The sequence below is a fragment of the Benincasa hispida genome, chromosome 3, assembly GCF_009727055.1.
Source record: "Benincasa hispida cultivar B227 chromosome 3, ASM972705v1, whole genome shotgun sequence".
NCBI classification, from domain to species: Eukaryota; Viridiplantae; Streptophyta; class Magnoliopsida; order Cucurbitales; family Cucurbitaceae; genus Benincasa; species Benincasa hispida.
Window position 1 is genome coordinate 9,668,548 of NC_052351.1, and position 64,426 is coordinate 9,732,973.

The window sequence follows — 64,426 nt, forward strand, 5'->3', positions numbered from 1 at the left end:
TTTAAAAAATATATTTTTAATTCAAAGGAGTATTTTTAGTATTTAAAAAGCCATTTTTTAAATGACTTTCTAGCTAATATAAAATTCTGTCTCGGGTTATGCCTGTATTTTATTAATTCTAATGGAAAGAATTGTAAATTAGAAAACAAAAGAAAAGAAAGGTTATTGGTAGATTAATGTATGAGATGTTTGGCTTGTAAGTTAGATCTATATAATCTTTTATAATAAAAAACGTTTATCATATTTTTTTTTTTTTCAAATGGAAGTATAACATCATAAATATCAAATAGAATAGAAATTAGAGCCTAGAAGTATCTTAACCATAAAGTTATACCTATGTCTGGATTGAACGGAGATAAAAAAGTCTAGATATATAATTTAGTTTATCCTATCTTAGAACAGACCTAGGATTATAAATCATTTGAACTCTTACAAATAATGCAATAATAATATTAACTAAACCTAAAATTTTAAATCTATACAAACTAACTAAATACACAATCAAATGAATCATATTCTTAAGTGTGTGAATACATATCATATTCTTAAGGGTGGCATGAGGTAAGGCCCAAGTTCAAAGGGGCCTTGCATCTTTGCAGAAAGTCAAACCTTTTGGACTCGAGTCAAATTGAGCACGTCCTATTCCATCCCAAGAAAAAAGATAGAGTCAAGTCAACATTGACATTTTGCAACTTCGAGCGTCACAACTACACCACGATACTGCACCTTTATCAAACGAAAGTAAGGGGATGGGTCTTGTAAATAGTTGGATACCATCAACCTTGAGAGGTAAGTAATTGTTTATGTGCTTAATCATCAAAATGCATTGGGTTGGATACCATATCAATGTAAGTGAGATAGCCACGCCAACGCATACTATTAACCAATGGGAGGAAAGTAGTGAAATGAAAGGGTCCCAAAACCATGTGAAGAACATCCTATAAAAAAGCAGCTATGTTTCGAAGGCTTACCGGCAGGTCATCCCACGGCCTCACTGTCGTCAACTCAACACAGAGTCGATGGACTAGATCTCTTGTCTGCCATCAAACAATATTAAAAGTATTCAGTCTCCAACAGTAAAATTTTTGGTCATATTATTATTTAGAATTATTAGAGCCTTAAAAAAGGATGTCCATAATTACCATTTAAATTATATACATAACTCCTTGTTATTGAAGGTAATCATCACAGTCAATCATATATAATCATTTATTCCATCGTTTTCTTAAAAGTAAAGTTTTGGTACTTTTGTGAAGCATCATTTTCATTACCCAAAAAACAGGACCAAACATGGACACATAGGATTATGAAAGGGCAAAATAAAACATTGCATTTTCTTTTTTATTAAAGGAATTATCTTTATAAGTTTTCTGATTGAAAAGTGTGTTTGACCCATAACTTTTTTTTGCACCATAAAGCTTCCACCCATCCCATGAGGTGAGGCCATAACCAAACATGGAAAAGGAGAACAAATGAATTGAATTTGAATTTGAATTAAAAAGCAACGGTTTAGATTGAACTAAAAACAATTAATACCATCACACCCCAATTTGGCTAGAAAATATTGAGTATCTTTTATTTTTATGGATATATACATTAAGTATAGTATCTTTTGAAATCCCTTTTACACACAACAGCCAAAATAGGTATAAAAGTGGTTCACAAACCAGATCATAGAAATGAGAGAGAGAGAAACCCAAAAGGGTAGTGGTAGCTGTGGATGAAAGCAAACAAATTAAAGGTCCTTTTTTGCAACAAACATGAAAGATAAAAAGAAAGAAAGAAGAAGAAATAATTCTGTGGAAAGATTGATGTATTGATAATGTTCATGAAAAAGGAAAAAAAAATAAAGGTAAAATAAAGGACACTTTTATCACTCATGGGTTTTGTCCATTTTCTAGTCAATTCTTCACCTAAATTACAGGGCTACCACCCAAATCCTTATGGGACCTGAGATCTCTTCTATTCAAAACTGATATTTAAAAAAATAAATAAATAAATAAATCAATTATTGGCACTTTCTTTAAGCTTCTTTATATAGATCATTAAGCTTGCTCAAGTACAAAAATAACATCTTTAATTCATTGTCATCAATTGCCTTATTATTGACTTCTATAGTTTTGTTAATGTCTTAATAATGGGAAGTTGAGAATGGTCAAAAATGAATATGTAGTTAGAATAGTTTCTTGTGGACTAAATGTGTGTATGGTTTTTTTTTTTTAATAATTGTTATTGAGTAAATATGAGGTGAGAATTTGAACAGCTTTGATATTTTTTTAATGGCTTGTTTATGTGGATCAAAATGAAGTTGTTTGGTTTAGGAAATATAAATGTGACTTTTTATGAGTTGATTGATATTTTTTCGATGTAAGTTAATCTAAATATAGTTCATTTCATTCGAATGTTTGCTCAAAAATTGAATATTGAATCTTCACTTCTATTATGTATCTATTTCATCCCTTAAAACTTATAAAATTCAAATTTATCTTTATCATTTAAATATATATATATACATATATATATATATTATATATATACTAGTTCATACATTTTCACTGACGCTAGAAATTTGTTTAACAGGGTAATAATCGCAAAAGGCTGAGCATAATTTAATCAAAAGTCAGAAGAAAAAAATTAGAATTTTTAATCTTCATTCTGAACTAATATATACCTGAAAATATAATTAAAATGTGTTGTTATTTTTCTATCCTTCAATTTTAATGAAATTTAAAAATAATGTACATTTAAGAAAATGACGGGAGCATAACTAACAAATAATATTGTTTAGTGATTAAAAGGTTTGTATTTAAATCTTTCCTTCTATTAAAAATAAATAATGCATATATATATATAGTTTGTATGGACATGAAATTAAATGTATTATTTTCTTTTTGTTCAAAATTAAAGTTAATGAGAGTTTAGCATGGGAAAAAAGGTAAATGGCAATATTAGAATTAAATAAAATAATATTTCAATCGTAAGTTGTAACAATTTAGTTGAATTGTCAAATAATTTAGTTGGACTGCTTTCAAATATTATTTTTATTTTCATTTTCATTTTTAAAATCTTCCAAATATTATAGTGCACCGACCTTTTCATTATTATTATTATTTGTAACAAATTATTTCGATCCGATACATTCGACTACTTCTCGTTACAAACTTCTCATTATCATACCTACGAGCAATTTACGATAAATTTGTTAAAGAATCTAAGTTAGAATCCTTTTTCTTTCCTTTCATTTAACCAAAAATAAACTTTTTTAGTATAATTTTTTAAAAATATTATGTATGATGATTTATATATTAACGACTTTTATAGGAGATTTCAAAAGTCATTTTGAGTTTAAAATTTTGGTCGTTCACTATTTGGATGCATTGGTCATTAATATTTTACTCACCTTCATCTTGCTCAACCCATGGTACATGCAATTTCATCCTTAAATAGATTCAACCTTAAATAGATTTCAACCTCAAAAGTTAACAAAATATTAACAATATGGATCAAAATAAACATTTTTTAAAAGTTTAGGGACTAAAATAGACGTTTTTTAAAGTTTAGGGATCAAAATATTATTTAAACTAAATAAAATATCAAATTTTAAAGACTAAAAATATATAATATTAGGTTGAATATGATCTTAACATTAAAATCACTATATAGTCTAGTCTGTTTAATTTTTTTTTAAATACTTTTTTGGTCCCTAAGTTTTGGATCTAGTTTTTATTTATCCTAGATTTCAAAATGTTATCCTATATTTCAAAATGTTACACATTTAGTCCGTCTTGAGTTTGATTTCAATTTAGTCCATAGATTTCAAAATGTTACAATTTTACCCTTTAACATTTGAGTTCTGCTTTAATTTGGTCCATATGTTTCAAGATTTACACTTTTAACCTTGATTATTCACTAAATACTCATTTTTCATCTTTAATATCAATTTGTGTTAACAAATTAAAAATCATTAAAAGAATTATAATTAATTAAGTTTCACTATTTTTTATCACTTTTAAAATTAGATTTAAAATTCACTCATAATTATTTTTAATAAATAAATAGAAATTGACATCAATGTTTGAAGGTGAATATTTAATGAAAATTGAGGTTAAAAAAGTAAAATTTTGAAACTTAGAGACCATATTGAAATAAAACTCAAATCTCAAAAGTAAAATTATAACATTTTGAAACTTAGGGACTAAATTGAAACAAAACTCAATACGTAAAGACTAAATAGGTAACATTTAAAAAGCTGGTGATTAAATAGAAATTAGATCCACAACGTAGGACAAAAAAGTATTTTTCCTTGACACATTGGATTAGAAGTAGATTATAGCATGTAAAGTTTTACTGTATTTTTGTATATCTCATGCTCATAATGAAAAAGTACAAAGGTAAATATACATGTATGGACCTCAAAAGAGTCACTAAATCCTAACCAAATACACCAAAAATGAATATAAATGTACACAAATAATATAATATTAACATCCCCTCATACTCAAGGTGGTGATAGAGTAAGAACCAACTTGAGTTTGCCATGTAACTGGCTAAAGCGCATAGTAGAGAGTGCCTTGGTAAAAATGTTGGCTAGCGCAGCCAATCGCCCCGATTCCATCTTCCACCCCGATATATAGCAAACATACATAGAGATGGTTTGAAGGCGCGGAGTGGAACTTTGAATATGGTGGCGGATAAAATGACAATCATTCACAATGTGCTTTGTCTGTTCATGAAAAGCATCATTAGAAGTAATATGAATAGTATTACGGCTGTCACAATTGAGAATAGTGGCAGAGTCTAGGGGTGCCCCCATGTCTGCGAGGAGCCAGCGAAGCCATAACACCTCTGAAGTAGCATCAGCAAGCGCACAATATTCAGATTCTGTGCTGGAACGAGAAACAACAGTTTATTTTTTACTACGCTAGAAGATAAAGGAATCAACCAAATAAAAACAGTAATCTGTGGTGGAGCGTTTATTGGTAGGATCGTCAGTCCAATTAGCATCAGTATATCCTGAGAGAATGAATGAGGACTTAGAGGAGAACTGAAGACCATGCCCTAGTGTGTCTTTTACATAATACGGAATACGAAGCACAGTAGTGAAATGAATAGTGCGAGAAGCTGACATAAATTGACTGACAACATGGACCGCATAGGCAATGTCTCGACGCGTCACTGTTAGGTAGATAAGGTTGTCAACCAATTGCAAATAGAGGGTTGCATCCTCGAGGGGAAAACCATCAAAAGGTGTCAGATGGACATTTGAATCTAACGGTGTCAGTGAAGTGACAGAATCAGTGATACCCAAGCGAGCCAAAAGATCATATGCATATTTAGCTTGGGATAAGTAGTAACCATTACGACAAGATGAGACCTGAAGACCAATAAAATAACTGAGTGGTCTCAGGTCTTTCATCCAGGTAGCGTTGTTGATCTGATATGGCTTGTGGCTCATCACTAGTAATAATAATTTCATCCACATACAAAAGAAGAAGAACGATGCCACGAGGAGTCTTGTAAGTAAAGAGAGCTAAGTCATGAGTGCTAGAGGTAAACCCAAGTTAAGTGACAGTAGAACTGAAGATTGCAAACCAAGCACGAAGAGCTTGTTTTAGCCCATATAGTGCATGGCGAAGAAGGCAGACTATCTGAAGTGGAGGAGAGGTACCATGTGGTGGCTTCATATATACTTCCTCAGACAGTGTGTCGTTGAGAAAAAGATTCTTAACATCCATCTGAAGAAGAGTCCATTTTTTAGCAGCTTCTACCGCCAAAAGACTTCGAACAGATGTCTAGAGAAAAAGTTTACTCATAATCGATACCACTCCCGAGAATACCCTTTGGCCACCAAACAAGCCTTATAACGCTCAAATGACCCATCTGATCGGGTTTTGATTTTATAGATCCACTCGCACCCGATAGGTTTCTTTCCAGGAAGTAACTCAACATAATCCTAAGTATAAGTCTTTTCCAAAGTCTGAAGTTCCTCATCCATTGATTGTTGCCAGAGAGGGTCAATACATGCCTTATGATAAGATGAAGGTTCAACTAAAGATATGACAGTGAAAAAACAGTAATAGTCTCGAAAATGGGAGAAGTTTCTCTTACCCGAGAGGATTGGCGAACGAGTGCAGGGTTCAGTTCTGCATCAAGAGCAGATGGTATATCTGGGAATGCAACGGTAAGTGAAGACTGAACGAGCTCTGAGATGGGTAGCGTGGAAGATGCAGAATCTGGCAAAGAACCACAGGCAGGTCCTCAAATATCAAAACGGATCAAACCAAACGATGTATCACACAATGACTCTGAAGTAGAAAAAGATAAAGCATGCTACTTTAAAAGTTTGCAATGTAAACAGTAAAAAAAACTAAATTGAGAAACATTATTCAAAGTACCAATAGAAATTAAATTACAAAGTTTTTTGGAAGATGCATGACCAAGACGAATATGCCACTAATATATATTGGTATTAGTGATTGCAGCAGTGATAGATTGAATAATAGATGGCTGAAAAAACATGAGCTAAAATAATCTTCCAACCTTGCGACCCGTACCAACTATCTGACCTCCGTGGATCCTAAAGCCGGCAACCCTGTGAAGAGAAGGAAACTCTCAGTCCAAAGTCACAGAGTTGACCAACAGAGGCAAGGTTAAAGGTTAGGTTGGGGACATGATAAGTATAAAAAAGGTTTATGGTCGGTGTATTAACAGTGCCAATATGAGAAATAATTAAGAGGTTACCATCCGTAGAATGAACTGGGGGAAGGATTTGACAAGGGTGGAAGAAGACAACAATGACATATTCGAGGTCATATGATTGCAACATGTTGAATCAAAGAGCCAAGATATACCTAATGTGACAGTCAAAGGAGGATAAGTGGAATAGATCACCTATTTGAGTAAATCTTGAAGGTCTTTCATCTCGAGACTCGGAGGAATGGATGACATTGTATCGAATGAGGTGGCAGCAGCAACAACAGATAAATAACTAGTTTTAGAAGAACTTTTGGATTGAGTAGTGTATCTTGGGGGACAAAGGGGTTGAGTAGGACAGTTGTCCAAAATAGGTCCATGCTTGTGTCAATACCTACACTCAATGGTAGGGCAATTAGCAAACTTATAACCATGCAGTTTACAATTTTTACAGAAAAATGACTCAGTTGGAAAGAGTCAATGAGTAGTAGCGAGAGCAACATCAGGCAACAGAGAAGAGAATAGTTCAAGTCTTTTTTCTTCAAAGAAAATTTACTGGATTGCAACATTAAGATATGGCAAAGAATTGCGATGTAATAAAGCAGCATGAACATATTCATATTCTGGACGAAGTCCCATGAGAACCTTCATGAGACACAAATGATCCGGACTGATCTTAGCCTGTTCTAATTGAGTCCAAATGGGCCGGAGAATAGTAAGATACTCATTCACAGATTGTCCAGCATCCTGATTGTTGCTAACCAGGGTAGTGTGTAACTGATAGTAGTGTGCGAGCCCAATAGTTTGAAACTGTATAGATAGAAAGTCCCAATCTTCTTTAGCAGTATTGAATGCATCAAACTGAGTATGTATAGCAGGGATGGAAGTGTTGCCCAACCAGATGATTATCTGGTGATTTTTACTATCCCAATCCTCTAGTCTTTCAACAAATTTACTATCTTCTTCAGTAACTTCTTTGACAGGTTGGGCAATGTCTCCTGTGACAATGCGTCATAGTTTACGACCAATCAAAAAACTCTTCATTTGATATGCCCAGGTAATGTAATTAGAGACATCGAGCATGGTGCTGATAGGACAAAATACATTAGTTTTTTCCATTGATGGATACTCTGAACAGAAGGCAGTGTGGTCACAGGCTGACTAACAGATGGAGGCAAATAAATGATTAACTCAAGTTAAAACCACGAATCAGAGCCTAAAATCTGAAGAAAAACACAGATTGAACCATAAGAAGATGAACATGGAACGACCATCAACGAAGAACTGAGCATCGATGCATCGATGCATTGACCCAAAGATGACCATCGACACACGAATGCTAATAGAGCAATTGAATCTATCGAATCTGAAGACGGTAGCCACGGATGAAAGATCAGACGACCAAATCTAAAGATGGCCATTGACGAATGAGCGGCACAAGGAGACGTGCACGGGCGACCAGATCTGAAGACGCATGAACAGAAGATGCACGAACAGAGACCCGTGACTTTGTTGGCTGATGGAATGGAGACACACACGAGCAGACGGATCTGCAGAATTGGTGAATGGAGATGCACATGCTGATTGACGGAACGGAGACGTGCACGAACGAATTTGTTGATTGACAAAACGAACGTGTGACTTGACGAGAAGCTGCTGATAGAACGGATGTGCTGCTGATGGGAACATACCTGATGGCGTCCTTGGTGAGCAGACCTATCGCCACTGATGGGAAGTCTCGGACGGCATACAAATCACGATGTCAAACCCTAATTTTGGTTTTGATACCATGTAAAGTTTTATTGTATTTTTTTATATCTCGTGCTCATAATGGAAAAGTACAAAGGTAAATATACATGTATGGGTAGAGATATCTAAAAAACCCATAGGGTCGGGGTTGCGGGCCTCGAATGAAGCGAAAAATCCCTGAATACATAGGAATAGGGGAGGAGAGGGGATTTTTTTTTCCGTTTGCAATTCGGGGCCAGAGAAAGGAAATATATTCCTTGAACACGACCCCGCCCCTGTCCTTGCCCCACCCCGACTTTTGTATATAAATTATATATATATATATATTGTAGAATTTGTTAAGATAATTATGAAGGTTTTAATTATTTAAGTTTAAAACTTTATTACTTTATTTCCTTAGATGTTGTAATATTTAAGATAAAATGTTCTAATTGTTGAATTTTAATTTATAAAAATTATAAAAATTTAGTATTTTAATTATATATTTTTAAATTGAATGTGTATTATTGTTTTTATTACCAAAATTGATAATATTTTATTTAATAAAAGTTGTATTGGATATGCTTAATGAATTGTTAAAAATATATATTTAATTGAAATGAAAAAAATGTTTAAGAAAAAAAATGATGACAGGAAAATTTTTCCGGGATGGGATGGGGACGGAGAGGACTTCCCGTCCCAACGCCACCCGTGAATATCTCTATGTATGGGACCTAAAAATAGTCATTAAATCTTAACAAAATACACCAAAAAGGAATATAATTTGACACAAATAATATAATATTAACACAATATGTGTCTAGATACAAATTTAAAAGAAAATAATTGGGGAGCGTTAAGAGAAGAAGTTTAGAAGGGAAAAATGGCGGACCACATTCCCATTCACATTCCCTGCATTGCTTTTCCTTTCTTAAAATCAAACCTTTATTCTCTCCAATTTTCCTCTAAACCAATTAGATCATGTCTTCTTCTACCACCTCCCATCCTCTGTTTTCTACTCTTCTCTCTTTCTCCGCTCTCATTCTCCTCTACTTCCCCGCCTTTCTCTGGACTTCCCTCCTCTCCCCCCCCGTCCTCCTCGCCGGACTCCTCTTCCTCTCCCTCCTCCGCCTCGGCGCCACTCAATGCCAAATCTCTCAACTTCAATCCAATTTATCTCCTCAACAAGAATCACAAGCCTCTAGTCCTGCTCCCATTTCCTCCTCCGCCTCCGCTTCCTTCGAGAAATCTTTCGTACAGTGGAACGTGAGGGCGCCCTTGGAGGTTATTTACGAAGACTATGAAGAAGAAGAAGAAGAAGAAGAAGCCCAAGATAATAAGGACGATCCAGAGCCTCGACGCACCCGATCAATCCAGTGGTACCCATCGCTGTCGCTCTACTATCCGGAAACGGACTCCGATAGCTCGTCGGTGGATGAGATGGAGAACGTATGTTTTATGTGGGATGAGGAGGATGAAGACCGAGATGAACTCATTGAAATTGATTTGGATAACAAGAAGAAGAAGCCGCCATCGGAATTTTTTCAGTTGGAGCCGGAGGAGGATAATTTGATCGAGATTGATATTTCTCCAACCGCTTTTCCAATGTTTATTAATATATAATATAATAAAGATTTTCCATTTCATTGCTCAGTTTTAGGTTCAATTTGTGTTTCCATTTTGGATACAAAAGGAATTATATCTAATATATAAATTTGTTCACACTCGGACAACCATAATTTAGTTTTTTCTTCAATTTTCAATAATAATAAACAAATTTAAGCAGATTTGTGATGTGGTTTTTTTAGTAATATTAATTATATGGTTTGATGTTAGGAGATGAACATTATTATACATAGTGAATTTAAGGTATTGCAATAATTAAAATGATTTGTTTTCAAAATGTTTATGGACTAAGATACATATATTCCATTTAAAACAATAACTAAAATATAACAAACTTGTGACTCTACTAAAATAACTATTTTGAAGGTTATATGTATTAAAATTAAATAAACTTCAAAATTCAAAGATTAAAATGAGATTAAACTTTAAAAGATTGATTAATATAAATATTAATGTTATAAAATAGAGAGATTTAAGGTGTGTTTAGTTTAATTTTCGAATGTTTAATTTTGAAAATAAGTCATTTTAGAAATAATTGAAGTGTTTGACGATTACCTAAAATAATTTTTAAAACATTTTGAAAGTGTATTTTAAACCATTTTTATTAAAAGAGTTTAAATAAAATGATTTTTTTTTTTTTTTTATCTAATCAATCAAAACGGGCATTAGCTCAGTTGAAGAAAGACTTCCAACCAAATCACGGGAGGAAAGCATATAAAAGTGTCTAAACATAGTCAAAATCACACAAGTGATCATTTTCTAAGAACCCACCTTTTTTTTATGGAAGAAGCTAACATATTATTTATAGAAAAGTATATTTTATAAAATATATATATATATATTAAATGATAAAACTATTAAGATATTTACAAATAATAATAAAATATTAAATTTTATCTATAATAGACGTCAATCATGATATAGGTAGATATTAATAATTTATCACAGTCTATCGAGTTTATCGTAGATAGACAATGAAATTTTGTTATATTTATAAATATTTTGATTCATTTTCCTATATTTGAAAATAGCTCTTTTATAAATGATTTTTTTCTAAATTTATAAAACGTACATTAAATGGATGATTGAAATTATTAGTAATTAAAAGCTAGGATAAAATAGTGAAAGATTCTCTTCCCCTCCCTCCAAAATTAGACGTGAATCGATAACCCAGCTGAACCAACGACAAGGCCCATGACAGCAGGACATTTTCGGGCTGCGTATGGATTGGGCCCACGATTATGGGCTTTAGTTTAGAATCATCAGAATAATGAACGATGTACCTTATAATATATCATATTATAACACAACGTGCCTCCTTTTGTTGTAATTTTCATATACCTTTTTTTAATGTTTTCCATTTTCAAAATAACCATATTAATTTTCTTTTTCTTTACAACATGTAAGATGGGAGATCGGACTTCTAATTTCGAGACTGATGATAAAGACTATGTTAGTTGAGTTTATATTCATTTTGAAAACTATATTAATGTTTCGTAACTTCATTCACATTTTAGAGATTTTATTTTTCTAAAAATTTGAAATCATTATTAATGAGTATAGCGTAGTGTGGTATGCAGTACTTAGAAAAAAAGATCCCAAAGGAAGTCCATGGAATTATGAGAGCACTTTGATTATCGTTACCATTTCGGGGAAAGAACTATGAATTTTGACATATTTATTGATAATAATTTATCTCTTAGAGATAGATGTAATCACAATGATAATAGTAAATTAGACAAAATTCTTAATTTTAGCTAAATACGAAAAAAATAAACTAATTATATATTATATCAAATTTTATTACAAATTGATAAACATGACTGTATTATTTCACGTTTATGGTTATAAATTCGTACCGAACATGTTAGATATTTCAAGCTAGAAGAATCAAATTAGATAAACAGCAAAAGTTTAGATAATTTTAGATTGTAGAGATAAAATTAAATTGGAATTAAAAGAGAGAGAAAAAAGTCAACGAAGTGGTACATGTACATGAAAGAGCAAACACACCACATTTGACGGTAACCGTAACAGAAAGAGCAACAGTAAGAGAGTATTATGAGAAATAAATGAAAAAGAAAAAGGTGGTACAGTGACGGTAACAGAGAAACGTGGAGAAAGCAACGAGAAAAATGGGCCATATTAGGAACAAAGGAACAGGCGCCACGTGTAAGATCCCCCAAGCAGGCACCCATCATATATCATATATCACATATTTAATTTTAGTGTAAACAGGATTAGATAATGATGTGGACAATGTAGAGAGTGATTTAGTACAAATATAAATATTACATAACATGCCCTTCTATTCTACTTCTTTATCACACCAATGCCTAACAATATACTAAAATTTACTCCAAATTTTTATTTTTAGAGTTTCTGTTAAAAATTATTGTTAAAAAAGTGTCAATATATCACTACTTTTTATTCCTAACTTTCGTGAATCTAACTAATTAGATTGTCTTTAAGATTTGTAATATTAACAAAACTGTCTCTGGTTTTTTTAATTTATGAACTTTTTTTAATGTAATATTTTGTCTCCAAAGGATTTAGTATTTGTACTTTCAATCTATAGCAATTTAGTATCTGAATTTAAATATGCAATAATTTCTAACTATCGTATCTTCGTACTTTAAAAGTTGTAATGATTTGGACCTTACCATAGCTAGGAAAATTATTGTTCAAATTTATTGGAATTTCTTATATATGTCAAATGATAACGGATTAGCGACCAAACAATAAACTACAAAGATAATAAGTCGTTACATTAAAAGAATGACACTTAATCTTGATGAAAATATTCATGGTATAGACTAAATTGCTACAAATTTAAAATATGAATAATTGTTACAAACTAAAGTAATATACTAAATTGTTACTTACGCAGAACAACCAAAAGTATTATTTAACCAATTATGCTTATTCAGCATAGTTGACCAAATTAATATTTCTCATGTCTAAGACATACATACGAGTTATTAAATCATTATTATTAGGACGTTCAAATAATCCGACAATCCGAACAACTCGGATTATGGATTGGATTTGATTAGTTTTGTCCTTAAATTGGGTTGGGTTAAATTTTTTTTTTTTCTTTTAATTTTTGTTGGATTGGGTTGGGTTATGGGTTGGCTAAATAAAAATTTGGGTTGATCCGTCCTAATTCGTATCTTTGTTTAAAGTTTTATTATTTTGTATTGATTAGCTTGTGAACTTTTAGTATTTTTCTTTTAAAACTGTTATTTTTTTTAATTTGTAATAAATATCATTTGATATTTGACATTTGAATTTTATGAAATTGTAGTTATTAGGCATGTATTGTAGATAAATTTACATATTTTTAATTAAAAAGAAAATGATAAGTTATAACCCGACAATTCAACCCCAACCCCAACCAAATTTAAAGGGTTGGGTTGGAGACTATATTTGGGTCTTTTGGGTTGTCAATCCAACCAACCTAAAATTTTGGATTGGTCTAAAAAAACACCCTCAATCAACCAAATCCAACTCATGTACATCTCTAATCTGTATAATCTAAAATGATTGAAGGTTAATTTAACAATACTATGAAGAACACAAACCAATAGTTAAAAGGCATTAACATGTTATTTCATGTGTTAAGATTTTCCAACTTGACATGTACTATAGTATTATATTCTTTATCACTCTCCTTTTCAATATCTAAACATTACAAATTCTGAATTTTTGGCTCAAAGATATTATATGATCTAAAAAAGATTTGGATGTGAAGAGGAAGGAAGAAATGAGGGTAAAAAGGGTAAAAAGGAAAGAAGAAGTTTGAAAAGGACTATTGTTTTTGGTTAAAAGAAACAATGTGGTAAGTGGAAATGGAAATGGAAATGGCTGTTGAATTTGAAAGGTTGGAGGCACGTGCTTTTTCTTCAAACCCCCAAACAGTTGAGTTATTACATTACACTGCCCAACTAAACCCACCGGGGCCCCACCATCTTCCTCCTTTAATAATCATAAGTGGCTCGACATTTTATGAAATTCCCCCATTATTTATTCATTTTTACAGTGGGCTACCCTTTTTCAAAAAGGATCATTCCCCAATCTCTTCTTTCCCTTTTGTCTTTCTTTTTAATTATCAAAACTCACTTTTACTACATTTTCAGTTCAATATTACGTCAATTTCTTTTTTTTTTTTTTTTTTTTTGTGTTTTTTTTTTTTTTTTTTTTTTTAAGGATTTGAGGCTAATTATCCCGGTTCATCAACTTTATTTAAATGTATATGGGATGTTTGTTGCTTATATGCCATAGTGTATGACATATTATTTTTTTAAGTGGAAAGGTATAATGATTTAGATGTGACTCCTGCAATACATGCAATTTAATAATCGTTGATGATAATTATTATTTAATTTGACCATTTTTCAGCTTTAAAAAGGGTATAGTAGTAAAATTCCCACTTCAATTTGTTCAGATTGGTAAATCTATTATGTAGTCGGCTGCTTGTCTCCTCTTCAATTATGAAATTTACATGCCAGCCGTTCTAAAATTTGATGCCCAAAGTGAAAAGCGAAACCTACCAAATGTTCATCTCTAAATTTAATACGACCAAAGTTTCTTAGCTTATAAAATGTAGTTAAATTAGAGTATTCATTGTTCTAAGTTTAAGACAAGATTATTTCCTACTCTTCTCAATTGTACTATACATGGTTTAGAACTTCAAATAAATAAATGAATGAATAAAATATACATAGTTTAATTTACATGTCTCAAATTAAACATTGAATTGATTTTGACTCATTAAAGGGTGTGTTTTGGAGTGATTTTTAATGTACAGAAAAAAAAATTATTTTAACAAATTTTAAATCACTCCCAAACATGTATTAAAATTCATATTGAATTGCTTATTTATGATATTTTTTTATCTACTTAAAACGTGAACTTATTAGATTACATATACACTATAAACAAAACATCCATATGAGAGATGAATCGAAATATTCATTATACCGTAGAAAAATTCATAGAATAAAAGTAAATACTCAATAAAATGTCACTAACTTATATAATATAAATAATTAACATGTGTAACCTGTATCAAAATAATAAAATATCTATTTATTAATTTAAATATTTTTTTGAATTTTTTACCGAAAATAACTTATCAAAAAGTATCTTTCGCTTTCATCCAACGTTAAAAGTTTTTCAAACGATATATATGTGTGTGAACCTTTATGTAGGCATATAAATTGTGTTTAAAGTGATACCAACACTTTTGTCATCTGAAGATATCAAATAGTACACATAATCTCAAAATGGTAAACATAAATTTCAATTATCAAACTTAATTATACTTTTGGCCAATTAAACTGTCATTAGAAGAGAGGAACAGTCTCATCATCTCATTGATCATTTCATTACCAAATTATTATTATTATTATTTTGAGATACAAATTGAAGTAGTTAGAGCCTTAGAGAGCTACTCAAAAAGAAAAAAATTGAATAGAAAGCTTAAGAATTCCAAGGAGAGAGAAGAATAAAAAAAAAGGAGGAGATAATTAAGAGTTAAGATGCGAAGATGTAGTTTTTGAGTTGAGGCCAGATAGTTATGAGCTGTTATGTCATTGGTCATGTAACATTGCAATAAATTAATGTTTTAATTAGTGCATGATTATCTTAAATCATAGAGATTCGGGAGCATTAGCTGTATGGATTAGCTCCTGGAATTGAAGACGAGAGGCTGTCACGTGACATTTATCATTTTAAATCAATAACCCATTCACGCTCATTATTTTTTTTCCCCTCTTTTTGACATTATTTATTTAATTCATTTAACTATTTTTATTATTATTTTATAATCACTTTCTCCTGCTTCCTTTGAGATTTCAGAGTCTTTCCCACTGAAAAAATTTGCAATCTTGCACGTGACCACCATACAACAATTAAACTGTCATTACTTCATATAACTTATTATCTTATACTTCTTGAATTTGGTGATGATTTTGATTCATTAACCTAAAGCATATGTTATATTAGTTGTTGATGTATAGTTTAATGGATAAGATAAGAGCGCTTGTAATTAATGTTGAATCAAAAGAAACATATGTTGCATTGGTCGATAATTATTGCATATTAGGTTTTTGTTTACCTTAAAAAAAAGAGGAAAAATACATTTTTGGTCCCTAGATTTGAGATCAAATTTTTATTTGGTCATTAAGTTTCAAAATGTTACACATTTGTTCTTTTAAATTTTGAATTTAGTTTCAATTTAGTCCCCTAAGTTTTCAAATGTTACTATTTTAATACATTTGAGTTTTATTTGAACTTGGTCCCTAAGTTTCAAATTTTATATATATATATTTAACCTCATTTTTTGTTAAATACTGATTTTTAAATTTTGATGTCAATATCTATTAATTAATTCAAAATAACTATGAAGTAAAATTTTAAATCTAATTTTAAGAATGATGAAAAATAATGAAACTTAATTATAATTCATTTAATTATTTTAAATTTATTAACATAGGTTAACATTGAAGACGAAAAATGAGTATTTAGTGAAAATTTGAGGTTAAAAATATAAATATTTAAATTTAGGGATCAAATTAAAACAAAACTCAAATGTCAAGGATAAAATTGCAACATTTTAAAATATAGGGACTAAATTGAAACCAAACTTAAAACTTAATGACTAAATATGTAACATTATGAGATCTAAGGACCGAATAGAAATTAGACCTCAAACTTAGGGACCAAAAAGATATTTTTTCCAAAGAACAATAATGCCCCTTTTTTTTTTTTTTTGGAAAAGTAGATTACCGAAATCTTTAGATATCCAAATTATAGATAGTTGAAATTGTAGTGTAGATGCTCAGATCTTTAAAAAGTCATGTTTGTTTCTTAAGAATCTGTTTAATAGATGCCTAGAAATTATTGATAAATGTGTTTGTTTTGCAGGATTTGTATATTGGAATGTCTTAAATTTACGTAGTCCTCTAATAATGCCCATACGACTATTCATGTAGTTTTCTCATTAATTTCATATAATTCAAATTTATATAACATATTTGTTTTTTAATTAATTTAAATTTATTTTTATATGTTCTTCTTTTCAACAAATTAATTTTTATTAATTTAATATTTTGTTCTATATTAATTTGTCACAATATATCCATCAATCCCAAAGTACGATGATCCATATTTACAAATAGTATAAATATATTGTTGATAAATAAGCTTCAAACATTAACAATATGAATATTAAATTTACCTTGTAAATATTTCAAAGAATAAGAAAAGCAAGGGGCTTTCAAGAACATGGCGTACTAGTTCTTGAGAGCGAAGACTAAAAAACCTACTAAAAAGATACAGTCCCAGGGACTTATTCTGACTAACTGAAACAAGGCCAACTGCAACTCAATTGGAAGAAAGGGCTGCGAGGTGACCCAAAAATCCCAGCTAAATGGTTTGTAGTAGATGGATAAGGTCGAATACCTTATCTTGATGACACTACGAGTACGACCCACTTTGTAGATATTACAATTGTTGTAAAGTGTTACAAATGACCTGATTCTGATCATTCATGTGGAGATATGCGAGCGAAGATATTCATTACAAAAAAGTTTGTATAAGAATGGACCACGAAATGACTAATCTCATTATATAACACCGTTCATAATTGAGACCTACATTTCACCAAGATAATCATAGGTGGCATGACTTGAATCCTGAGTAAATTATGAACTCCTGCCTATGAGGGCGGTCCTTTGGTTTGTATGGGTGAGAGTGACCAGATCACTGACTCAATAGGCTTATCATTTTGGGGATTCATCTAATTAAAGAGGTAGGACCACAGCTACACAAGACGGAATTTACTCCTTCCCCAACGTCGAGATAAGTAGATAAATTGTTCGCTTAAGGGCTGATTCCGGGGCTTGAACAATGTGGCGTCACACCCTCTCCTGGCCCAAGAGAGGTTTAGTCATAGTTGGACTATGATTAATTGTTCACTAGAAAGATCATTGGTACTTAAGGAGTTAAATATAACTACAAAGGCAAAACAATAATTTTGTCCTAGTTGTACTTACGAGCAATTTGTGAAAGGTTATTGCACTGTTGACTGGTTATATCTAATGGACAAAGAAATATATTTGTAGTACAAATAGTGCAGCTGTCAATCTTTAGTGGAGTGCCCGACAGTTAATGGATATTGAATAATTTAATTAAAGAAGTTTAATTAATTATTTAAATACTATTGGAGCTTCATGCTACAGGTCCATGAGGTCCTCTCTGTAGCTTAACAAGGATTAAATGAGAATCAATTTTAGATTAATTTGAATTGTTCAAATTAATTGAGTGAATTAATTATATGTGATATAATCAATTTAATTTAATTATATATGATATAAATACTATAATATATTTGATACATTATAGTATAAAGTTTATTTGAGAGGAAATAAATATTTGAATATGATTCAAATATGAATTTTGTGAATTGGATTCATATAATTAAATTTAATATAAATTGGATTTATAATAAATACCATTAATGAGTTTGTATGTGATATAATATTAAACCATATGTTATATGTTTAATGTCATATAACCTATAATTATATATATGTGTGTATATATTAAGGTAGTTATTATATATAATTATATAATAATTTTATTTAAATTTAATTTAATTTAATTTTAATCGTTGAATTAATGGGAGGGAAATAACTTGCTTCCCCTGATTTCTCTCAACTCACTATGTGAGTGGTGGGGTAGTTATGGATTGCTCTTTCTTGACAAAATTGAGAGGTAGAGAATACTAAGAAAGATCTTTGCAATAATAATAATAATAATAATAAATAAAAAAAAAATTCCAGAAAAGAACTCTCACCCTCTCTTTCCTCTTAAATTTCCCCTCTCTTCCAAAAACTTAAAAGCCCACAAAATTCCTTAGAGATTCTCTTCCCCTACAAAGAATACAGGAGATTTTGATTAGTGGTAGCCAATTAGGGTTTCGAGTACGTTATTGTTCGTTGCAATTTTGGAAAAGAGGAATCACAAAGAGGATTAGATCTTCAAGGTTAGTTTTCTATCTCCTCTTCTCTTTTCTTAATTTTTAAATGCATGCTGTAAATTTAATTTATTGCATAAATTTTTTGTATGTTTTTGTAAAATTGAATGTTCTGTAAAAATTAGGATTTGGGATTGATCCTCGCTTCCGCTCAAGACCTTCACTGGTTTTTTCAATTGGTATCATAGTGGGGTTTTGGCCCCTTTTTTTTTTTTTTTTTCAATTTTTCAGAATTAATTTTACAGATTCTTGGTGGGATTTTAGCATTTTGTATATTAGTGAATGTATGGAATGATTGTTTACAATTTTGGATGTGCTATACTGTTCTAGAAAGAGAGGGAAGGACTATACTGTTCTGGAGATTTATTGTAAAGGAGAAGAGAGGGAAGGTCTATACTGTTATGGAGGTCTCTTGTAGAGAGATCGTTTTTTAAAAATCTCAAGCCATCCAATTTTTTGAAGAAGACGCAAATCTCACAACCAGTTTCCTTCACACGTAGTGAGTTGAGTTATTAGGGTAGGGAAGTTGTTTCCATATTAAACCATAGGTCATATGTTAATGTCATATAACTTATATATATATATAAGTTTCCATATGGTTAATGTCATATGTTAATGACCTATGGTTTAATATTGTAACACATACATTATAACCTATAGTTTTACTTCTCTCATTAATGGTATTAAATATAAATCCCATTTATATTAATTTAATTATATGAATCCAATTCATATAATTAATATTTGAATCATATTCAAACATTTATTTTCTCTCAAATAAACCTTGTATTATAATGTATCAAATACATTATAGTAATTATGTCATATGTAATTAAATTAAATTAATTATATCACATATAACTAATTCCCTCGATTAATTTGAACAATTCAAATTAATCTAAAATTATTTCTTGTTTAATCCATGTTAAGCTACAAATGGGACCTTGTGGACCTGTAGATTGAAGCTCCAATAGTATTTGAATAATTAATTAAACTCTTTTAATTAAATGATTCAACATTCATTAACTGTCAGACACTCCACTAAAAAACAGTTGTACTCTTTACACTACAAATATATTTCTATGTCCATTGGATATAACCAGCCAATAGTGCGATGACCCTTCACAAATTGCTCGTAAGAGCTAGGCCAATATTACTATTTTGCCCTTGTAGTTACATCTAACCCCTTAAGTACCACTGATCCCTCTAATGAACAATAAGTCATAGTCCAACTATGACCAAACCCCTCTCTGCCCAGAAGAGGGTGTGACACCACATTGTTTAAGTCTCGGAATCAGCGCTTAAGGGATCAATTTATCTACTTAACCCAACGTCAGGGAAGGAGTGAATTTCGCCTGTGTAGTTGTGTTTCCGACTCCCCAATTAGATGAATCCCTAAAATGGTAGGCTTGTTGAGTCGATGATTTGGCCACTCTCACCCATACAAATCAAAAGACTGCCTTTATAGGCAGGAGTTCACAACTTACTCAAGATTCAGGTCATGTCACCTATGGTCATCTTAGTGAAATGTAAGTCTCAATTATGAACGGCGTCATATAATGAGACTAGTCATTTCATGGTTCAGTCTTATACAAAATCCTTTGTATAAAGTGCCCCCACTCACATGTCTTCACATGAATGACCAGGATCAGATCATTTATATCACTTTACTACAATTGTAATATCTACAAAGTGGGTCGTACTTGTAGTGTCATCAGGCTAAGGTATCCAATCTTATCCATCTACTATAGACCATTTAGGTTATAACTTAAATATGATTCACCTGTATGTCTCTACATACATGTTTAAACTACAGAAGATAACGTTGGATGTTAGTTTATTGGTTTGTGGGTTTCATGCTACTAAATGTCAAATAAAATATCTCATATTTTATTGAATAAACAATTTTTTTGTACAATACAATTACAATAGAACCCTACGAGATTTAGGGCATCGACCCACAAATCAATAAACATTTTTGTGGTTGAGGTCCTGAATCTCGTAGGGTCCTGTAGTTTGTAATTATATTGTACAAACATTTTATTTAATTATAAAACATGAGATGTTTTATTTGACATTTAGTAACATTAAACCCACAAATCAATAAACAAACATCCAAGGTTATCATTTGTACCTTAATCCTTATACTACAGACCTATTTAGGTTATCACTTAAGGCATGATCCACTTGTATATCACATATACATGCTTAAGTACACATAAGATAACCAAGAAGCTTTGTTTAATGGATATGAGTAAATGCTAGAATTAAATAACACTTATTTTATTCATTGAACAATGTGTATCTTTATAAAACAATGAGACTCCGAGAGAATTAGGACACCAATCCCAACAATCTTCTACTTGTCCTAATGACTCGGGAGACAAATGTACAATACAATATAAAAATGTACAATATACAATAAACTAAGGCATACCCCAGTATCATATTCCACTTACCCTAGACAAGATGCCGCATATCCCACAGACCCAGATTCTCCAGGTGACTCTTGAACACTTTAGTCGTGAGGGCCTTTGTAAAGGGATCAGTAACGTTGTGCTCTAATGCGATCTTCGTGACTATCACATCACCGCGATGCACAATTTCCCTGATCAGGTGATATTTCCGTTCTATATGCTTACCCTGACGATGACTCCGAGTCTCCTTCAAATTTGCCACAACCCCGCTGTTATCACAATAAAGTGTGATAGGCAAATCCATATTTGGAACAACTTCTAAATCTAAAAGGAACTTCCTTAGCCAAACAGCCTCCTTAGCTGCTTCACAAGTTGCTACATATTCGGCTTTTATAGTGGAGTCTATGATGCATCCTTGCTTAATGCTTTGCTAGACTATAGCTCCTCCATTCAGAGTAAATACTGATCCCGATATCGATTTGCGAGAATCTCGATCAGTCTGAAAGTCAGAGTTCGTGTATCCTGTAAGGATCAAATCCTTATCTCCATACACAAGCATGTAGTCCCTTGTTCTTTGAAGATACTTGAGGATTGTCTTGACCGCTATCCAGTGATCAAATCCTGGATTGGGCTGATACCGACTGACAATCCCTATTGCATAGCAAATTTCGGGTCTGGTACACAATATTGCATACATCAAGCTTCCTACAACAGAACCATAGAGAATCCGTCTCATCTCCTTAACTTCTTGAGGTGTCTTAGGACATTAATCCTTAGACAGAACAATTCCATGCATGAAGGGTAACAAACCCCTCCTAGAATCTTGCATACTGTACCTAATCAACATTTGATCAATGTACAATGCTTGAGACAGGGCTAACCATTTGTTCTTGCGATCCCGAATGATCTAGATCCCGAGAACATACTCTGCCTCACCCAAATCTTTCATTTGGAACAAAGCAGCTAGCCAACTCTTAATGTCAGTTAGATACCGCACATCATTCCCAATGAGTAGGATATCATCCACATACAATACCAAGAAAGCTACTGAGCTGTTGATGATCTTCTTATAAATACAAAGCTCATCAACGTTCTGGTCAAAATCAAATGACTTGACAGCAGTGTCAAGTCTGATGTTGCAAGATCTAGATACTTGTTTTAGCCCATAAATGAACCCATTAAGCTTGGAAACTCTTTGCTCTTGATTTGGAACTACAAACCCCTCTGGTTGAGTCATATAGATGGTCTCCTCAAGATTACCATTCAGAAAGGCAGTCTTGACGTCCATTTGCTATATTTCATAAAATGTGGCTATGGATAGGAGAATCCTGATAGACTTCAGCATGACAACAGGTGAGAAAGTTTCTTCATAGTCAACTCCCTCAACCAAGGTATAACCCTTTGCCACGAGTCTAGCCTTAAAGATTTGCGCCTTTCATTCTACACCTTTCTTTCACTTATAGATCCACTTACATCCATTAGGTCTTATCTCATTAGGTGGATCAACAAGCTCTCAGACGTTATTGAAGTATATAGACTCCATTTCCTGGTTCATGGCTTTCAGCCATTCATCTTTGTCAACATCCTCCATTGCTTTCTTAAAAGACAACCGATCATCGACCCCATCATTCGTAATGACATTTTGGGCTTCAATCAAACACTTGTAGCGATCCGGTGGGTTCATAACCCTCCCACTACATCGAAGCAGTCTCAATGCTTGAGCTAGTTGACTAGACGTTCAAACCTCAACAACTCTTGTTGATCTTTCGGTCTGTTCAACAACTCTTGTTGAACCCTTAGAAGTCTCAGTCTCACTAGAGATCTCACGTAAAACGAGCTTACTTCGTGGCTTATAATCCCTCATGTGATCTTCTTCCAAGAAGATAGCATTAGTGGAAACAGACACTTTGTTCTCACTCGGATCATAGAAGTATCCTCCTCTTGTTTCTTTAGGGTAGCCTACAAAGAGATAAACCTTCGAATGCGGTTCCAACTTCTTTGGGTTAGTCGCTAGGACATGTGCCGGACAGCCCCAAATCCTGAAGTGGTGTAAACTACCTTTATGGTCTCTCCATAACTCAAAAGGTGTTTCAGAAACACTTTTCGAAGGAACGTTGTTCAGGATATAGCATGCAATCTGCACTGCATAACCCCAAAACGAGTCTGAAAGACGAGCATAACTCATCATAGATCGAACCATGTCCAACAAGGTCCTGTTTCTCATTTCTGATACATTATTCTGTTGAGGTGTACCAGGGGCCGAGAGTTGAGATACAATCCCATTTTCTATCTTATAGTTCTAGAATTGGAGGTCCATATACTCTCCACCACGATCAGATCGTAGTGTTTTTATCTTCTTACCTAACAAGTTTTCAACTTCAGTCTTATACTCCATGAACTTGTCAAGGGTTTCATACTTACGTTGCATTAGGAAGAGATACCCAAACCTTGAATAATCATCTATAAAAGAGATGAAATATTCATACTCACCTCGAGCTCTAACATTCATCGGACCACAGAGGTCTGAATGTACAAGCTCCAAGGTTTCCTTGGCTCTGTAACCTTTTCCAGTAAAAGGTCGTTTGGTCATCTTGTCTTCGAGGCATGATTCACATACCGACAAGGAGTTTTCTACTAAACTCCTTAAAAGCCCACTTTGCACCAACTTCTCAATCCTATTGAGGTTGATGTGATCTAACCTTAGATGCTAAAGATGGGTGTTTTCTTTTGGAGAAACTTTTGGTCTTTTAGCTGTTATTGCCGTACTGAACATGTCAGTGTTAAACAAGGCTTTTATGACTAACGACCTTAGTACATATAAGTTATTTTCCATTGAACTAACCAATGTCCATGCCATTCTTGAAAATAAACAATTTATTCTCAGAAAAAGAGACGATGTAGCCTTGTTCAATGAGATAAAAAATCGAGATTAAATTCCTCGTAATATGAGGATATACAAAAACATTATCCAGTAACAGATACCACTTCTTGTCAACAAATAACTTCAATCTGCCTACAACATTAGCTGAAACAACCTCACCAGTATGGCAAAGTTTGCCAGGAACTGAATCCTTGGTAAAAAAAAAACTGACATGTTGGTAACACCTAAATCGAGGATCCAGGCAAAATCATCATTCTCTACCAGATATGTCTCAAAGACCAATAAATCATATTTACTGTATTGTCTCCTCTTTTGGAAAGTAGTGAGATGGAGATCGTTTACCACGAAATTCGTTTCACACGATTCTTCCCACTGTAAATAATCGGTCATTGTTAAAAGCTTTAAACGGAAATACGAACGAGTTGCTGAAAAGAAAAACACATTGACTTGCATTAGGTTTTAAGCAAATACCCGTTGTAAAACAAAACAACATCCAATAAGGTTTTAGCAAAACTAACATAAACCCCATGTGACATCTAATTTCGCAATAACGTTTCAAAGGTTTAGGATAAAAGCCACTGAAGGGAGGTCAATTATCCTTCTTCTAAATTGAGAAGTTCTCAACCAGTCACTAAAACTAGAACAACTCTTGCTCCTATAATGACAAGTCATCATTGATTTGGCCAAGAGATCATTAACTTAATTAACAATCTCCCGAGAGTGTGACCCGCCATTTTAAGCCCTAGAGGTCCATCCCGAAAGGCCAATTCGAAGGGAAAAAATCCGATTGGGGAAAAACCTAAAGCAACCCTATCCATTTCTAAAGTTCACCTTGATATTGACCAACTGAACAAAACCCATCCGAAGGGGGACGCTCTGAAGGCGACACGAGGGTGTACAGAATGATCTCATGGTGTGAACCAACGACAGAGACCATAGGACGTGTTGACACACACCCTTCACCAACTTACTATAAACACTCTTTCCGTTCACCTTGATATTGACTCATGCAAACACCATCCGAAGAGGGATGCATCCTAGACACCATGAGGCCAAGCATGAATCTCCGATATGAATATGCTGGGAGAAACGTGAGTGGAATCATAGACATATTTGATACTTCTCTTCCTCCCACTGAGTATTTTATAACCTAGGGTTTAGCTTACTTAGAAAAAATATGGCTAAGGATTTTAACTAAGTGACTTTTAAGTTTTCTCAAGTGTAACTTTTACCTTAGATAGTGAAACAACTTTTGATCATCATCCTTAAACTCTATAACGGAGTCTTTGGCCAAATTGTTGCATGTTTGTTGAAAATTTATCTAATTCACCTTTTCAGGTAGGTTCCTAGGTAGGGGTGTTACGTTTCCGTCAACTTAGGAACCCCAGCCTAGCCAGAACCCTCCTTAAACAAAGGTCCCTTATAGATAGGTTTACAAAAAATTTAATCTTTTATTCAATCAATTTAATCCTATTAAACCAATTTTAAAAGATTACTCTAGGTTACTAAACTTTTTAGAACCATTTGAACTCAGGTTTATCTGAATCCAATTTTAGAACTCTTTTAAAAAACTTGAGTTCACTCTAAGTCTGCATGCAACTCTGATTTATCGAATTTAGGTCTAATTTCCTTTATAACAATTATAAACGGAAACAAACCACAATGCTAAGCTAACACATGCAAGGCATTTATAACACTTATAAATAGCCTAAGTATCATGCTCAATGTATTGTCCATTCATTTCTACTACTTTTATATAACACTTATACAAAACCGCAATGAAACAAGCAAAACATGCTTCCATTCACCCTTAGACTATAACATTTATAATAAAATGATGAGCATGATAATGCTCAATACATGTAAAATATAACTCTTATATTTCATGATGCATGCGCATGCTCTCAAGTAATTTCTTCATGCTCGATTATAAACTTTATAATACATGATGCACGAATAATTGCACAAACTAAGGTGAGTTTTTAACTATATGAAAAACACTTTGGCATATAAGAACCATACATCACATGTATAAGCAATAAAAGTTGATGAACCGGGTGAAATTTCCTTAAAAACACAAAAGGAAAGTTAACTATTACAAAGACAAGGAGTCTCTGGTTCAAACAGGCGAACCGGGTATTGAACCGCTCGGTAAAGCATCGCTTCTCCAACCATCGTGTATTACGCACCCTACAATCGTCTACACGATAAAACAAATTCTTTGTTCTATCGCTTACCAACGCTCCCAAAGTTAAACGATCGTTTAACATTTACTATACGATTGTATAGAAAAATCCAAATGATCGTTTAGCTATTACTACACGATTGTGTATCTTTACTAAGCGATGAAGCCTGAACTACACGATTGCTTAGCGCGCTCCGCACAACGCCCGCCTTCAGCAATTGTCTAAGTAACTACCATGCAGCGAAGCATCATCGCCTAAGCGATCGCTTAGCTAGCGTCTCCGTATCGTATACGCACGATCGCATAGGTAGTAACTAAGCAATGAAGCTTGCTAACTACATGATCGTCTAGTGCGTGCCTTCTACTAAACGATGAGCATCGCATGCTCCCACTACGATCGTCTACCTCCAGCGCCTATGCGATCACGCAACCAACACCATGCAATATGGTAAACGATTTACCCCATCGCTTAGCAGTAACTAAACGATCGATTAAAAAATACTACACGATCGTCTAGAAAAAAATCTAAATGATCGCTTAGTTAAATCCCAACGATCGTTTACCTAAGGCTACATGATCCGACCAACGCTTGGTCTTCTTCTTCGTTGAGATCCGCATCGCCATGCGCTGAAGCTTCATCACGAACGACTTGACGAAGTCAAACTTTTTTAATTACAGACTCGATTTCGATGTTAATTTCGCCCAAAAACACAGGAGCCCTTACAATTAACACTTTGTAATAACTAAAGCTTTAACAAGAAGGTAATTTAAACCCGAAACATTCATCATATTCATCTACAAATGCAGAAAATGGTTAACCACAAATGCAAAAACACACCAAGACTAAAAATTGCGTTAAATTCGGATCTGTAATTTGGAATATCAGAGAACCTAACTCTGATACCAATTGAAGGAAAACAGATTAGAGATTTCCATGAGCAGCGAAAGAAAGATAATTCCAAATCACAATCATGAATGAACATTACATTTATAGTCGACTTTAAACAAACGGTTATACAATTAAAATGCAGAAATTACAGCATGAATAAATCAAATGAACAAGAGAGAAACTCTACGAACATTGGCAGAAGCGTCTCCATGCTCCGTTGCGCACGAATGCTCGAATAACAGCAACCTCGAATGCTTGATCTATATGACCGCAACATCGTAACGAACACAGGACGAACACTTCGCGCTCGTCCTCAACGATCGCCTTGACCATGAACCCCTCAACAACAGCACGAACACCGCACTCGTCTTCAGCGATCGCCTTGGTCACGAACTCTTCTGCAACAGCACGAACGACCTTCACAGCACCACGAATAGCCTCCAAAAAACCTCGATGGTGTCGAGTTAAGTCTGACACCACCAATAAGGCTACCTTGGTATTCTCGGTGTGATAATCTAGAGGGTGGGCTCTGTTCGAACTTGATGTGAGGCAGATGAAGGAGGAAACACCGATTGCATACACGACTGGACAAGTGGGAGATGGCGGAGACCTATCGTATAGATCAATGTACAATCGTTTAGATAAAGCTAAGCGGTCGTCTAGCAAAAGATATGCGCTCGTTTAGCTCGGTCTGTCGCCTACAGACTCTATACGATCGTTTACTTTGGGCAAGCGATCGTCTAACAAAACTATGTGATCGTTTAGTGAATACTGCATGATCGTTTAGCTCGCCACTGCACGATCATTTAGCTCGCCCAGCCGTCGTTTAGTAAATCCGTATTTACTTGATGACTACCTTGAGATCCCTTTTTTCGCCGAGAGAAATCTCAAGATCTTTTGTCAAACTTTTGTAAAATTCCTTTTCAAAATAGGAAACCATCTTCCTTTTAAACTCACGGTTACCATGAATCCAGTAACCACCCACTACTTTGGTTATTAAAGAAAATTAATTAATTATTCAATAATTAAAATTATTATAAATATAAATGATAACCAACTTATCATACTATATTTATAGCCTATAGTTTTAATATTTCATCTCATGAAACATATAAACCATAGTTCTTTTTCTATTCCATGGTATTTAATGTAAATCTCATTTACATCCATCCTCCACTAGATGTATCTCATACATCGAACCGATTATATCATACATAATCAAAATACCTCTTGTCAATTTGAACATTTCAAATCAACACCAAGAACTGATCCTCAACTGAATCCATTGAGCTACCAAGGGGACCTCATCAACCTGTAGCTCAAAGCTCCAACGGTACATGAATAACTGACTAAACAATTTAGTCACGGGATCTACCATCCGTTAACTGGCAGGCACTCCACTAAAGACCGACATCTGAACTCTCTTTACCATAAATATATTATGTGTCCATCTTAACCAATGAGTAGTGCAACAACCCTTCACATATTGCTCGTAAGTACAGCTGGGCCAATAACCGTTATGCCCCTGTAGTTACATCTGTCTCCTTAAGTACCACTGATCCCTCTAATGAACATAAGTCATAATTCTACTATGACTGAGTCTTCTCTTCCAAAGAGAAGCTGTGGCCACTAAGTTTAAGCCTCGTAATCATCCCTTAAGGGAGTAATCTCTCTACTTATTCCTGCTTTGGGAAAGTGGTGAATTCCATCTTGTGGATTGAGTTCCCAGCTCCCAGATCAGGCAAGTCCCCAAAAAGGTAGGTATGTTGAGTTGGCAATCTGGCCACTCTTACCCATACTAACAAAAAGACCGCTCTCAAAGGCAGGAGTTCTCAAAACACTCAAGGTTGAGGTCGTGTCACTTATGGTCGTTTAGGTGAGATGCAAGTCTCTAGTATCAACAATGTTATATACAGAGTCTAGTCATCTTGTGATCCAAGTCTTATATAAACTCTTTGTATAGGACACCCCCGCTCGCACGTCTCTACATGAATTGTTAGAATCTACCATTTATAGTAGTTTACAACATTTGCAAACCTCTACAAAACGGACCGTGTCCGTAGTGTCACCAGGATCAGGTATCTCACCTTAATCCTTATACTACAGACCTATTTAGGTTATCACTTAAGGCATGATTCACTTGTATATCACATATACATGCTTAAGTTCACATAAGATAACCAAGAAGCATTGTTTATTAGATATGAGTAAATGCCAGAATTAAATAACACTTATTTTATTCATTGAACAATGTGTATCTTTACAAAACAATGAGACTCCGGGAGAATTAGGACACCAATCCCAACAATATATATATTAAGATAGTTATTATATATATATATATAATAGTTTTATTTAAATTAAAATTATTTTAATTTTAATTTTTTTAATTAGTGGGAGTGAAATAAATTCCCTCCCCTAATTTCTCTCAACTCACTACGTGAGTGGTAGGTGTAGTTATGGGTTGCTCTCTTCTTGACAAAATTGAGAGGTAGAGAATACAGAGAATGATCTCTGCAAAAAAAAAAAAAAAAATGTTTTTCCAGAAAAGAACTCTTACCCTTTCCTCCCTCCCAATTTTCCGTCTCTTCCAAAAAACTAAGAACCCACAAAACTCCTTAGAGATTCTCTTCCCTACAGAGAATACACGAGATTCTAATTTGTGGTGGCCAATTAAGGTTTCGAGTACATTGTTATTCTTTGTAATTTTGGAGAAGAGGAATCACAAGAAGAAGATTAGATCTTCAAGAGTTAGTTTTCTATCTCATCTTCTTTTTCTTAATTGGTGGCAAAGTGAAATAGGAAAGGGGCCGAGTTGACTGATGATGAGGGCCTTTTTCTAAAGGCTAAACTCTCATGTGAAGCTAACATGGCTGGCAACATACAAGTATAGCCAAAGAAAGATGAGGCAAGACAGACGGTTAGAGGCCGCAGTGGGACTACCATAGGAAAGCATGTCCCCTCATGCTAACATAGAAAGAGATTCCTGTAACGTAAGAGTCTCTATGTGAATCTCTTCCCGACCAGGCCGAATCGGGCCACCACTTGGGGTGGGAATGGCTCAGCCCACATGCATCATTTGATGAAAGCACTCCATTCTAGTCGCCTCCTTGAAGTGGTTTGTCAACTACTTCTTCCCTCCCTTAAAACAATGCTCTTTACCAAAAGCCATTCCTTGGATTGGGGCAACACAACAATGAGTAGTTCGTTCCAGTACTCTACCGTTTTGAGCGTAGGATGCCAGTCAAGATGGAGTTAAAAGCCAACCTATCCTTTTCTGGGGCTTGCCCCAACATCTAAATCAAATTGTTGGCGGGCTAGAAAAGGAACCAGCCCAGCCTCTTCAAGAAAGCTTTGCGTGGTAGGTGTTGCCTATTCACTCAGACAATGCTTTGAACACGAAAGTGTATAATTCCACTCCATTCTCCCATGCTATGAAGAAAATGAAAATACACAATTTAATTTAAAGACATAAAAAAAATACAAAACCTAGTTGAAACAAACTTAATGCAAAATCTAATCTTTTAACCAAAAAAAAAAAAAAAAGAAAGAAAAGAAAACTTTTTATCTCCATTCCATCGTTAGACTTTCAATCAAAACAATGATAGATTTTTTCTATATTTTGCAACATAAACTTGAACACAAATTCCAATATTTTAACAAAAAAATCAAATNTCTACCTTCATACCATCGTTCGACTTTCTACCAAAACAATTTTAGATTTTATATATTTTGAAAAAAATTTGAATAAAAATATGATATTTTAACTTAAAGGAAAAAAACAAATATTTTTTCTTCATTTCATCGTTGGACATCCTGTCAAAACAATTGTATATTTTTTATATTTTAAAACAAACTTGAACACAAAATTTATCTTTTTAAAAAAAAATGAAATATTTTATCTTCGTTACATGGTTAAAATTTATGTCAAAATAATTAGAGATTTTTTGGTTAAAAAAATAATTTTAGTCCCTAAACTTTCATAAAAGTAACAATTTAGTCCCTAAACTTTGGTTTGTAAACTTTCAATTTTGTAATAATTTAATCCCTGAACTTTGCTATGTAATAATTAAGTCCTTATACTTTGAAATTTATAACAATTTGGTCTCTATTGTAGAAATTTATGTTAAAATTTAATGAGATTTCTTGCCAAACTAAACCGATAAACTAATTAGAGATTCAATATTTTTATAAAATACAAAGTTTACATTATAAAATAATTAAAATTAACATCAAATTTTGATTAAAAAATTTTATGTTAGCGACTAAATTGTTTCAAATTTGAAAATAAGAGAACTAAATTGTTACATACTAAAGTTTAGGGACTAAATTATTAGAAAACTAAAAGTACAGTGACTAAATCGTTATCAACTAAAGTTTACGGACTAAATTTTTACTTTTATAAAAGTTTAGGAACTAAAAGTGGTTTTTAACCTTTTCTTTTTGTCATTTACAGTAGAACTAGGTCTTAACTGAAATTGAGATTCCAATAGTACTTAATATTAATTAAGAGCTTAAGAACTTATTAGAAAATTTTTAAAAGTTCAAAGAAAAAAAATCAAAAGTTTAAGAAATTTGATACACACTTCTAAAATTAAAGTTTGATAAAATGAATGTCATACCCTAATAATAAGATCTAGACTCAAGTCTCAACGAGGAGAACAAAAGTTTAAAAAAAAAAATAATAAAAATACAAAAAACTCTAATTTGTGCTATGGACTCAACAAAACAAACACACACACATATACGAATTAACCCTAATTACGGTCTAGTTTCAACAAAGAATGAAACAAAAAGAAAATACACAAACCCAATCTAAAGTGTGGTCTATACTAAATGAGAGACATTGAGACCTTCAATTTCAAAGTAAGGTCTCAATATAAATTTCATATGAAAAATAAATAAATAAATAAAATGATCAAAATTAAATAGACGATACCAATAATAAAAATGTGAAAAGATAGGAAAAATTAAGAAGAAAGTAAGAAAGGGAATACCAAATGGAGAAAAAGTAAGAAAAGGAATGTGAAAATACCTTGCAAAGAATTCATTAGAGTTTTGTGTGAGAATCTATATGTAGATGATACTTAATTAAAAAGTGGCAAAAAAATGATGTGGTGGCTAATTATATACTAATTAGGGATAAGGGTAAGGGTTATAATTTTACAGATGCTAGTAGGGAATCTTGAAAACTGATCGTTTTAAAGAGAATGGATATGTCAGGGATTTTAGAATGCTCGATATCTTTCGATGTTCAACAATTTTAAAATTACTGCAAAACAAAAGAATCTAGATATAATCTAAGATTACCACAAAATAAACCCTTCCTAGAAATATATATAAAGGAAAATTATTGAATGTGAGTTCGACATAATATAATTTTCTTGCTACCAACTTTGATGGTAATTTTGGAGAGTTTATTTATTTATTTTTAAGTGATTTTGAACTGATTTGAGATGAAATCAAATGAAAAAATAGTTATAAATATTAACAAAGGGCCGATTAATTTTATGATTTAAATGATGGATACAATTCTAAAATTTAGGAATATAAATTGATATTTATCTAATTAAAATATATATAGATGCTAACAATGTAGTTTAATTTTTGTTTACTAAATTAGCTTATACTTTATTTTTTTTTTAATAAAAAAAACGAATGCTTCAAATTAGGGTGTTCAAATAATCTGACAACCCGAACAACCTAAACTACCCAACTCAAAATGTAAGAGTTGGGTTGGGTTAGTTTTGTTCTTGGGTGTTGAATTTTTTTTAATTTTTATTGGGTTGAATTGAGTTGTAGATTGGCTAAAAAAAAATTTGAATTCACCAAATCCAACTTGAATTTTATATATATTAATAAAATACGTATATGTGTATTTCCTCTTTCTTTAAAATTTGATTACTTTGTATTAATTAATTTGTGAATTTTTAATATTTTTCTTTTAAAATTGTTATGATATTTGTCTTTGTTTAAAATTGGTATTTAGCATTTAAATTTTATGAGATTTTAGTTATTAGTTATGTGTACATATTTTTCATTAAAAATAAAAAATAATTTATAACCTGTGAATCCAACCCCGGTTGAATCGAAATTTTCAGATTGAGCTAGAAAATATCCTCAATCCGATCAAACCCAACTCATGTACACCTCTACTTAAAATTTTCAAAAATTAAGTAATAGCTTTAATTTTAATTACCTAACATGTAGTTCGTGATGTCTTTAGGTAAATAGTGATTATACCATGTAAAGTATGTACAATTTTTTTAAGATCAACTACTGGGTTTCTCAAATTTATTGGTAAATAAACATGTAATTTAATTTACCCAAATAAATATATCGCAACGATAAAATTAAGTAATAGAAATTATGATATTGTCTTACCTTACATAAATGCAATGTAATTGGTTTAATTCATGTCGTGTGAAATTATCACAAATCATATCTTAAGAAAGCAATCTAATATGGTTCAAAAAGGACAGGAAGAAAAATAAAAGCAATCTAATAGGAGGCTTAGGTTCATAAAGACCCTACCCTTATTATCATTATTATTTTGACAAAAGGCCCTCCACTAATTAATTCAAGTATATTAAACTACTTTTTGTGTGTATATATATATATATTTATCAAAAATTCATTAAATTAATATTACTTTTAATTAAAAAGAATCATTGAAAATTTTACTTGACGAAGATCTTGACAACGACTTCCATAAAAATCCTATCAAATTTGTATGTTTCACTTACTTTATGAATTAGCTATTTGTTACATACATCATGGTTTAACGTTTTTTTCTTTCCCGCAATATAAGAATAATTCATATATAAATATATATAATTTGTGCAATTTTTGTTATCCAAAACATAGACTTATAATATAGTCTTGTCAAGGTACATTGAATTATATAATGAGTGAAAAAATTCAATATTTTGAACTCGATTTAATAAGAACATTGGGGTCAAATCAACTTTGTTTGAGTTTTCAAAGTGAAAAATTAATTAAACTAAGTTGAAACTCTTAGTGTGTTGTTTTTCATATGGGTTAGGTTTGGATTTGATGTTAATGAGGCTTTGACTAGTCTTCATAAGTTGAAACTTTACTTTCATAAATCTTTACGTTATCTCGGATTTAAATCTACAAATTAATTAAGATTTTTTCCACAATAAATATATATTCTCATGAACAACATCATCTTCTACATTTCTAAAAATTATTTGATAATATAACAACATCAAGATTTTTACATGGGTTCCCCAAAAGAATTTCAAAAAGCTTATCGTTGAATCTGATTGTAGAGAAGTGATCAATCTAATTTTGAAGGAAAATTTGGAAGCTTTCTCATCTTTTTTATACAATTTCTTTTACACATATTTTCAAGAAAATAATAATTTAGTTGATCAAATAGCTAAGAATGCTAGAATACAAAGCATTAATGAGACCCGAATGAATGATTACCCATTTTGGATACAAAATCCAGTTGTATTGGATATTGTTTCAAATATTGCCCCTTGAGGTTTAATTAAAAAAAAAAATTCTTTCTTAAAAAAATGTATCGTCTTTTAGTACAAGAATGATAGGGATGAGGGATCAAACTTTTTTTATTTTTTTATTTTTAGAATAGGTGATATTATTATACAACAAGTGGATCTCACAGTCTGGGATCAAGGCATCAAAGCAACAAAGTACAAGCAAAGACAGGGCAACAAAACCAAAACAAAGCCAACAGGATAAAACCAGAACAAAACCAACACATAAACGCAAACTCGCAAACCACCAAGGAGAAAGACAGAGAAAAAAAATCCAAAACCACACAAACTAGAGGCTACAGCAAAACAGAGAATAACGTGAAGTTCAAAAAGAAAAAACATCCATACACACACTAGATAAGACCAAGAAGGTCAACCCGCCAGGAAGTAGCATGAGCACGAACTGTAGAGACCATAAGGTGAACCAGAACAGACACCAACCTCGGTTGACCTCCATGCAGCTGCCGATTACTCTCCTACCAGATGTAGTATATGGAAGCAAATTAGAAAACATGGAACAACTTACTATGCATCCTCTTACCCGACCCTACTTGACACAACCAACTCAACTTTACATCCCAACCAGTCACCGATGGGTCGAACCCAACTGACGCAACACACTAAACCACACCTCTCTCCCAAACCCATACTCAAAAAATAAATGATCCCACGACTCCACACTTCCCCCACATAGAAGACACCCTCCTTTCTGACAAAAAACCCTAACTCCTCAAACAATCTCGTGTACTCAACCTGCCCCTCACTGCTAACCATGCACAGAAGGAGTGACTCGGAATACCACCCCCCACCCACAAAATACCCGCCCAAGACACCCTAGGATGATGGGGACGTATACTCTCCTAAGCACTAGCGATAGAAAATCGACCACTAGCATCCGACACCCAAACCCAATAATCCTCTCCCCTCACCCCAGGCCTCATTGCCTGGATAATACCCTAGATCACAAGTAACTCCCAAGACACCGTAGGCCACCTCCAACTTCCCTCACCATCCATGAACTTCGACAACCGTGCTTCCAAACTACTCCTTGTATCATGAAACACCGTAGACCTGTAAGAATCCAAAATCGCACCCCCCAAGCAGCCAAGGATCCCACCAAACAAAACAAAGACCATCCATCACCAATCATCAAACGAACCAGCTGCTTGAATCTATCTCAACTTCGCAAGATAGCCCTCAAGCACCAAGATCTCCCAACCTCACTCCGAACAACCCACAACAACCATTCACGCAAAACATACGCCTCCACCCATGCCACCCATAGTGACCCCGATTTAATTAAGAGAATCCAGAGCAGCTTCATAATAGCAACCTGGTTCCAAGAGGCCACATGTTTCACACCCAACCCCCCTCCCAACGGCAAGCACATCTCATCCCACGCCACCCGTGCACTATCCCGACTCACCACACTACCCTTCAAAAAATTACGTAATAGACGATCAACCTCATGAGTTACACACGCAAGAAACACAAAGATTCTACACCAAAAAACTTGAAAGGATTGTAAAACAGATCTAACAAGCTGCAACCTCCCAGAAAAGGAGAGGGACCTGGCTGCACAACTTCTAATATGAGTTGTAATCCTCTGTATCAAAGGCGCACAATCCACAACCCTCGACCGACTTGCAAATAAAGGTAAACCCAGATACCTAACAGGCAAGAACTAAGAGAGACACCCATATACGCAGCTAGTTCCTCCGTCTCCCCCGACTCCACACTTGCAATAAACATGGAACTCTTCCTAACATTTGCAACTAACTCAGACAGTTCTGCAAACTCTGTCAATACCTGCCTCACAAACTCCAAAGAATCTCTCTCAACTGCACAGAAAATCATCAAATCGTCTGCAAAAACCAAATGAGTTAGGCCCAAACGCTCACACCGATCATGGAACCTAAACTACACAGGAGATTTATTAAACAACCTAGACAAGACCTCCATCACCATCACAAACAAAAAAGAAGACAGCGGATCTCCCTGCCTCAACCCCTTCCTACCAGAAAAAAAACCCTTCAAGGAAACCATTAATCATCACAGAGAACTTAAGCGAAGTAACACAAGCCTTTACACAATTAACAAAATGAAGGGGCATACCTATAGCCAACAACACACCAAACAGAAAATCCCAATTCACTGAATTGTAAGCCTTCTGAAGGTCTACCTTTAACACACAACACGGCTTTCCTCTGCCCTTCTTATTGCTCCCCACGAGCTCCTGACACAATAAAATGTTATCGAAAATTGACCTACCTGGAACAAACTCAGACTGATTACCATTGATGAAATCAGGTAACCACAATCGCAATCTCTCAGCTAAGATCCTTGAGATACACTTATACATAACATTGTGACATGAAATAAGACGAAACTCCTCCATACGTTCAGCTCCCCGCCTCTTAGGGATGAGAATAATAGCAGTAGAATTAACTTCACCAGGCAGGTAACATGTCTAAAAAAAAAATTCAGCACAGCGTCACAGAAATCATCCCCAACCACACTTCAAGAAGGTCTGTAAAAATCCACCGAAAATCCATTAGGCCCAAGAGCCTTCCCAGACTTCATCCAGAATAAAGCCTTCTAAATCTTCTCCCGACTCATTGGCCGACCAAGTGCCTCCACCCCCTCCTTGGGCCAGTTGAACTGCACAATATCCTGAATTCGGGTAGTAAGATCCCTATACTCCATATGCTGAGCCCTTAAGCAACCCCGAAAGAATTCTACCGCCACCCCTGCCACCCTGTCATGCATCATCTGGCGAGTTCCCCCCAGCATCCACAATCGTAAATAAACCATTGCAGTTGCAACGAGAATGAACACAACGATGAAAAAAAGCTATATTCATATCACCTAACTCCAACCACCTGACCCTGGCCTTCTGCCGGAGCAATGCCTCCTCCAATCTCACCACTGACTAAAATACCTCAGTGGCCCGAGCTGCCTCCGCACACACCGACTCTGAATCAGGATTCCTTTCTACCGCAGCCTGAACCGCCTCCATAACCTGCCTAGCCGCCCGCACCTCATCAGCTAACACAGAGATATGCCTACCAAACGATGCATGAAAAACCCGATTCATTACCTTCAAATTTTGCACAAAACTAACCATAGGAGACACATCCTCAGACCTTCTCCACACTGACCTGATAGTATAAAAAAAACCCTCTGCCTCTGCCCAATGAGAAAAATAACGAAACGTAGGAAACTGCCATGAGGCCCACACATTAATCAACTGAGGCCACAAGTTCCTCCTATCACTCACGTGATTAGAGGCATACACAACACCAATATGTACCTTAGCACTAGATACAATATCCACCAAAGTTCTAGAAATGAGTTGATCCCNCTCAGACCTTCTCCACACTGACCTGATAGTATAAAAAAAACCCTCTGCCTCTGCCCAATGAGAAAAATAACGAAACGTAGGAGGCGGCCTACTCCTCGTCTCCCCTGTAGAAACCAGAAGAGGGCTATGATAAAAAATCCCCCACTGACCAACCCTAACCTTCGAATACGGAAAAATTACCTTCCACGCCTCATTGGACAGGCATCGATCCAAACGGCACAAGATACCATTTCTCTAGAGTTTACTAGTCCAGGTAAACAAGTTACCTGTCACACCCAACTCAACCAGATCCGTCTCTAATAAAACCCATCAAACTCCTCCATCTCCCTCAAGCTAGGGCAACTACCAAAATCTCCCGAGCTACTACGAATAGCATTAAAATCCCCCAATACAACTCTAGGAAACTGCCATGAGGCCCACACATTAATCAACTGAGGCCACAAGTTCCTCCTCTCACTCACGTGATTAGAGGCATACACAACACCAATATGTACCTTAGCACTAGATACAATATCCACTAAGGTTCCAGAAATGAATTGATTCCCACTGACATCAATGGAAAAATCATAGACACTCTTCCGCCATATCACCTAGATCCTCCCAACTCCCTGCACACTATAGCTACACACACAACTCCAAGCATCACCAAACCTACCCATCACCATACCAAAATTCTCACGAAGAACCCTCGTCTCAAGTAAACAACAGAAAGTAACAAAGGAGGAAGCCAGAAAATCTGCCACCACCCTACACTTGATATGGTCATTCACCCCCTAACATTCTAGGTACACCAAACCTTCTATTTCTAAGGAGGAAGATCATGCTAATTATTGTTGAGTTAAACTTACTTTAACTGTTGTATTATTTTTTAATATAAATAAAATTTAAAAAAAATGAGGAGAACCATATTTGATAGCTTCATTTATTTTTTTATTTTTATTTTTTTTTTTAAAATATTAATGTATTTATTGAGTCAGAACTACTATAGAAGCGTTTATATATTTTTCAAAAAATAAATATTCTAAAATTTGTATGTCATATTTATTTATTTAATACTTAGAAAGAATTACAAAAACTACTTCTGAATTTAGAATTGTTTTTGCTATTATTACGTGTTAAACTTTTAATTTGATTAATTAGGTAAGTTTTGTTATTTGTTGCAATTGACTTAAAAATGATTAAGGATTAAAGAATGATGGGATCACAACTTTAAAGAAAACGAGGGGTAAAAACGACCGATCATATAAAAAAAATTGATTAATGTAAAAGGACATATTGTTGCTATTAAGACGTCGCTTTCTGATGTGCATTTAACGGCGACAGTGTGAGAGGATCATATTTGATGCCCATCTTTACATCATAACATTTTATGTGGTGATCAAATTATCTCACCTTTTATTTTTTTATTTTTCTCTTACATAATTGAAGATTTTATATTTCATATTTTATTTTCCCTTACATAATTGAAGATTTTATATTTCAATTAACAATTATATTATTTTTCATAAACAAATTTAATAGAATGAATACTAGAATTAGGTCTAACCTCAATAGAGTCTAACAATGTATACGAATTGGTTTGGAATGGGTTAAAGGTATTCTTTGTATCAATTTAAAAATTCATATTGGTTGAATTGACAACCCAAAATAACAGAATAAAGTCTAATCCAACCCAATCCAATCCTTAAAATTCGAATTGAGTTTGATTAGGTTGTCGGATTATCATTTTTTTTTCTTATTAATTTAAAATACGTAAAATGATCTATAACACGTAGATAAGAACTAAAATATCATAAAATTTAAATGTTAAAAATAAAAAACATATTATATTTATTATAAACTTTAAACAAATATAAATATTATAATAATTTTTTAAAAAAAATATTAAAAAATTTATAGATTCATTAATTCAAAGTAGTCAAACTTTATATATATCCAAACATCATAACAATATTACTCGGTCAGATTTAAATACGTTAGAGTCGGAATGCTGAAAGAGAGGAGATATAAACCTTTGACTAACTAAAAGCATGCCCCTTCCATTTTTGGATAATTATGATTTTTTTTTTTTTTTTTTTTTTTTTTTTTTTTTTTTACATTTTCTTCAAATTTGGAGCTGAACAATGATGACCTGTTTCTCAATCCACGAATATAAATTAATAAATTTATACAGCATAAGAGAATTGCCGAGGATTGGAAAATAGGCACAGCCGTCCGATTTTTAATATATATTTATTAATGAAATTGTTGTGATAAAAAAATCTCATATTCTGTTAATTTTTTTGGGGGTTAAATTATAAGTGTGCTAGCTAATATCTAATAATTGTTGATTTATAACTTTTTCAAAAAATGTTTATTACGTAATTTCATGTCTAATAAATATCTAACTATTAAAAAAAAATCTCATTTTTCTAAAGTTGCATTACAAAATGGAGATGTCAAGATTTATTAGACAGAAGATTAATTCTATGATTAATAATGTTGAGAGTTATCCAATGTAAGGCCCAAAATCCATGGACAAGCCTAATCTTATAAGGTACTAGGAGGAGACATACGAGAGCATGTGTCCCAAAAGAGAAACATCAATACTTCAAGATTTGGGTCGACAAGTTGAGCCGACAAATATATTTCAATCGAAAAATAATCGAGTTAGATCCGGATTGACAACTTGCAACCTCGAGTTTTAGAAACGTTTCTAACACTATATCTATTATCGTCACATGCAATCAGAGGCATGTGTCAAAGGATATGCTTATAAACATCCTCATTCAACCACCCCAAGGGAGAGACTAAGTAATTTCCAAAAGAGAGACTTGACCTTATTTCTTTTTTTGAGCTTAGCTAAACTGGCAACTTCCTGTACTAACTTAAACATAGAAGTGTAGTAGGTTTGACCTCATATCATTGCAAGAATTTCTTACGCATGTTAGTTCGGAATATCTTGAGACGAGACCAAGGAGAAGTGCTTTAAAGATTAAGGTCACTGGCAGCAAAACTTAAAGCAGACGAGATTCAAACGTCAATTAGATTAGAAACTTTTTTTAAAATGTCAAATATGTCAAGTTAATTTAACATAAAATTACAAGTTGAACAACTTATTAAATATTTGTTTAAACACAAAGTTACAAAATTTAAGGTACATAGATTAAGGTCGGATGCAAGTATAAAAGTTTTAGATCCTAATGAAGCCTATATTTTATTTATACGGTCATTTGAGGAATTTGGGAGAAGGTCGAAGGGTAAAATGGAGAAAGTGTTTCCTTTGCAAAAAGGGGTGAAATATGTGATGATGAGTTGAAGTGAGCCGCTTCCACATATAATTGCCCATTGAAAAATGTAGGTCAATAATTTTCATATATAATTTCTTGGCCTAAAAAGCAAAATTTCTTTCTCCTTAAAATTACATGTTAAATTATATGTTAGTCCATAAACGTAAATAATTATATTTATTTATTTTCTAAACTTTCACGTTAGATTTTTTAATTTTTCAAATCATTAAGTTTTTAATTTTGTATTCAATAGATCTTTAAAATTTTTAATTTTATATCTAATAGATAATTGAAAATATTTGAAAAACTCATAAATATACTAAAAATTATCAATTATCAATTAACTTTGTTTTAAAGGTCGAATAGGTCGAAGAATTATGTGATACAAAAATTAAAATTTTAAAGATTTATTAAAAAACTTAATAGTTAATTTTAAACATATTTAAAAAAGAAGATAAAGTTTTGAAGAAGTTATAATTAGATTATAAAATTATAAATAAATCAAGTGAAGTCAGATTCAACAAGCAAAGGGCAGTACCCGGGCAATCCGCTGCCACAAACATGCCCAGATTTACAGTCATCAAAAAAGAAGAAATAAAAAAAGTGTTGACGTGTCAGTAGTTGATTGGAGGTGTGGAGAACGCGCCAAAACGCAAGTGGGGGTGAGGGAAAATAAAAATTAGGGATTGTGAGGTTAGAGGAAGGGTGGAGAAAGAAATGCAGGGGAGAGGATTGTTTTTTTGCTCTGTTTCTGCTTTTTCTATAATACGCAATTAGTTGGCTTTCTCACTTTGGCTCTTCCCACTTCCCAATCGCTACAAAAGAACCCATTTTTTTTTCTGCTGTTTTTCTATTATTTGTTTCACAGAGATAAGATACAAAGAGAGCACTGAGTCAACTCGGTCCTCTCTTTCTTACTCTGTTTCTGCTCTTTCTTCTTTAACTGGATATAGGATCCCGATCTTTTATAGGCTTCGTTTACCATTCGGCTTTTCAAGTTATTGTAGCTCTTCAACTTTTGTTGGGGGTGGGAATTCCTCCTTACGCATCAGTTTTTTGTTGCCTTTTTCTTCAATACTTTAGTCTTCATTTTGGTTTGAATTACCCCTCGTTTCTTTTGTCTCTGGGAAATTTTGCGTTCCTTGAATTTTCCCCCTCATTGTACAACTGTTCCCACAGTTTCTAAACAAGTACATTTTCGAATTCGAACTTTTTTTGGGGGGTTTCTCTTGTTTTTCCATATGGGGTTTTGAGATAAGTCGATTTGTCGTGGGTTTTTTGAGGGGAATAATGAGTTCGAAGAGGCAGAAAGGGTCAGGTGATTCGGATGAGTCGAATCGGGTTGGTTCAATTTTTCCAGATGAGGTATTGGAAAGAGTTTTGAGTTTGGTGAAGTCCCACAAAGATAGAAGTTCTGTATCTTTGGTTTGTAAAGATTGGTTCAACGCCGAGCGGTGGTCTCGAACCCACGTTTTCATTGGGAATTGTTACTCTGTTTCGCCGGAAATTGTAATCCGACGGTTCCCAAACATTCGGAGTGTGACGCTGAAAGGGAAACCTAGGTTTTCAGATTTCAATTTGGTGCCTCCGAATTGGGGAGCTGATATTCATTCATGGCTTGTTGCTTTCGCTTCAAAATACCCAAATCTCGAAGAATTGAGGCTCAAGAGAATGACCGTAACTGACGAAAGCTTGGAGTTTTTGAGTCGTTCTTTCCCAAATTTCAAAGCCCTTTCAATGATGAGCTGCGATGGTTTTAGCACCGATGGCCTAGCCGCCATTGCCACTCACTGCAAGTACGTCATTTCTTCTTTTTAAAACTCTGATTCATTACGATGAGATCTGGGTTGTTTGGGGAAATCCCTTTTGAAAGAATAGGGAATTTTATTATATTTTATTCATTATTTTCCCTCTTGGAATATTGATTTCTTTTGTGTTAGATGCCTCCTCAGAAAAAGGTTTTTTCATTTGCGTTGTGGTTATGAAATTAAAACAATGTTTGGTTGGTTTGGTCACTGATTCGTTTCTTTCAATTAGCTTTATATGGGGTTGCTGATGGACACCACCCAAACAGTATCATGTCGGAATCATATTGAAAAGTTATGAACTTTATTCATTCATTCATACAAAATGGAATGGGAACTCATAATAAATACAATTGTACTGCGTATAGTTCTGTTATTGGTGCTTATTATAGCATCACTTCCTACTGATTGAACTCTGATGAGAAATTTTTAACTTTTGTTATATCCACCTCTCGTTTTTCTGTTTCCCTTTTTTCTTGGATGCGACATCTAACCTGCTTTTCTCTGTCATATGGTCGTTGGCATATCACATCCTTGCAACTTTGTCTCCATTATTATCAACTTGATCATTAATTAATTACTAATGATATGGGAAGATCAGTCATTGAACAAATCTGGCCTTCTGCCCACCTCTTTCTACAGGAATCTTCAACCTACTGCCATGGCTCCACTGATTGTGCCAGCTCCCCAGATCTGTTGTCTTTAATGAAGCTTCAATTTGGGGGGGCGGGGCTGTGCCTTTTATTTGTTTATTTATTTTTCAGGAGGCTACTATTTATTCATGCTAATGAATGGGTTGAGTTTATCATCATAAATTCTTAAATTTATTACATGCTGTGATGTTGACATAGAATAGATATAAAGGATGACCTTGTCAACAGTTACGAAAAGTAGAAACTGATCGTTTGTTTCTTTTTACTAGATATGTTCTTGGAAATGATATTTAGTAAAGACATCAAGCCAAACGTTTTCTTTCTTGGGTGGGTGTCTGTTTTTGCAAGAAAGCGAAACTCTAACTTCTAATTTGATGCCAGGAACTTGACGGAGCTTGACATACTTGAGAACGACATTAATGACAAAAGTGGACATTGGCTGAGTTGCTTCCCAGATACCTTGAAATCTCTGGAAGTACTCAACTTTTCAAGTTTGAACAGCGATATCAGTTTTGAGGCCCTTGAGAAGCTGGTAAGAAGGTGCAAATCACTGAAGGTTTTGAAGGTTAATAGGAATATAAACTTGGAACAATTGCAGAGGCTACTTGTTCACACTCCTCAGCTAACGGAGTTAGGCACAGGGTCTTTTTCACAAGAGATCACTCTTCGGCAGTATTGTGACCTCGAAGATGCTTTCAAAAGTTGCAAGAATCTGCGTACTCTCTCTGGTTTGTTGGAGTCGACAGTGTTGTATCTCCAAGTTCTTTTTCCTGCCTGTGCAAATTTAACTTTCTTGAATCTGAGTTACTCTATTCTACACGGTGGTGAACTTGCTGGACTTCTTTCCCACTGCCCCGTTCTTCGCCGCCTTTGGGTATACCTCGGTTTTCCCTTCCTTTCTTTAGTTTAATATTAACGAGCGAGAGAGAGAGAGAGAGAGAGAGAGAGAGCAAGGATTGTGCAATGCAAGCACCTAGGATTTGAGATATCTCCTTCTATGACTGTTCATACTCGAGCCCTCTAATATTATGTTCCTGGTGCAGGTTTTAGACACAGTGGAAGACAAAGGCCTGAAGGCTGTTGGATTGAGCTGCCCCTTGCTGGAGGAACTCCGTGTATTTCCAGCAGATCCCTTTGCCGACAATTTAGTCCATGGTGTAACTGAGTCCGGGTTTCTTGCTGTGTCTTATGGCTGTCGTAAACTCCATTACGTTCTCTACTTTTGCCGCCAGATGACGAATGAGGCTGTGGCCACCATTGTGCAGAACTGCCCAGATTTCACCCATTTTCGTCTCTGCATTATGAATCCCCACCAACCAGATTATCTTACAGAGCAATCAATGGATGAGGCCTTTGGTGCGGTGGTGAAAACTTGCTCTAAGCTGCGTAGACTCGCCATTTCGGGCTTGCTAACAGACTTAACATTTGAATATATCGGGAAATATGCAAAAAACTTGGAAACTCTTTCAGTGGCTTTTGCTGGAAGCAGTGACTGGGGAATGCAGTGTGTTATGAGTGGTTGTCCAAAGCTGAGGAAGTTGGAGATCAGAGACAGCCCATTTGGAAATGCAGCTTTGCTTTCTGGTTTGGAGAGGTATGAATCCATGAGATCACTATGGATGTCGGCCTGTAAGGTGACAATGAACGGGTGTCGAGTTTTGGCGAAGCAGGTGCCGAGGTTGAACATTGAGGTCATTAAGGATGGTGGGAGTGATGAATGTGAAGCTGAAAGTGTATATGTATACCGCTCTGTTGCAGGTCCACGAAGAGACGCCCCGCCTTTCGTTCTCACCCTCTAATCCTTGTAAGTATTAAGGATCATCTGCCTTTACAAAATTGAAATTTGAACTCCAGATCAGATTAACAAGTTGATTATTACATTTGGGATCAAAAGTTGCCCAAACAAGTACCAACTTTTCCATTGAATTCTTCCAACCTCAGAAAAGAAATACATTCGAGACGTCCCAAACCCTGATTCTTTTATGGAAATATGTGGTTTTAGTGTTTGAATTTGATCATTCACTGTGTTTTTTCTGATAAGAAGTGCTCCATTGTTTATTGCAGAGGTGAATGTAGCGCTAACTGGGGCACCATATCCATGTGATGGGAAGAAAGATGAAAAAAAAAAGATGGAGAGTTGCAGAAGTTTGTAAAGAGAAGGCCTCTTCACTTTAAAGACTTGTGCAGACAATTATCGAAATGGGTTCGACAATAAAGCTTTTAAAGAGAGTGATCTCGGGTGCAGACGACGACGAGGCTAATTGCAGTTGAGTTCTACTCAAAGCACAGCCTAAAGAAGTGTGGAAACTAGAACATGGGAAGATAAAAGAATCTGAAATGGATTGAGATGAGAGACGGTCAAAATGTGATGGTCTTTTCTTGGTTGGAGAATTTGGAGAAAGCCAAGAAAGATGTTGGAAGCGCAGGCTGTTCTGTTCCCATGAAAAGGGCAAAACTCAAAAGCCCATCTGGTTTCCGAGTAATGATTATTGTCCAGGTTTAGAAGTTGGAATAATTGAATTTCACAAGCCTTTTCTTTTCTTTTTTCTTTTTAAATGCTATTCCGACAGATCGGTTTGTCTCAATTGGGTTGGGAAAAAAAAGAAAAGTTAGCAAGTTAAAATGGATAATGTTTTCATCATTTCGGGAAAAACGACATGTAGTTGATTTATAGTTCAAATCTCTTGCCAACCCAAATTGATGAATGCCCCAAAACAACCAAAGAATTTCTATTTTTGTTTGGTTATAATACAATGTTATTTATTCACTTGTTTCTTGAACAATAAACAAAAGAAAAATTAAAAAAAAAAAAAAAAATTTATGGAACGCATATTTATTTAAGTTGGGAAATTGGTTATTCACTTATTAGAAGAGCATGTGGAAGTGCGGGAATTAAGATAGGGTGTCCTTTTCGGTGTGCTGTCTGTTAGCTTTTTATTTATTATAGTTTGTAATGTGTCACATTCATTAGTACCTAAAGTCCCAAAGGGATTGCCTTCTAATACCCTCTCATCCCAAACCCTATACTTATATTATCATTTTTATTTTTCTCATTTCTTTCTGTCCCTTTCATACTTTTCATTCCATTTATTTTTAACATTCAAATTCTCTTTTTCTCTCTCATTATGGAGTGAAACTCAAATTGTTTGGACTTTGTATTTGGACTTCAATTAAAATATTTTTAAGTAGGGTTCTTTATTTATTATTATTAAGTTTTCTGTATATTTTCTATCCCTTTTTAATGATTCCACTCTTTCTTTTACTCATAAATTAATATACTAAATTTTAGACGTTTGTTTATGAGAAATTTGGATTCTCATTTTTTCTAATATTATTGTTGGTGTTATTTAAATTTTTAAAAATTCTAAAGTGGTTATGTAAGTATATTTTAGTAAGTTCATTTGTTTATTATTTTTTTTTTTTAGAAACAATCAATAATAGATAAAAAAAAAAAAATGTCTAGCTCCACCCGTAGTTGTAACCATTTTATATCCTTCCTCATGCTAGTATAACCTCTTTTTCCCCCTTTAATCCAAGCTCTTTAAATTTCAAAATATCATAAACCATATTCAGTAGCAGAGTTAGGAATTTTATACATCGACACTATATATACAAATCTAACAAAAAATTTTTTTTGTAAATGAATGTAAAAAAAAGTATTCATAATTTTATATATAAACTAATTTCTTATATTACAATTGTCTTCTACGAGTTTTCATATTTTTAAATTGATCTTAACTATTCACTTATTTCTGGTTAGATAACAACATAAACAAAATGCAAATCCTTTGAAATCTTATATTCTAACCAATTAAAATATTCACTTAACCAATCTATATTAAATTGTCTCAACTTTGCACCAAAATTCTTATGTGAAAAAGTATGATTTTCAGGCTGACAGTGACCTTTTAGTAAATATGTGTATGAACTCGATCTCAAATATTATAACTATAGCCATAAATTTTGGTTCTTAAACCAGCATCTACAGGTAGTTCTTCTCGATTGATTTATGTATAAGATCGATCAGAATCCAAAACATTTTTTTCTTTGAAGATGATGCCTCAACAGTTTCTATTGTTGTTTTTCTTTTATAATATTTCTCCATATTGATTTTGAGTTAACTCTACAAAAGTGTTAATAATAAGAATATTATATCCTATTATATAGATTTAAAGACATAAAAATTTAAAGTCTAAGAAGATTTTAAAATTTACTTGTCGAGTTTGTATATCCAAATGAATGACAACAAATAATCTTCTTACTTGAACTCTAAAACTAATTTTAAAAACCTATACGAGTAAATATAAATGTAAAAATAACATGAAAATACATGAAAATATATAAAATATAATGTGAATATAAAAATTATGTGCAAAAAATGAACGATATCTTTTTAATCGAATGTTCTTGAGATTGAAAAGTAAATTTCAAAGAAAAAAAAGTTTACAAACTGTCATCTAAAATAAAATATTGTAAGCAGTAAGAGTCAAACACCTATCCATTGCCAACCAAACAACATTACATACCAACAACCAAAACCCGAATAAATTAAAGAGAGCACATGCCCCTGACTCCTACGTGGCTCCACCTTTGATCATATTAAGTGATTAAACGAGTTTCTTTTATATTCAAATAACAAGATGGATAAATTGATGATCCTAAGGTTCTTCGAGTTTTTCCCATTTGTGATCCTCATTATGTCTCTTCAAGATGGTGCCTCATTTGGTTCACCATTTTTGGACTGGCTCCCAATTTTGTGGATTGAATGTTTGTTTGGACTTCATGGGTTATGATATCATATTAGATAATATAGAGTTCCATCTCAAAATCAATTTACTCGTGAAGTCCTTTGATTTTTTTCAACAGGGATCGTCAACACTTTTCATCTAAGTTTTGTTCCAATCCATACAACTTATCCGAAAAGAATAACTTTTCCTTTACCATAAGTATTAGGGACTTCTAAGATTATAAAGTGTTCAAACAGTAGGTCTACATTCAAATCTTCAAGATTTAGCTTTATCAATGGAGATGAACGTTAGAAAAATAAAAAGTTACAGAAACTTTTTCCTCATTAAACCAAATGAGATCCCACCTTTATGATCTTTCCTCTGTTATCCCTAAATTCCGTCTCTAACAGATGTACACACACATTACTCCCTTTTCAAATATCTTACCTAAACAACACGCGAGTGTAATAAATTCCTTTCTTAGAGATAAGAAACAGCAAAGCAAATTGAGAGGTATTTGCTTCTAAGTTCTCAAGAGAGACCAATCAATATGCTCTTATCTCATAAATCACATCCAATGACGGTGTGACAGTTGAGATTACTTGTTGCCTTCCTTCCCTCATCTCTAACCCTCCTATTTGGGAATCATTATGAGTCACAAATCTTGACCAATACCAATGGCTCTTCCACACTTTGAACATTTCTTCAATTGGGATGCCTTTTGTTTCTGGGAGGAAGAAGTAGATGAAAAGTGTCATTACACAAACCCAGGAAGCAAAGAAAATGAAGAGACCAAACTTCATGTGGCAAAGCATTGTCAAGAACACTTGTGCCACTGCAAATGTGAAGAACATGTTTATAGAGACATTGACACTTTGAGCTGCCGAGCGAATTTCCAGTGGGAAGATTTCACTAGGAACAAGCCAACCAAGAGGCCCCCAAGACCAAGCAAAACCTCCAACATAATTGCATATAAAAAGCACCACCACAATTGCATACCACTTTGGCAAGTTTTCTACCATTCCATTCACTCCAAATTTTGCTCCAATTGCCCCTGCTACAATTGCCTATTGAATAATACAACAAGCAAAACTGTTAAGAAATCGACTATTATTGTTTTTTATTTGGTAGGTAAATTTTCTTTTATTGAAATATTAGATCTTTTTCGGTTGACTTCGTGATGGACGGTCCGGTTGTTTGTTTTGGAATGTTTCGATCTTGCTGGTTTCTTTATCTGTAACTTCCTTGTTGATAATGTTATAAAAGGAAGTATGAGAATGTCTCATTTAGGTCTTTTAAGAACTGAATGTTTAATTGTCGTTTTGGTGTGCAGCCATTGCTGAAAGAGAAGAAACGAAGAGGTCTGTAGTTTTGTTATCGTGCATGGGTAAATCTTTGAAGAGAAGCGCTAAGTTTAGGGGGAGCCTAAACGTACAAGATCAATAAAGCCTGAGCTGAGAATAGATCTTGAGATAGGTGACGTCAAGTTTAAGGGGAGTCTAAATAAATTGTCTATTTAAGGTTTACTATATTACTTGATAGTTGTTCTATCAGTTAAGTAGTTTCTCTTGTAAACCTTCTGAATAGTACTTAGCTTCTTTTTAATTTGGGCATTATGCCCCCCAGATGTAGGTAAAGTTATACCGAACTGGGTTAACATATTGTGTGTTATTTTTCTTCTCTGCTCGTTTCTTTTATGTTAATACTTATGTCAGCATCATTGTGTCCATCATCATATATACAGTTAACTGTTTGTACATTTTTCAATTGGTATCAAAGTGGGTTCATTTGTTATATTTCCGTTAATTTTCTGCAATGGAACCAATCAGAGAAGGTGGATCTACTACTAGACCTCCAGTCCTTGATGGGACAAATTATTCATACTGGAAAGCCAAAATGACTGCTTATCTAAAATCAATTGACAGTAAGACCTGGAAAGCTGTTGTAAACGGGTGGAGTCATCCAATAATCACTATGAGGATGACAAAGTTTCTTACAAACCTAAGAAGGACTGGACTGAAGCAGAGAATGAGGCTTCCATAGGAAATTCTCGTACTTTAAACGCAATTTTCAATGAGGTTGATAAGAATATTTTTCGACTTATTAATACGTGCATTTCAGTTAAAGGAGCTTGAAAAATTTTGGAAGTTGCTCATGAAGGTACATCCAAAGTGAAAATGTCTAGATTGTAGATTCTAACTTCGAAGTTTGAATCTCTAAAAATGATGGAGGATGAAACAATAGCAAATTTTAATGTACGTATTCTAGACATTGCAAACAAATATTTTGCCCTTAGTGAGAAAATGTCAAAAGAAAAATTAGTTCGAAAGATTCTTTGCTCTCTGCCAAAACATTTTGACATGAAAGTGACCGCCATTCAAGAAGTACATGATATAGCCGCTATGAAAGTTGATGAACTGTTTGAGTCTCTTTGTACTTTTGAATTGACATTTGATGAATAAACGGACAAGAACGGTAAAGGGTTAACTTTGCAATCATATGTGAATGAAGACCATATCTCCAAAAAAGGAAAGAAAGTGAAGAGAACCTTGCTGACTTGCTTGCTCCGTTGACAAAACAATTAAACAAAGTATTAAAGAGACTAAACAAGCGTCCTGGTTAGTACAACACACCTTATGTTAGAGACAATACTAGAAACATCAATCATAATATGCATAAGAGTTTTAAACCTTTTGAATCGAAGAAAGACAGTGAACAGAGTTTGGATGGTAATCAAAATGGCAGAGATTGTGTCCTGGTTAGTACAACACACCTTATGTTAGAGACAATACTAGAAACATCAATCATAATATGCATAAGAGTTTTAAACCTTTTGAAGTGAAGAAAGACAGTGAACAGAGTTTGGATGGTAATCAAAATGGCAGAGATTGAACCTTCAAATGCAGAAAATGTGAAGGTTTTGATCACTTCAAAGCTGAATGTCCTAACTATTTAAGAAGACAGAATAAAAGACATTCAGCAACCTTGTCAGATGATGATTCAGATACTAGTAATGATTTAGAAGATGAGATTCGTGTCCTGATTGGTTGTACAACTATTGATGAGTCCACGATAGTTAGTCATGTTATGGATTGAGTTAGAATGTTCCTTAGGTGAAAAATGTTACCATTGAAGAAGTGTATGAAAAATGGGAAGCAGATCTGCTTGCACTGGAACAACAAAAAGATTGTATTCAAAAGTTATTAGAAGACAATCATTGTATTTTGAGCACTATATCAGAATTAAAGAAGGAACTGAAATGTCTCAACAACATCTGGATTAATTGTCTAAATTTGTTCGCGTGTAAAATTCAGGTACAGATGATCTAAACAAGATTCTCAACATAGAGAAGTAAGTTGCTGATAGAAAAGGGGTTGGGTTCAGTAGTCTAAGGAAGTCTGGTTATAGAACAACATTGTCATCTAAGATTGTCTTTATTCCTACTCAAAATCCTCACATGTCTGAGCTAAAACCAGATGATACTATATTTGTGGCTCATGTTAAAATTAGTAAGCCTCAGAAGAAATGAGTGTGTCATTACTGTGGGAAGGTAGGTCACGTTCATCTCTTCTGTTTTTATCATCTTGGCAGAAAGGAATACAAAACACCAAGACATTCTTCCCTAAGTACAGGTACTTTGAGTCACGAGTGTTGGGGTTGATGCCCTAAATCTCGTACGGTCCTATAGTTTGTAAATGTATCAAACAAACTCATTGTCTATTTAATAAAATAGATGATATTTTATTCCATATTTTTGTTGCATTAACCACAAACTAATAAACTAACATCTAAGGTTATCTTGTAACTTAAACATGTATGTAGAGACATATAGGTGGAGGTGGATCATGTTTAAGTGATAACCTAAATGGTCTATAGTAGATGGATAAGGCTGGGTACCTTATCCTAGTGACATTACGAGTATGGCCCGCTTTGTAGGTGTTATAATTGTTGTAAAGTGCTACAAATGATTTGATCTTGATCCTTCATGTATAGACATGTGAGTGAGGATATTCTACACAAAGGAGTTTGTTTAAGACCAGGCCACAAAATTTTTAGTCTCATTATATAATATCATTTATAATAGAGACTTACATTTCACCAGGATGAACATAGGTAATATGACCTGAATCTGGAATGAGTTGTGAACTCCTGCCTATGAGGGCGGTCCTTTGATTTGTATGAGTGAGAGTGGTCAGATCATCAACTCAATAAGCCNCCAGGCCACAAAATTTTTAGTCTCATTATATAATATCATTTATAATAGAGACTTACATTTCACCAGGATGAACATAGGTAATATGACCTGAATCTTGAGTGAGTTGTGAACTCCTGCCTATGAGGGCGGTCCTTTGATTTGTATGGGTGAGAGTGGTCAGATCATCAACTCAATAAGCCTACCATTTTGGGGATTCGTCTGATTGGGGAGCTGGGAATACAACTACACAAGAAGGAATTCACTCCTTCCCCGAGGTTGGGGGTAGGTAGATAAGTTGCTCCCTTAAGGGCTAATCCCAGGGCTTGAACAATATGGTACCAACACTTCTCCTGGCTCGAGAAGGTTTAGTCATAGTTGAACTATGATCTATTGTTCATTAGAGGGATCAGTGATATTTAAGGAGTTAGATGTAACTACAGGGGCAAAACAATGGCCTGCTGTACTTACGAGTAATTTGTGAAGGGTTATCGTGCTGTTGATTGGTTATATCCAATGGACAGAAATATATCTGTAGTGCGAAGAGTTCAGCTGTTGATCTTTATTGGAGTGCCCGACCGTTAACGGATGGTGAATAATTTAATTAACGAATTTGATTAATTATTCATGTAATGTTGGAGCTTCAAGCTACAGGTCCATGGGTTCCCCTTGGTAGCTCAATAGGATTAAATGAGAATTAGTTTTTGAATTAATTTGAATTATTCAAATTAATAGAGAGATTTAATTATATATGAAATATTAAGTTATTTTAATTATATGTGATATAATTATTATAATGTAGTTGATATATTATAGCTTTCGTGAGAGGAAATAAATATTTGAATATGATAATATTATTAATATGAATCAGTTTCATAATTATTAAATTTAATATAAATGTGATTTATATTAAATGCTATATAAGAGACAAAAGAATCTATAGGTTATATTGTATATGATGCAATATTAAAATTTTTGATCATATGTTGTATTTGATATAACATATAATTTAGTATATATGATATGATAAGTTAGTTACCATATATATATATATATATATATATTAAATATTATTTTAATTTAAAATGAGGGAGGGAGTCAGACTCCCTCTCTTTTCTCTCCACACATTCCAATAGATGACTTGTGCCATGCTTCATGCTAAAAAGAGAAAGATAGGAGAGAGTCTCATTCTTCATGAGACACACTATGAAAAATATAGAAGAGTTATGTGAGTTTTGAGTTGTTGAAAAATGTTCTCAACTCTTCCTTCTCTTTACTAAAAACTCTCCCTCATTCCAAAGTAGTCAGAGCCCACAACTCCTGGGTTCTCTACCTGAGAATACCGAGGAAACCATTGTGGTTGTTCTCATTCTTGATCGAGGTTTTCTTGAAGAAAGTCTTCAAGGCGTTCGTGTACTGTTCGAGGGATTATTGAAGAAAAGTCTTTAAAGGTAAGGTTTCTAAAACCTAATCATATAACATGTTGTAATTTATGTAAATGCATATCTTATTCTTGATTTACTGTAAAATTTACATTCAATGAAAAATGAGATTTGGGACGATTTTTCTTCCGCTCACGATTCCCTTCAATTTGGGATCCTTCAATGAAAACAGAAGAGTTACTTCTAGAAGATTTATTTGGTGTATCAAAGATGAAAAATCTCAAGAGAGGATATCCTACAATGTGGCTTTTACCTCGTCACACATCTCAAACCAAGAAGATTGGCATTTCAACAATAGATGCTCGAGGCACATGACAGGTGAAAAATCCTTCTTTTCTGATCTAAAAACATGTGGCTTTAGACATGTAACCTTTGTTAATGGAGCTAAAGAAAAATATTGGGTAAAAGAGATTTGTTGAGATCTGGTCTTCCTACTCTTCGTGATGTTATGCTTGTCAAAGGCTTGACTACTCACCTAATTGGCATTAGTCAACTGTGTAATCGAGGATATCACGTAAGTTTCTCTAAAGATAAGTGTTTAGTAAAGGATGATAAAAACTTGTTAGTTATGATAGGTTCTCGTTCATCGAATAACTGTTATCATGGGTCCCCCAATGCTTCTATTGATGTATGTAACTCTTCCAAAATGAGAGAGCCTGAAGTGTGGCACAAGAGACTTGGTCGCATAAGTCCATGATCAATAAGAAAAGCAATCAACGTGGAAGCCATTCTTGGATTATCCTCTCTGAGCGTAGAAACTGATTCATTCTGTGGTGAATGTCAAACTAGTAAACAAGTTAAAACCTCTCATAAAAAAGTGACACAATGTGGCACTAGAAGAGTTTTGGAGTTACTACACATTGACTTGATGAGACCCATGCAAGTTGAAAGTTTGGAAAGTAAGCGGTATGCTCCCGTTTGTGTGGATGACTTTTCTCGCTTTACATGGGTAAAATTTATTAAAGAAAAATATGACACTTTCAAGGTATTTCAGATATTATGTCTTCAGGTTCATCATGGACAAGAGAATAACATTATTCGTATTAGAAGTGATCACGGAAGGAAATTTGAAAATTCTCGATTTGCTGATTTCTGTACTTTTGAAGGAATTCTATATGAGTACTCTGCTCCTGTAACTCCTCAACTGAATGTAGTTGTAGAAAGAAAGAACCGCATATTCCAATAGATGGCTTGTGCCATGCTTCATGCTAAAAGGATGCCCCTTCACTTTTGGGAAGAAGCATAAAATACAGTCTGTCATATTCACAATCATATTTATCTGCACCTAGGAGCTGTCAGCACTAATTATGAACTTTGGAAAGGAAGACATGCGAATATGACCCACTTTGTTGATGTTATAATTGTTGTAAAATGCTACAAATGATTTGGTCTTGATCATTCATGTGAAGACATGCGAATGAGGGCATTTTATACAAAGAGTTTGTATAAGACCGGAACGTGAAATGAATAGTCTCTCCTTATAACACCGGTTCTAGAAGAGACTTACATTTCACTGACGGCCATAGGTGACTTGACTTAATCCTATATGAGTTGTGAACTTATGTCTATGAGGGCAATCCTTTGATTTGTATGGTGAAAGTGGCCAGATTAGCTGACTCAACAAGCCTACTATTTTGGGGATTTGTCTGAGTAGGGAGTTGGGAATATAGCTACACAAGAAAAATTGATCCCTTAATAGCTGATTCTGGGTTGAATATTGAGGCTTCAACCTCTCATTGAGCCGAGAGGTATTAGTTTATAGTTAGACTATAAACTGTTTGTTGATTAAAGGGATCAGTGGGACTTAAAGAGTTAGATATAACTATAGGGGTATAACGGTAATTTGACCCATCTATAGTTATGAGCGATTTGTGAAGGGTTGACTCACTGTTGATTGGTTATATTTGTGAATACAAAAATATATCAACAGTGAGAAGAGTGTAGCTATTGGCTTTTAGTGGAGTGATTGGTAGTTAATGAATATTGATTAATTAGATTAAAGGAGTTTAATCAGTTAATCTCATATCATTAGAGTTTCTAATCTGTAGGTCCATAAGGTCCCATTGTTAGCTCATTAAAGGACATTAGAATGATTTGAATTGTTCAAATCAAATAAGAGAATTTTATATTAATGAGATTAATATATAATGATTAATTATAGATATGATCTGTAATCCAAATTATGTAAGAGAGATATATATATGAATAAGATTCAAATATTAGATGTACATGAATTAAATTCATAAAGAGATGTATATATATAAATATGTGGTATTTATATATTAATTAACTCCATATTAAATATGATTTAATATAGTTAATTAATTAATTAGTGGTTGATTAATTGATCAAGAAATAATGGAGATTGGAGGTTAGCATAAATATATAATATTTATGATATTTAATTAAATGTATATCAAATAGGATTTAATATATGGTTATTTAATTAATATGTCAATTAATTAAATAAGGGTTATTTAATTAATTAGCATTAAGGACATAAAACGAAATTTTTGGAGAAGAGGTTAACACTTTTCTATATAGATACATTCTTATAACCATTTTAGGTAAGATTTTGATATTAACAAAAATCTAGCCTCCACCTTCTCTAACTTCTCTCTAGAATTCCCTACCATTTTCCTCAAATTTCTTGAAAACCACACTTCCAAGTTCTTTGAATCCTAGAGAATAGTAAGGTAACATCATTGGTAGTGTACTTCTACATTGGAGAAGTTCGAGACTATTAACAACAATGGGAGAAGAAAACTAGAGGAATCAACAAAGGTAAGTTGTGATTTCTCCTATTTTCATTTTTCAAGCATGCCTATGTTTTATTTGAATGTTTATCCTAAAATTACATGTGTTTATTTTACTGTTTTTATTTATTTAAAAAATAGAATTTGTAAATGTAAGGTGTTCATTGGGATTCGATCCGTACAACATATTCAAGGTATTCCAACAAAAATGATACACCTAACTCTACTTAAAGTAAGAATGATAAACTTTCTAAGAGAGTTCAAAAGAAAAAGTACCTGACATAACAACATCTGAATGCCTCCCTCGAAAAAAAGGTACCTTCGTCCCCACTTATCAATGCCGTAAATGGAAACAATAGTGGCAAGTACATTCCAGCTGCCAGTGATGACGGCAGACATCAAAGAAGCGTCGGATTCGAAGCCGATAGAGTTGAATAAGAGGGGGGCATAGAACATGATGATATTGATGCCAGTGAGTTGTTGGAAGAAAGGAATTAGTATGGCCATACAGAGATGGGGTCTGTATTTCCTCTGCAGCAAGTTTTTCCATGGATGTTTGAGTTGTTTTGAGGCTTCACTAGCTGTAACCAAATCTTGAAATTCTTGTTCAACATCTTCAACTCCACGAACTCTTCTAAGTTGAAGTTTGGCTTCTTCATGGGGATTTTCTCCTCTTTCAATCATCGAATTTGGTGTGTCTGGTAATAGGATTGATCCAATGGTGATAATCATAGCTGGGATTATGGCTCCCCCTAAACTCAATCTCCATCCCCAACCACCCTTAATCTTGAATGTGAAATAGTTAACAACATTGGCTACAAGAATCCCTATTGTAATGGATAATTGGAAGAAGAAGTTCAAAGCTCCTCTGTATCTGTAAGGAGCCATTTCAGAAAGGTAGAGTGGCACAGACTGAAATGAACAACAATACAACTTTTTAAGACTTATCAGTCGCATTTATTAGACATTTTTTAAAGTTATAGTATTAACCTGATTTGTGAATCCAATACCAAAGCCGAGTAAAAGACGACCAAGAATGAGCATCCAGACAGCTTTGGCGAAACCGTTAATGATGGCGCCGGAGCAGAACAATATGCCACCGAGGAGCATGGAAGGCCTCCTGCCAAGCTTACGGGTTACTATCGATGCAACGAGTGAGGCGACGAGTGCTGCTAAGTAGAGCGACGACGTGAACATCGTCAAAATCTGACTGTCGTAGTGGCAATACTGGTTTTTTGTGGAAATCAAATTCTTTCTCTCGTACACATTCCAAAAGAACTTCTCCAGAAATGAGTCCATGGAAGTAACCCCACCTCAAATAATTTGACAATTTTCAATGATCGTATAAAAATTTAAATTATTTTACGTGCAGTTTGTTGGTAAGTATTTTTAACTATTCAGTTAATCGTATAGTTATGAAATGAAAACTAGATTATAAAAAGTAGCATCAACTTTGCAATTCATTAGAACAATATACTTATTCTTTCTTCCAGGAAATTAGGACTTCAAATAGTGTGGCGACAACCTAACTCGGGGAGATTCAAAATTCTCTTCTAGATCATTGACTTTCAACGTAGTTTTGAAATGTTTACAACAAAAATTAGCAAAAATTTTTAAATTAATACCTGAAATCCCAATATCGTAACCAAAAATGAGGCCGCCCATGGCAGCAACGATGCATGTTACGGTGACAAACGGAGTGAGTTTTCCGGGATACTCCTTTATACCTTCACCGGGGAGGACTCCTCCAGCTGCAGACATTGTTTTATTAAAGAGAGAAATAATGCAACAAAGTAGAAACAGAGAGAAACAGAGAACAAATTGGAAAAATGAGGACATAATAGAGGAAGAATTGAGAAAAGAAAACAGGACATTCAAGATGCCCCCAAGACGTACGAGTCAATGATAATGACTTGTTTTTCTATGCAAGTCTACTCATCATCACGGGTCAAAATTTGCTATCTTGATTAACACCTTGATGTTTTTGTCTATTACTTGTGCAACTTATTTATTGGTTTAAAGTCAATAATCTTGTTGATTGATATTATTAATACAAGTCTTGTCCACACATTTGAATACTAAAATATAGTTGAAATCTAATAATATTTTAATATAATATTACATCTCTTTCATTGGCTTCTTCTTTTTCAAAGAGGCAAATTTCAAAAAGTCCAAAATCAAGGCACAAGTCACCCACAATAACATTGTGCATCCAGTTAGGAAAGTTAGCAACCCAATTTTATTTATTTATTTATTTTTTCACAATTTTTCGAATTGGAAGAAACAAAAATATCAAACAAACAACATGAGGAACTGCCATATAAGTAGTTTGATTCCTATCATGAGAATAAAAAGAGAAAGATAGACATCTCCGTAGTGCTCGCCAATACATTGATGTCATTTCTTTTCTTATGTAATTAACATGATGGTATCAATTGACACCACTCTTTCAATTATGTTATCTCTTTCTTCCTTTTATCATTATTGTTGTTGTTGTGGTGTTTTTCCAGACGCTGAAATCATGTTTTTCTTAAATATTCTTACTCAAATTGTATGTATTTTATGTAGTTTTTTTTTTTTATAAATAATTTGCTCGTATTTATGATTTTTTTAACAAAAAATATGGAAAAATAGTAACGATATTTATTTTTCAAATATCTTTTTCGGAAAAAAAATGGTCCCTAAATTTTAGGTTTGATTTCTATTTAGTCTCTATATTTCAATGTTTCAAAATATTAAAGGTATATCCTTGAGTTTCAAAGTAACATTTATTTGATTATGAGATTTCCATATTTTATATTTTTATCTTTGAGCTTTTGCTAAGTGTTCATTTTGATTTTTCACGTCAATTTTTAGTTAATTAATTCAAAATAATTATGAAGTGAAATTTTTATAATTGATTTTGATAGTAATGAAAAACTAATCAACTATAATTATTTTAAATTAATAATTAATAGACACTAACACTACATGTAAAAAAAAATGTGTATTTTGTGAAAATAAAAATTTTAAGTATAAATCTTAAAAATTTAGAAACCAAATAAAAATAAAATCCAATTTAAGGATAAAAATGTAATATTTTGAAACTTAAGGATTAAAATTGAAATTAACTCAAAATTGAGGAGGAAAAATCTAATATTTTAAAACCAATGAAATGATCAACACTAAGTAACAAAAAAAATATTTTTTAACCTTAAGGCATAAACCTCCAACATAATTCCATGAATGCCACTTAGCAGTGTCGTTGAATGAATCAAAAGCCTAATTGCATACAATCCATGGCAATATAAACAATAACATTGAGATAATAAACATACATAATGTATAATTGATTATTATATCCAAACGTATTTAACTAACAAACAAGTTAGAACCAAAAATAACATCGATTATTAGATTCAAATATAAAGTAATTGTTTTAAATGGTAAAACTTCTGAAAATACTCAAGTATAGTAAAATGTCACTTTCTATAAGTGATAGACCGCAATAGATTTCTATCACTGAAGAAGTCTATCACAATGATAGACCACGACATTTTACAATATTTGTAAATAAGTAGACTCATTTTTCTTTATTTGAAAAAACCCTTCAAACATACTTGTTTAGAATGACACTACAAGAAATATCACTTATAATAGCATCCAAAATGTTTTCGAAATGTTGTCGTAGCCCATGTTATTGAAAGTCCATAACTTTTGATAGCGTTTTTTCAATGCTATAAAAAATTCTATAAAAAGTCCATTTTGATATCGATATATGATGCTATAAAAACTTTTCATAACATAAAAAGAGTGCTATTGAAATGTTTTGATAGCGTTTTCTATAGCGTTAGAAAATCGGCATCAAAACGTTTCAATAGTGTTTATTCAAGGCTAAAAAAACGTTATTGGAATGTTTTGATAGCATTTTTCTAACACTATAAAAAATGCTATCAAAATGTTTCAATGACATTTTTAATAACATTGTAAGAACGCTATAAAAGAGTCTTTATAATGTTTTATAAATGTTGTCGTAGCTGATATTATTAAAAGTCATCGACTTTCCATAATGTTTTTGTGCAGCGATTATATCGCTATAGAAAGTTGACATATGATAGCTTTAATTCAATGTTATGAAATTGTTCATTGCATTGGAAAAATTACCATAAAAAGTTTTCATAGCAATAAAAAAATGTTATAAAAGACATTCTATAGCGATTTTAGACACGCTATTGAAAGTCCCTTATTTTTATTAGCATTTTTTCATCGTAATGGAAAAAATCTATAAATACCCCATCTTCAAGCATGAATTTTAATGTTAATGAACTTTCTACGACATGTTTTTGTAATACTAAAAGCAATGTTATAATCGATCTTTAATAGCACTTGTTAATAACATTTTTTTAGAATTTACAATTTGTTTCACAAATGTTATTGTAGAATTAATTATAAACATATATTTATAGAAGTCGCTTGCCCATATTATTGTCTAGACGAAGAAAGATATAATTCACATTTCATCCAAATTTACAATCGTAATTATAACCAAAATATTCAAAGTCATAGCATGCAAAAGAAATAAAATACTATATTCATAAAAAAAAGTTTGATATAGTCATCAAAAATATGTTCCAACGAAGTTCTTGTCTAATAGAACAATTTGTAAATTCTTAATCCAAATAAAATGACTACATATATAATCTCAAAATGTTGATACAATCAAAAGAGATGTTTTGATTATAGTGATATCAAAATTCTCCCACACAAAATATGCAGCTCCGATGTTTGTTGTTGAATCATTCACCTAATAAAAAATAAAATAAAATAGCTTTCATAAATCATCATGATTTATTTATAACAATAGACTAGCTAATGAACTAAATAAATACTTAATTCACAAAGTAGTAAATAAATTTTCTTACATAGTTGGACTTTATCCATTGACCATGTAACAGTAGTGCCCACAACATCGTCAATAACAATAATGTCATATGTTGGCCTCTATAAGAAGAAATTTGGTATTTTTACCATATCAACCCACATATGAACTGCATTCAGGCTAAGAGGTATGTGTTGAACAAGGATTGATGGATCATTGGAAGACCATCTACCTTCAACAACGACTTCTCCTGAACCGACTCAATCAAGCAGCAAACACTTATGAGGAGTGTTAGTAGTAGAACACTTTTTCACCAATAATATGGTTAGAAAATTTTCAAACAATAATAATTTTGAATACTAAATGAATAGAAAAATGTATAAATGAATTTACCTGTGGGGAATTTAGGATTGGAGTTAGAATATCTACTGATGTTGATACTCTAACAGGATAATTAGAATTTTGTTCCCTCATTTTTCCTATAGAAATAACATATTCAAAGTGTTATATAAAACACAATTTAAATAGATAAAGAGAGTTAGGATAAATTTACCTTATCCCTTATTAAGGAAGCTATCACGCTTTTCAGTTCATCTACATCTGTTGTTAGGTTGTTGCATTTTCTTTCAAGAGATGCAATAGTCTTATTTTCAGAGTTGATGTAGACAACTCCGATCTAGTCACACCAAATCCTAATCCTCGTACATGGCCATGATTGGGACCGAAAACTCTACTAACTGCATCATCAATTATACTACTTGAACGAGACATTCCCACACGATTTGTTCAATGTGCTCATAAGAAAAGAAATGCATGATATCGTTCAACATAAATTAGCCTTTTAGGAGAGGGGGTGGGGGGAGGGGAAGGTGAATTATAACCAACACAAATTCACAACGTTTAGAAACTCTTACTTCAACTAAATCACTACTCAAATGCCCACAAACCAACAAAAGATCACTTAAACAAAATCAACCTAAAGAAGTATTGAATATTAAAAAAAAAAGATCATTTATGGGGGGGGGGGGGGGGCCGGGAGCGGAGTGGGGATGCCTATGACCAACACAAAAATCCTAGCTAACCCTATATCATGCGTTATACAGTGTCAAAATGTCTATTTTTGTAGCTATCGTAGGAATCAACCGCATGGGCTGAAGCCAGACCATCGCAAAGTTGATCGCTGGCATGATAAACGCATATGCGCTAGAAACCTTCGAGTCGGGCAAAAGGTCTTACTCTTCAATTCGAGATTGCGGCTCTTCCCAGGAAAATTAAAAACGCGTTGGTCCAGTCCCTTCATCATCAAAGAAATATTTTTCATATGGTGCGGTGGAACTGATCACCAAGGATGGCAGTCGAACATTTAAAGTTAGTGGACAATGGATAAAGGCATATTGTTGAGGAGATTTCTAGCCAGAAACAGTCTCCGCAAAGTTGAAAAACTCAGACTATCCCTTACTCAACTCTTGAACATTTAACTCTTCGTCATTTTACGATTATCAGTATTTCATTTATTTCTCTAAAATAAAAAAAATTATAAAAAAAATAATAAGAAAAAAAACTTGTTGTTTTGTTTTAAAATCATTTGATCCTCTCTTTGTCTGTTTACAAGGATTAAGGCATAGAAATGCGAAGAAGCAAATGATCTCATTCCATCACCGCAATCCACAGGAGCATCGATCGCTGCAAGGATGGATGCATCAATACACAATGCGGGCGACAACGCAGAATTTGAGGGTGTACTCTTCCTTATCTTGATTTGAAATTTTGCACTATCACATTGTATTTTAAGTTTTTTCACTGCATCCTCCTTAATTACCATAATCATTTGCCAAGTAGATAAATTTAATAGTTCACCGCATGTTGTTTCTTTGCTAAGTATGATTTCAATGACGAAAAATATGCTTCTATATCTTTCGTATACATAAGAGTCAACTTAATCTTAAGATAGTCATCTCAGGAAATATTTCTAGAAGTTAGGGATTCACTAGCTTTCTTTCAAACTCTTTTTACAAGCATTCTATGACCATCGCATGACCTATTTTAATTTCTTTTGGCAATGAGGACATTGCCGCATTTTAAATTTGGGGGTGAGGTATTTATTTTCGACCTTGCTATAAAAAAAATAATAAAATATATTCTTTGAGAATAACGACTCCACTGTCAACGCAATGGAAAACCCATGTTGATAAGAGTTAAGTTGTGAAAGACACTTATCCGTAGTTAGATGTCCGCATGACACACGTGGGGGCAAGCTAAAACGAAGGCAAGGCACTCGGATCAACGCAATGTTCAAATTAGAATCAAATTGGAATTGGAGAAAATATATTTAAATATGATTTAAATATATGAAGATGAATTTGTGTAAAAAT

General features: G+C 33.5%; 4 protein-coding genes and 1 long non-coding RNA gene across 5 annotated transcripts; 3 read left to right on the plus strand and 2 right to left on the minus strand.

Annotated features, from left to right (window-relative positions):
- Positions 1-4,921: 4,921 nt before the first annotated feature.
- LOC120073437 (uncharacterized mitochondrial protein AtMg00810-like) lies at positions 4,922-5,455 on the minus strand. Its single transcript, XM_039026287.1, has one exon. It carries the CDS (start codon positions 5,453-5,455, stop codon positions 4,922-4,924), a length of 534 nt encoding a protein of 177 aa, XP_038882215.1.
- Positions 5,456-9,300: 3,845 nt separating this feature from the next.
- LOC120074292 lies at positions 9,301-10,087 on the plus strand. Its single transcript, XM_039027376.1, has one exon. The coding sequence runs from the start codon at positions 9,403-9,405 to the stop codon at positions 10,042-10,044; it is 642 nt and encodes a 213-aa protein (XP_038883304.1). The 5' UTR covers positions 9,301-9,402; the 3' UTR covers positions 10,045-10,087.
- Positions 10,088-42,341: 32,254 nt separating this feature from the next.
- Positions 42,342-46,842, plus strand: LOC120074126 (protein TRANSPORT INHIBITOR RESPONSE 1-like). Its single transcript, XM_039027146.1, has 4 exons — positions 42,342-43,417; positions 44,461-44,953; positions 45,123-45,883; positions 46,144-46,842. Exons 1-3 carry the CDS (start codon positions 42,912-42,914, stop codon positions 45,876-45,878), a joined length of 1,755 nt encoding a protein of 584 aa, XP_038883074.1. The 5' UTR covers positions 42,342-42,911; the 3' UTR covers positions 45,879-45,883; positions 46,144-46,842.
- A 2,173-nt stretch (positions 46,843-49,015) lies between these two features.
- Positions 49,016-59,051, minus strand: LOC120074127 (sugar carrier protein C-like). The gene is made up of 4 exons (XM_039027147.1): positions 58,822-59,051; positions 58,187-58,509; positions 57,473-58,108; positions 49,016-49,873 (listed from the first exon to the last, which is right to left on the minus strand). Exons 1-4 carry the CDS (start codon positions 59,033-59,035, stop codon positions 49,352-49,354), a joined length of 1,695 nt encoding a protein of 564 aa, XP_038883075.1. The 5' UTR covers positions 59,036-59,051; the 3' UTR covers positions 49,016-49,351.
- On the plus strand, positions 49,792-50,533 carry LOC120074128. The gene is made up of 2 exons (XR_005480897.1): positions 49,792-49,933; positions 50,140-50,533. It is a non-coding gene; the product is annotated as an uncharacterized LOC120074128 (long non-coding RNA).
- Positions 59,052-64,426: the final 5,375 nt, after the last annotated feature.

Coding starts and splice junctions, on each gene's coding strand:
- LOC120074127 (XM_039027147.1), bottom strand. CDS start 59,035: ATGTCCTCATTTTTCCAATTTGTTCTCTGTTTCTCTCTGTTTCTACTT. Junction 58,109..58,186: donor GTATTGGATTCACAAATCAG/GTTAATACTATA, acceptor TGTTCATTTCAG/TCTGTGCCACTCTACCTTTC. Junction 49,874..57,472: donor TTCAGATGTTGTTATGTCAG/GTACTTTTTCTT, acceptor ATTATTCAATAG/GCAATTGTAGCAGGGGCAAT.
- LOC120074292 (XM_039027376.1), top strand. CDS start 9,403: ATGTCTTCTTCTACCACCTCCCATCCTCTGTTTTCTACTCTTCTCTCT.
- LOC120073437 (XM_039026287.1), bottom strand. CDS start 5,455: ATGAGCCACAAGCCATATCAGATCAACAACGCTACCTGGATGAAAGAC.
- LOC120074126 (XM_039027146.1), top strand. CDS start 42,912: ATGAGTTCGAAGAGGCAGAAAGGGTCAGGTGATTCGGATGAGTCGAAT. Junction 43,418..44,460: donor GCCATTGCCACTCACTGCAA/GTACGTCATTTC, acceptor ATTTGATGCCAG/GAACTTGACGGAGCTTGACA. Junction 44,954..45,122: donor CCGTTCTTCGCCGCCTTTGG/GTATACCTCGGT, acceptor TTCCTGGTGCAG/GTTTTAGACACAGTGGAAGA.